This window comes from Pyrus communis, chromosome 1, assembly GCF_963583255.1.
Source record: "Pyrus communis chromosome 1, drPyrComm1.1, whole genome shotgun sequence".
NCBI classification, from domain to species: Eukaryota; Viridiplantae; Streptophyta; class Magnoliopsida; order Rosales; family Rosaceae; genus Pyrus; species Pyrus communis.
The window spans coordinates 33,943,577-34,015,665 of record NC_084803.1 but is presented as its reverse complement, the minus strand read 5'-3'; the positions used below and the strand labels follow the sequence as shown (position 1 = coordinate 34,015,665).

The following is a 72,089-nucleotide window of genomic DNA, read 5'->3' as shown; positions in this document are numbered from 1 at the left end:
TTAGCTTTGTTTTGATTTACTCGAACTCTCTGACTAGTTCGAGCAAAGAAGTTGTAACTAGAAAAGAAGCAGAGGATGAGGCATCACACTAGCACCATCAGAGGCCGCAACAGTAGTGGCAACATTGATAAAGGTGAAAGTGGAGGACTCAGCAGCAGTAATTAAGGATTTCCTTCCTAGTGCTAAAATAGGTTTAGTATAATGGCACAAGTAAGGGTGTCGAATCCACAGGGACTAATTGGACCTATATAATCACTTGTTTTGCAAGAACTCTATAAGAAAAATAAAACTAATCAACTTAGGCAGATTTGTTGTTGTAACTTGAAAGCACAAGAAAATGAAGTAGAAACAAATAAATGACTCAACAACTAATAAAATGAGATAGCACAGATGGAGATGAAGCTAGGGATTCGGTTTCACCATTGCTAAGCCAAGTCCATGCTTGTTAAATCAGATTATACTCATCCATCTACCTATTTCTTGGGTTTGTTTCACTTAGATATGATCAACCATATGATGTGTGGACTTGATCAAATGTTCCTAATCATGAACCTAAGTGTGATGTGCAACTTTGGTCCTTAATCAAGAACATGACACGCACAAGAAACTTTCATAAAACCAAAGGAAACACTCGGCAGGTTGTTTGCAAAGCATTCCCTTCATTCATTCACATATCCACCAAGAGTATGCATGATGTGTGCTTTACTCTTGGCTAAACAACCTGTGGTTAAATCAAATGGTGATCAAACATTAAAATCAACACACAAAGTCACAATTAAATCAGAGAATGAAACAAGAAATAGATGGATCAACTGAGCATTCTGAAATAACTACATGGCAATCTTGCAAGGCTACATCGAATCCCTAGAAAGAAATTAGTTACACTTCATGTTTACAGAATGTTTGATATAAAAATATACAACATGAATGAACATAGAATTAAGGAGAAAGAACCCTTGAAGCAAAACTGATGTTGAAATCCCTTAAGAGTTGCCTTCGGTGTTGGCGCTCCAAGTGTGTTGTAAATGAAGGTGGAGCGGCTAAGGTTGAATGGTTTCTGCGAATGGGAGAGTGTATGGAATGGAATGAAGCCGAGAAGAGATTGTGTAGAAATGGAATGGGAGCTTGCGGCAAAGGGGAAGATTGGATGTGTTTGTGGTGTCTTGTGTATGAAAATGAGATGTGATTTTTGTGTATGAATGCATGGGTTTTTATAGGGGGAATGGGAGAATATGTGGGTGATTGTTTAAGAGTGAATGTGGTTGTTATGATTGAGAGTGCATGTGGATGAAATAATGATGGAAAAAGAGCTAGGTTGTTGGTGGAAAGGCAAGGGAAGTGCACGGCATTGGGTTGTTGTTGGTGTGTGAATGCATGTGTTGAATGATTAAAGTGCATGTGGGTGAATATGTGGCTGAAATGATGAAGTAGGAAGGTGGAAATGCATGTGTTGAATTGGTGGTGCAATGATGAAAGAGTAAGTGCATGTGTGTGTGAATGGTGGTGCAATGATGAAAGAGTAAGTGCATGTGTGTGTGAATGGTTTTGGGGTTGTGATGCATGTGAATGCATGTGGCTAAGGGTTGTTGATTGGGCTAGAGGTTTTGCATGGCTCAAAGGATTGTTTGATTGGGCTAGGCCCTTTGTTTTATGTTCAAAGTGCATACAAGGCTTTCAAATTCGTCCAACACTTTGGCTCCAAGCATATGCTATCCATTCCAAGCCCAATTTTGCTCCAAAATGCTCCAAAATGCATCTTTTTGCTTCCTTAGCCATATGAACCTAAAAACACACGAAAATGGCTTAAACTACTAAAACAACTATGAATTAACAACATAGATGCACGAAAACAAGCTAAGTAAGTTGCCTAAATATGCTCCTATCAAGTAGCACTCTTTCTAGGCCGAGGGATTGGGATCCTTGAGATTTCAGAAACTCGTGAAGGCCGATGAAGGACTACCCTACTCATAGCGGGCTGAGGAAAATTGTCCGAGCCCTCACCAGAGACTTGTCAAAATACAAAAAAAAACATGTTAGTAGGGCAGTCTGGACTAGAATAAGGAAAATACAAGATTGTAAGTATGTTTGTACCTGAGAAGAGCCTTGTGCTTTGGGAGGAGGATGTGCTACTGCAGCTGCCTCAAAGAGACTTGGTTGGTTTGTCTGAGTAGGGAGATGAGTAGCCTTGGGAGTGGTCGCCTCTGAGACAATTGGTATCTTAGGGACTATAGGCTTCTCAACAGTTGGTGTTGGTTAATTGGTAGTCTTTGGCAAGGGGGAAGACTGGCAAAGATAAAGTACAGAGCATAAATCCAAAGTAAAAATATATTAAGAACAGCTAAAAAATGTCTTAAGGAAAATAAGACTTACAGAAGCACTGCTATCTTATAGAAAGTGGAGCATCTCTCCAGTTGTTGGATTGAATTAGGAGGTAGGAATCACCACCATTGCTGGAGGAATAGAAGACGAAGAAATAGCTAGTTCTTGCTCTACCTGAGGAGCCGGAGTGCCTCCCCTTACCTGAAAATAGCAGAAGTAAAGTCAACATTTAAAACTTAGAAATGTAAGGTTGATAAGTTTTGAGAAGAAGAATCTTACCTCTGAAGGCTCAGCCTGAGAAGGAGAAAGAGGCACAAGTCGAGCTGGAGATGAAGAATGCTTGGTTTGAGAGGTCCCTTATGCTTTGGAAGCCTATTTTGGAAAACAACAAAAAAACTAGTATAGTACAATAAAAGGACTTCAACATTAACTAAGTACTCAAAGTTTAAGAAGGCTACCTTTAATTCCTCCAAAATCTTGGCAAGGACCTCCTTGTCACTTTGCTGCCCTTCCTTACTTGCTGGCATCTCATGAGGAGATATATCATGTTTTTTGTTGATAATAAGTCCTAATTACGAGAAAAGACGGGATTAACTCAAAATTTGAGATAAAATTGAATAAAGAAACCAAGTTTAGATCACTTACTGGCAGTATTCTATTTTTTCCTGCTCAATTCAGCTGGAAAGGCAGGAAGAGATCTGTAGGCCTGGAAGGTTTGAGACCTGGTTTTCTTCTTAGTGTAGTGGCTCTTGCAGTAAGAAGATTGAGTGTAGCCTGGGGCCTCACCTCGAGCTTAGAGTGAGAAGATTCCACAACAGTAGATCTTGCCCAACGAAGAGCCTTAGTCTCTGCTTCAAGCTCAGCTTCTGTCTTTTACTCGCTGAACATCGCAGATATATGCACAGTATCCTTAGGAACATGGCTAGAGCCTGTTTCTTGCTTAACTGCCTCCGTGATCGCCTCTTGGAGAACCAAGGCATCATCATCCTCTTCTTCTGGCCTGACATCCACTTTATCAGGGTTGGCTTGGGTTGTAAGATCACGAAAAGAGTTAGCAATCATAAATCATGAAAATATAAAGTAAAGAAAAAGGCAACAGTGTAAATTACCTATTAGCAGAAGTTAGTTTTTCTGGTTGATGGCCTCCTTCCAGCTTTCAAATTCTTCTTTCTTTGGAAGAGACTTGAAGAAGACCAACCTGAAGATCTTATCATGGGCTTCTCTAAGATCTCTATCGTACTTCCTAGACCACTTGGCCTCTCACCAAGTGGTGAACAAAGATGTACACTCGAAGTTGAAGGTTGCGGACTTATAGGCTATCTTGCTCATCACTTCTAAGATGCGCCTGCTTACCCGAAATGTAGCCTCAGAATGAGAGTGGAGACGATAGGAAGTTCCACACTGGACAGAGTCGAAGAAGGGGATTGGGATCGTCTGCCTAAACCCCAGTTGCCTACCACAGAAATTAGGGTGGTAGACCTCTAGCCATGTTCGTAGCCCGCTCGGTTATTTCAAACTCCCCAAACCAAGTCCTTTTGTTGGATGTAGCTAATAAATTTCTCCTTGCAGAAGCTGCTGGCATCATCCCCAAAGGAATATTGGAAATGGTTGTCCGAGAACCAATGGTACCTTTTGAGCACATAGGTACCCTACTCCAAATTAGCCCGAGTTCTACAGATTTTGAAAAAGTAGAGGCAGGTTAAGGTAGAATGGTTGGTGGTGGGAGCCTCTGCCAGAATTTGAGCGGGAGCTATTCCTTTTGGAAACTCCAAGTTGACAGCCCGAAACTCTGGGATGTACCATTGAAGCCAGAGCTGCACCATCTTGGTAGCCTTATTAACATTAGCCTCAAAGGGTTGGTCCCTTATCATCTTGTAGAGAAGATGGTAGAGGTGTGCCAGGATAAAGGGACCGGTGACTACATCATTAAAGGAATGCAACGCCTCCACCAGAGGGATCCATTCCAGATTCACTTATTTGAATTTATTAGGGAACACATGCTTATTCAACCAATAAAGGAGAAAGTACATGTGTTCCTAAGTTGGGTCAGCAGTGGGAAAATATGGGTTGAGCATCGTCTTAGCAAATGGAATGAAGCCCGTGAAGGAGGTCTCATAGCTTTTAAAGGTAGTGGGGTTGTACTCCAAGCTAGTAACGGATTGAGGGGCTTTTGAGCTTTCAGCAACAGGACGAGAGGGGGATGACCAGTCATGTGTAATGTTTACACATCTGCCCGATAGTCTCAGACTATAAACCTGACCCATATCCAGAATGGTGGGAGTCATAGGGCCCACTCTAAAATCGAAAGTGTTCGTCCCTGTGTTCTGGAAAAGAAGACTTATTGAGAGAAGCTCATACTTGATGGGGATGATGGTCTTAGACATCATGATGAGCTCATAAATACCATTTGCCATTAATTTCTGCTTCCAAATGGGCTCTAGTTCATCCACCCATTTGGACCAGGCTTCATGCTTCATTAAGGGGAAACCCCTCTGGAAATTGGACCACTTTAAGGCAGAAATTCCAACCTCGACTGTGTAAGGATTGGGGGTGAACTAGTTGGCATTTGGCATGTTGTTCTCCACTACAACAGGGACTCAGGTAGTCCAAGCAGGCCCTAGTGAGTGTACATCTTCTTCCTCGAAGAAAATGGATAGATTGAGGCCAACTCCAGGGCGATGAAGGCTATTGAGCCGACGGTGCAAAGTGACGATTCCTTCTCCAGACTCGCATGCATGGCATTATTTAAGGGCTATTGTTGAATTCGAGAGAAAAGAATGAAAGAGTGGTTGGGAATTAAGGCAAGAAATGGATGCAAATTCAAGAAATTTGGGAGCTCAGAAAGTCACATTTGCTAAAGAAGGTGGCTGAGAAAAGAGAAATGGAAGTTATTCAAAGGGCAGGCAATTAACTTCGGAAATCATGGGTTAGTGCAAAGGTTTGTTTAAAACGGCTAATTAAGTGGCGCTAATACCCAATTTCAGCATGCAATTTATTTTAATCGCTATCAATGTCTTGATTAGCAGACTTAACAATGATTAAAGGGGGCACTGCTTGAGTGGAATGCTGAGCTTAGTGAGAGTGAAGGCCCAAGAACACAAAAAGTAAAGGGAGGATTGGGCATGAACATACAAGGCAACAACCTAAGAAGAATTAAAAATCATTTTTGCCAAGGAATAAGTAATAGGCCTATGAGAGAAATGACACTCAGAAGAGCATCTCACCCCCCCCCCCCCCCCCAAAAGTACTTTTCAGGGGTATGGATGGGTAAATAAGTGGTAACTCACCACGTTCCGGAGGACATTACCATAAGGGAAAACTTGGATAGTTGGGCTAAAATGTCTATAAAAGTAGCAAAGGACCCCAGAGACAAAGACACTCAACCAATCAATCAAAAGACATCCCACTTTGCTCTCAGACAATCAAGAAACCAAAAAGTTTTTGTTTGTCCAGACTCTATTCTTTTCGTCATAGATTCACAGTAAAAAGCCATCTTTTGTCAAGATTTAGAAGCTATGCTACTTTTCCCCAATGTTGTTGTATCGAATCCCTTTAGCCAAACCTGTTTTACCTTTTATTCTCCAAAGATTACAACCCTTGTAAAACATAAAGAGAAGTGGCTGCAAGAAGATGAACCTTGCATGACAAGGTTATAATCTAAGGCCCCCTATAATTTTCGGAGGACTCCAGAGCAAGCGTAAAACCAACTAATTTATATGCCACAACATTAGCATCTCGAAAAACATAAATAAACCCAGCCCATAAGTACTAGTTTAATATAGCACACAAGCATCATCAGTTAATCTCCCCAAAATTGAAGTGTCCTCCTTCTAGTTGTTAAGGGCCTTGATTTTGTGTGTGTGTGTCAATTTTAAGGACCTTGACTAGTAACAGTCCGTAGAGCTTTAATTAGCTAAGCGCAAACCCTACAAAGTGCCAAGTTTTTATCATAAACCAAATGCATAAAATTTGATACTAAATTTTTTCCACCAGATTACAAACAAGAATATTTTGGTATCATGTTCATAAGCGGATAAAAAAATATGAACCATATAAGTTCCTAGTTCGATACACATTTGTTGCTAATTATAAACATGGTATATAGTAAGTCACTTAAGTTAGCTAAAAAATGTAAGGTAATAAGTTTGGATGAGGATGTGTATATTAGTATATAGTACGATTTATTTTGATATGACAAACAAAGACGATACATAATGTTTACTAATCAAAAGTGTTCTTATTAATTTAAGCAAGCAAAAAAGGTATATAATGTAATGTTGTATTGTTAACATTGACGATGTTATAACATAATGTGCTAACTAAAAGTAATATATATGAACAAGTATGATGTATGATCCATCGTTCAAATTGACGGTATGATAAAATAACACTATCCATGTCGACGATCTCACTATTGACCTTCTAAAAGATAATTTATTATAAGGTAAATTACAATTTGCATCCTTAAGTTTAGCTGCAATTTCAATCTCATACAACATCTTTAAAAAATTTCAATCTCATACAATTACTTATATTTCATATCAATTTCGTACAACCGTTAGGCCATCTCCAACCGAAAAGGGCTATGTTTAGCCCCCATCCAGATTATAGCCCTACAAGAATTATTTTTTAATAAACATTGTCAGACCATATTTATATATTATCACCAACTGAAGGGGGGCTATTTTTAGTCCCCTCAACAATTTATTATTTTAAGTTTGTTCTTTAATTTTATTAGTTAATTGAATTAAACTACCATATTAAAATAAGGTTTCCGGACATATTTTGAGTGTCACTTGTCGCTAAATGAATAAGCTTCCGGATTTCTTATCTTTATATAATCTCAATAATTTTTTCCGATAATATTTCGAATGACACGTGTCGCTAAAGTGAGTAACTCTCTATATTTCTTGTCTTTATGTAATCTTAATAACTTTTCGGATAGGATTTTTGAGTGCTACGTGTCAAGATGTAATTTGTTATGCAAATTTTAGATAGGATTCTTATCTATGTGGCACTTCTTATCTTCAAGTTCCAATATTAATAAATTGGCTAGATATTGGGGTAGAATTTTCTAAAATTTGTCATTTCAATTCAAGTTTGTAATGGATTCCAACTTTGGATCCTCTTCGCATTCTAGCTGGGGGTCCTCATCCAATTCCGAGTTTGAAGATAAATGGGCGGAGCGGAGATGAGAAGATGAGGAGTCCGATGAAGAGGATGAAGCATGGCACAACACAATATTTATGGCAGCAATGGCTGGGGCCATGGTGTGTGAGGAAACTCAAGAACAACCTCAATGGGGTGGCTCGGTTGTTGGTCGCTCTTACAAACCATGACAAACAATTGGTAACATCTTTTTAAATGAATACATGAGGCATCATAGAATGATACATTTGCATACCACAAACAAGTACCTACAACAGGATCTTATTGCACATCTTTAGGCCAAAAGAACAATGGAGTAGGCATAATAGACCAAATGTTGTTTAAGTTTCGATAACTCCCCCAAGTAGTACTAGGGTGGAGATTGGTGTTGTTATTTGTTAAATGTTTTTAAGTTTCATGTTGTTTATGTTTTAGTAACTCCCCGAAGTAGTACTAGGGTGGAGATTGTATTATTATTTGTTACATGTTGTTTAGGTTTCACGTTATTAATTATATTAATTTTACTTGCATGTTAACCAACATAGACATTAATTCAAAGATCACAATTTAATTGAAGTATAATTTAATTGAAATACGACTTCTTAAATTAAAGACTACAACAATTTAAATTTAAAGACTACAACAACTTAAATATTAAAGATTACAACAACTTAAATATTAAAGACTACAACAACTAATTATAATAATGATCTTCATCCGCCATTGTAGGAGTATAGTCGGATGTTGTAAACAACTCCTGTCGGGCCATAATTTCCCTATTTTTCCTTTTAAAATATGCCTTACTCATTGGAGGATAATTCATAGTGTCCTCTTCCATGTTCCTATCATTAATCTATTCTTGTATTTGTTTTGCCCGTTCTTCGTGTCTACACTTCCTTTCTTCCGTGGCAATGTCATTTTGCTCCGCCATTAATCACAATGAGGAGGCCATTTCCTCTCGAAAGGCTAACTCCTCCTTTTCCTTCAATTTTCTAGCCTAGTGTCGTCCCATAAACAGAGACGGATTTTCTAGCCTTGTTTCTTCAATGCTAGGAGATACTTCTTCATCCCTAACTGTATTTAGGAAGATGGCGTATGACCAAATCTTTCTAGCGGTGGATCTTGAAATAACACCCACCCTTTACAAATTTCCCAACAACCTTGATGAGTAAGGTGATTTTTAATGTCATCCATATACAATTGCTCCGATTGGCGTTCCTAGAAAATATAATTACAAAAATTAAAGAAATTAATTTATGGAATTAAATGTAATATAATTAAATATATAAAAGAACTTGAAAACACTTACTTTGTCGTATAGATTGGCTTTGCTTTCATGTCTCCTTTGGGTCCAAGCCTTTCCTTTGGTTGAAGATGTGGCCATTTGAAAATTATTGAAAAAAATAAAGGAAAGATTATTAGAAGAGATAAGAGAATAGAAAGTGAAGAATTGAAATAAAATGAGGTAAAATAGTATAGAAGGGTGAAAATAATGTGAGGAATGGTGTAGAAATGGTTTAGGTATTTATAGAAAAAAAAATTAGAATTAAATTATTATTAATTTTTTTTAAATTTCATCCTTAAAAAAATATAATAATAAATCAAATACAACGGCTAGATGACGTTAATTGACGACGTGCAGCTACTGGCTGCTGTAGGTTGGGCCCCATCAACAGGCTGGCTAACTGGCTTCAATTGCCAGCCTGATGGCCATGGGCTAGAATTTGGCCTAGTGGGTCCCCTTTTTCCTTTGGCATGGACCTCCATTAGAGATGGTTTTTTCCTCATTTCGAACTATAAAAGTGCCCACAGCCCTAAGGCCTGATCCATTAGAGATGGCCTTAGTCAATCCATTAAAAATGATTGTTAAGTGATGACATGGCAATTAAAATTTGTCCAAATAAATAAACCAAGTATAAAATAATTTTTTAATAAAAAAAATTATGCCAAGTGTGCCCCACCCCCTTCAATGAGTTTAATCATACCTCTTCGTAAATCTCTGGTTCCCATTACAACCCCTACCTCATCTTCCCATCCTTTCTCCCAAATCCACAAACCCACCTATAACCACTACAAGGACTTCACGCTGCAACGACGCATGTCGTATTTCAAGTTTGCCCATTTTACCACCAACCAAGCGACACTCGAAGCGACGGAGATAACCACCAAGATCCATATCTTTGACTTCAAAATCGTATAAGGGTCCAAGGGGCGACGTTGCTGTAGTCCATGACGACCTGTTCCACTTGAAAACTCGTCAGTATTTGGATCTACGGCATACCCGCTCCTTCTATTGGAGATTCTCTGGCAGTCTTGTTATTTGCCATTGGAAATCTAGCCCGTGAGTTTGCGAAGCTTCTAGAGCTGAAGTTCGAGTTCGAAAGGGGAGGAGAGGGAGAAAGAAAAGAAAGAGAAGAAAAAGATGCTTTGATTAGGTCGAACTAACCTAGAAAACAAAATTAGGGATTTTGTCAAGCAGCTGCTGCTTTGCGAGAAAGCTTGGGGAAGAGGGTGAGTGGGGTGGGGCTCGCTTTTCTTTAATTTAGTTTGCTTTTAAATTGATTTTTAATATTTAATTATTTTTATTTGACAAATCATCAAAATATATGGGTTTTATGTTTGCCAGGTGATTATTTAATGGTTAGTTTAACGGATTAATTATTAACAATTGTACAAAACTGAAATGAAATATAAATAATTATATGAGATTGAAATGTTTTAAAGATTGTGTATGAGGTTGTAATTGCACACAAACTTCAAAGTGCAATTGTAATTTACCCTTTATTATATCTCAATCCTTTTTTTTCGATTCTTGTTGGCATGGACATGTAACCAACTAGCTTCACACTAATTGGATCGAGGTTTGGAAGAAAATATTCATGATCAGAACATGGTACGAAAGCAATATAAAATACATGCCATCATGTAGTCAGTTTTATTCACCTAAAAAAAAAGAGAAAACTTTAACTAAATGTTTTCTGATGCAACAAAAGCATATAATTCTAGAATCATCTTTAGATAGAATCTGATTATATTAGGTTTTCACAGTTAAAACATAAAATACAAGGGGAAATGTATAAGCTTCAACACTTTTGAGCAGATAAAGTATATACAATCTTGTCAATTTCAGTTTAACTGTACATTGATTTATAATTGGACTGAATAAGAAAACACTTTTGGGCAGATTAATTATCCATCAATAACATTAAATCACAAGTTCAATTTCTTGAATAAATAAGGAAAAATTAATTAGCAAACACTTTTGAGTAGAAAATATGTATTAACTCTTCTGGATTTAAATCTAGTCATATTGCATTTATCAGTTCATTAATGATACATAACAATAGTGATTCAAACTAGAATTTCCTGCAAGGTTAGTTGGATGTAATAAATAAAATATAAATAAGTATGATAATGTACATTTATCTACCTAAATTATGCAAAATGATGAGTGTGAAGCCCATAACATATAATTTCTCTCACTTGGGCAAATACTCAAAATTGCAAGATTGTATACTAGAGGAAATGATTTTCATACAATAAAAGATAAACATTTGTTAATGTCTAATTAACAACCAAAAGTGCAAGTAAGTTGAACCAATAAGGATCAAACACATATACTTTTCCAAACATAAATAAAAGTTTCATAAACAAAAAACATATCAATGACTACGATTTCTATTTTATATTAGAGTAGATGTGTCGTTTAACATGCATTAATCAAAACATAATATGCACTAAGAAACTATACAATTATGTCATTTATGAAAAATTACAAATATATTCATGTATGAAAATAATTTCTTGAAATTTATGCCTTGAGATCCTTCTTTATTATCTCGTTCAGTCACAAATTAAAATGAACTAGAATAACACCGAATCAAGGAATTCAAAATCAATTCATGTTTTCTAAAATAAATTCGATTAGAATAAACTTAAGTTTAGATATCTCAATAATAACAATTATTCTAACAATAATTTTAATCTAATTAGAACTCAGAGAAAGTTAAAGCAAAAGATTGGCAAATTTACTTACTTAATTTTGCAAGATTCACCATGGATATAGTCAAGTGTAGAGGATAGAACTAACTATAATTTTCATGTATGTTACACCTTTGGGTAGAAACAAATCATGCAAGAACAATACCTTCACCGCATAGCCAAAACATAAAATATGCAAAATACACATAATTCCAACAGCTTTCACCAGATGAAAATTTATTAGAAATATTTTATGGTTAGCTATCAGTGGCTATAAATTAGAATTCTTAGACACAAGAGTATGTTGTTATTGACATAGAACAATAGAGTCCTCAAAAGATGAAAAATTGTTTATTCAGTTATTCGATAGGGGCCAAAATGATAAATTCGTAGACTGATGTCATTTTCCAATTTTTTTCTCAAAAGACAATGATAGTCGTAATTAGAATTGATAACCAAACAAAACATTGGTTTGAGCAAAATAAACTAGTAAATCATCAATCAAAATTTAATCAATGTTACTTAATATAAGTCATTGGTATTGAGAATTTGCATAAAATAAGGACAAATTGGTACAATAAATTAGTCAAATAATCGGTACCATTAAATGTGCAAAAAAACAGTGAAAACCATATTTTAGAACATAACCAATTCACTAAAAATTCTTTTTAGATTGTTATGAAAATTTTTAGGTATGAACTAGACATATATGGTGTCACATCCCGGCCTGGGCCCCTACCACATTTGGGTTCGACTCCACCGTAGCATGATATTGTCCGTTTTGGGCCCCTACCACACCCTCACGGTTTTGTTTCTGGGAACTCACACGAGAACTTCCCAGTGGGTCACCCATCCTGGGATTGCTCTCGCACGAACTTGCTTAACTTCAGAGTTCCGATGGAACTCAAAGCCAATGAGCTCCCAAAAGGCCTTGTGCTAGGTAGAGATGGGAATATACATATAAGGCTTATAGGATCCACTCCCCTGGGCGATGTGGGATGTTACAATCCACCCCCCTTAGGGGCCCGACGTCCTCGTCGGCATACTTCCAGCCAGGGATTGGCCTTGATACCAAATTGTCACATCTCGGGCTCGACTCCTCCGTAGTATGATATTGTCCGTTTTGGGCCCTTACCACACCCCCACGATTTTGTTTTTGGGAACTCACACGAGAACTTCCCAGTGGGTCACCCATCCTGGGATTGCTCTCTTGCGAACTCGCTTAACTTCAAAGTTCCGATGGAACCCGAAGCCAGTGAGCTCCCAAAAGGCCTTGTGCTAGGTAGAGATGAGAATATACATATAAGGCTTACAGGATCCACTCTCCTGGACGATGTGGGATGTTACATATGGCTACTTAAATTTCTTGATTTTTTAAATTTTATAACTGTACCAAAAGAAAATTCGAAATGTGATGTGTTGCAAAAACGGCAAAAATTATGTAGTCCATACCCGAGACTTAAAAATTCACCAAATATTTATTTTTCATCAAATGTGCACGAAAATTTTCAAAAATGAAGTAGACATATGGATTTACTATTGCCCAAAATTTCATAATTTTGAGATTTTACAAGTGGGCCACAAATAAAATAGAAATGGAATGTGTTGCAAAAACTGCAGAAATTATGTAGTACAGTTTCGAGATTAAAAGTTCACCAATAATTCATTTTGCAGTCAACGTTTGTGAAAATTTCCAAATTTGAAGTAGGCATCTCAATGTATATCATACTATAATTTCATGAATTTAGGAATTGCACAGGTATATCAAAATAGTCTCACATATGTTGCAGAAGCCTGCAAAATTCCAACAACATAGCATCACCTTTTAAAATTTTACCATAAATCTATTTCTGGTCCAAAAAAGGTGAGAATAAAAAATAAAAAATAATACTAGCGTTTACAATCCATCCTATATTATAACATGACAGAGTTTCATAAAATTGGTGTTCGAAGAATACTATGAAAAATAGAATGTCTATTAGGCTAGGTTAGTGACGACGTGAATGGTTTTCCTTTTTATGTGAGTTTCTTACCCTTTTCCACGTATCACATTTTTAAATTGTAGAGTCATTTTGTTGATTTCTCACTCCAAAATATATATTAACAGAGAATACTTATGTGGAGCAAAACATATTAAGCCTAAATTGAATCCACTAAACCACATGTAAGACAATTTATACAAAATAATCAACATAGTATTAGGGTTTATAAATAAAGTAATAATAAGAACGTTTTTTATAACTTCATTCACAAAATGAAACTCTCTTTGAATCACTCTGGAATAAAATTGGAAAATAAGTTACATTTGATGTGAATCATAAGTTGTCATAAGTATTCATAGTTTGCCATAGGTAATCAGCCGTACGAAATATGCACTTAACAAGAGTTTGCAAAAGATCGCCATTGAAGAAACTCCCCAAAATCTCAATTTAAGAATCGAAAGCCTAGAAATACTCATATAAATAAGGTACATGAATGCACTACTACAATATTAGCTTTAGGTAGCGGATAATTGTGGCGGTTATTAGAAAAATCTTGTCGAATAAATTATGTCTGACACATCATTTTATTAATGGCGGATGTTAGAAAAATCATGTCGGTTATATCCGACATAAAGTCCTGGTGGATATTTAGTGGCGGATATCAAAAAAATCATGTCGATTTTAACTGACAGTATTTTTGAATCGTTCTTTTTAAATATTTTTTTTTACAGATTCTGACAGTTTTTAAGTTAATGGTGGCGGTTATAACCAATAGAAATTGATTATTTTATTATTTTACTTTTTGGCGGTTATTATTTTAATATTTTGGCGGTTATAACTGACAGAAATGAAAATTTTATTATTTTAAAATGTTATATTGATTAAAAATAAATAAATAAACACATATTTTTAATAATTTTTTTTTTTTCACTCGTGACCCTAAAGTCTAAAGAACCCAATTCCCACGAGCCATAAATTTTCTGAGAGAATGAATAATAACAACAGACTACAATCTGAAGCTCTATCATTTTTGTAATAAGGATTATGCTCCCTCACAGGCAAGCAACAAAATACAAAGAAATTCAAACAATTTTTTTCAATGTGTGACAAAGCACATTCCCTCCCAAAATTTTAAATTCCGCCCCCCCCCAACAAACAAAATTTTGTTACAAAACCAGGGTGTGCCCTACCACACCCTCACGATTTTGTTTCTGGGAACTCGCATGAGAACTTCCCAGTAGATCACCCATCATGTGATTACTCTCGTGCGCCACTCGCTTAACTTCGAAGTTCTTACGGAACCCAAAGCCAGTGAGCTCCCAAAAGGCCTCGTTCTAGGTAGAGATGGGAATATACATATAAGGCTTATAGGATCCACTCCCCTAGGCGATGTGGGATGTTACAATCCACCCCCCTTAGGGGCCCGACATCCTCGTCGGTACACATCCACCCAGGGATTGGCTCTGATACCAAATTGTCGCATCCTGGCCCTGACTCCCACCATATCCCAGGTTCGACTCCACCGTAGCACGATATTGTCCGCTTTGGGCCCTTACCACACCCTCATGGTTTTGTTTCTGGGAACTCACACGAGAACTTCCCAGTGGGTCACCCATCATAGGATTGCTCTCACGCGCTACTCGCTTAACTTCGGAGTTCCTACGGAACCCGAAGCCAGTGATCTCCCAAAAGGCCTCGTGCTAGGTAGAAATGGGAATATACATACACGGCTTACAGGATCCACTCCCCTGGGCGATGTGGGATGTTACAATTTTGGGAGGATTTTTGTCGTCATTTTGTTTCTGTCGGTTATAACTGACAGTAATGAAAATTTTCCAAAATAAAACCCCTTCATCTCTTCCTTGCTCAGGTGCCTCTCCCTTCCTTTTTTTTTCTCATTTCCTTCGCCTTCTCTTTTCCCCTTCTTCTCATTTCAATCATCATGGATGAACAAGGCAGAAGCTATGCAAGCCCTTGAGCACAAAGACAAGCAAAGCGCTGTGAGTCCTTCCACATGCTTCCACCTATGATTTAATTTATGTTTTTGTTGGATATGAATAATTCATATTTTGGAAGATATCAATAAAGGCTCCATCTTGTTGGGATTTCATAGATATTTAGGGATTTATTCGAGTACTCCAAAATTATTTTCACAATCAGTAATCATGTTTAGGAGAGTGTCGTGTTTTTTCAGGCTGAGGAAGAGGATGATGCCAACACAGATGATGCGGAATTTGGTTCAAGCATATTGGCGGAGTGTGCCATTTTTCCTCCTTATTTTTTAGTTGTAGAAGTGTTAAGAGGGAAGAGATACTACTAAATGTTGAACGTTGTTGATGTCTTAATCTCTCATGAGTATGTCTTGAAGAATTGAAGAATATGGTGCACCTTATTAGCTCAATCTGGTTTGCTCATTAGCTACAAAATTTGGTTCAAGCATGTTGGGTAAGAATGCTCAACGAGAAGGAGAAAGAGAAGGGAGAATGCTCTCATGTCATTTTCATTTTTTTTTTATTATTAATATATTTTCTTATGGTTTTATCCGACAGAGAATGCTCTTAGTTATTATTAATATATTCCCTGTCGGTTTTATATATTTTCTGTCGATTTTATCCGACAGAGAATGCTCTTATTTATTGATTATTAATTTATTTTCTATTGGTTTTAATTTATTCTCTGTCAGTTATATCCGACACAATTTCTGGCAGTTATATTCGACATAATTTCTGTTGGTTTTAGAGTATTTTCTGTCGAAAAATTCATTTCATGACACTGGAAAATATGTCGCTTATTATATCCGTCATTGCAACCATTTTCTGTCGGATTTTGCTTAATATCCAACAGTAATACACGTTTCTTGTCGGTTATCATAGCGACACTAATAAATGATTTTGTAGTAGTGATGTCAAATTTGTCAACATAAGTCCATCAGAATTGCAAGATTTGGTATTAAAAAAATATTCTAATTCTTTTTAATTATCTGTTAATATAAGGGAAAAAGTTTAGCACGAGTTTTGAATGAAAGGGAGGAAATAAACATCAGAGTGCAAATTTGAGGGAGACAATAAAAGATTTATATCGCGATAATAGAAGAGTATAAATCCAACCTTTGAGCAATTAAACAAGATCACCATTAAAATATTAGCCAAATACAATACCTAATCCCTCATATATTAGACATTTACGCAATTGCATCCCTCAAACCACACCTGAAAATTAAAAACAAAGTTCCATTCATTTGGGCACATACAAGGATTAAAATTTCTCAATCATCATATCATAAAGTTCAAAGAGATAACTGATGGTAAGTAGAGAATCTTTTTGCTCAAATCGAAACCCTATCCAAACCAATTTTTGAATCCAGAACATCTTGGGAATCATTACACCACACCAAATCAGAAAACCGAATACTCAAAAGCAGATCAATAGAGTTAAGAGGAGATATCAAAATCCATCAACATCCATAAAATATTTGTCAACAACTTAAGAATCAACAAAACAATCCTTAAGAACAAATACTCAGAAATATAATCCTATCCAAACAATTTTCGTTAAATACTATTTATATTTACTTTTAAATTTTAAATAATTTTTAACCGCATGATGTAATGAATAGACACGATTGATTGATTCTCCGAATTCCTACAAAAATGATCTGGAGAGAATCATATCCCCTATTTAAGAACCATTTCATTTTCAATATCTATTTACTGAATATTAATATAATATTAAATTTACTATTAGTTATGTGTACCCACGAGTTATTGTAGCCGTGTAATCTCGAGTCTGGTGTTAAATATGCTTATCCATTTTCAACGGTTTAAAGTATTAGTTATTATCGCTAGCTATGTTAATATGTATTTTACATGTTGCTACTTAGTACTACTGTATTTGACCAATATTATTGTTAGTTCATTATGAGGTTAAGCCCACCCCATCTCCTTTTAATGTAGATAATATCGTCTGCTCAAAGAATATGTATTTTACATGTTATGTTTTGCTTATTTTTTTCGATTGTTGTCCAATTAAGTTGTGTCACTTAGTATTTTAATTAATAAAAGGATTATGTATTACTTAACCAATACTTTTAGGTCATATGTTTGACACTTATTTATATGAGATATAATAAATTATCTTAAATTTGCCTTGTTGTTAGACCCCAGTCTGCCGCCCGACTAGCGCCTAATGTCTTTTAGAACAAAAAAAATTAAAAACTATGAAGCAGTAGTTTTCACTTCTTAATTTTCATTTGTTTAAAAACTGGAAGTAGTGTAACGAAATAGTTATTAAAAAATCCCTCAGTTGCGTGCATTTTACCATATTCTTCCAAGTGTTCCTTCATCTTATTTAAATTGAGGAATTTTTGTGAGTGTTACATTACATCACATGCCTTCCTCTCGTGGGTGTTCATCTTATTTAAATTGAGGAATTTTTGTGAGTGTTACATTACATCACATGCCTTCCTCTCGTGATCCCTCAGTTGCGTGCATTTTACCGTATACTTCCAAGTGTTCCTTCATCTTATTTAAATTGAGGAATTTTTGTGAGTGTTACATTACATCACATGCCTTCCTCTCGTGGGTGTTCATCTTTTTTAATTTTTACATTAAAGAAGGGATAATGTTTGAGAGATCAAATTTTTGTATCAAATTTGCAAACCAAATAATGTCTCATTAATATGAAATCAATACATTAATCAACACTTAACACATTCAATAGTCCAAATAAAAACTTAACTTCAGCCATACAACCTACTGAGATTATGTGTAGAGTTCCAGTGGCTTCACTGGCTCGGGTGTTTCCAACACTACCACTTTTTTCTTGTTATCTGCCTTTTTGGGCAGTGTCGTTCGTGGATCTCCACGAAATTCATCTCGACAGTTGGCTTCTCTTGTTTGGTTGCTGGCTATCCTTACTGTATGGCTGTGCACAAGTAGCAGATTGGAGTTTGATGTGGCATTTGGTGAGGTATTGCTTGACTGTGCAAGAGGAATTGGATGGCTTGGGATGACCTCTGGCAGTGAAGGAGACGGTAGAAGTTTCTAGGTTCGGTGTTCTTGTTTTGTGTTTTGGGCCTAATTGTATCTTAGCTTTTGGGATGTGTTGGTCTGTTGTGGCCCTTTTTTTGGATGTTAATATGTTAGCCTTGGGCTTTTGTCAGATTGTAAAGTTTTTTTTTAATAAAAAGTACTTTTGACCAAAAAAAAAAAAAAACAATAAGATAATTTATACTAAATTTTAAAGAAAACTAATGAAAAGAGTTTGAAAACTTTGAGTTTTAATGATAAGGACAAAATAAAAGGTAAAGTGAAAGTACCAGAATTGATATTTTAGTGTAAAAATATAGTTTTTCGTTAAAGTGAACAGTATTGAGAGTTTGTCATTAAAGTCTCTAAATTTTATCTAAATTATCCGAAAGGGAATCTCAGATTCAAAGGCTAAGCCCTTAAACAAAACAGTTACAACCTAATAGCAAGAAGTGAAAGAGACAGAGAAAACAAAAAAGGAGAATAAATATATAAAACAATTCAAAAAGGGTTATTTTAAGGATTATTTCAGGGACAAGGATCCTCTCCAGATTCTCTTTGTGGGGATCCGGGGATCAATGAATCGTGTTTGTTCATCGTACATCGTGCGGTCAATTTTCGTTAAATACTATTTATATTTAATTTTTAATTTTAATAATTTTTAACCGCATGATGTAATGAATAGACACGATTGATTGATTCTCCGAATTCCCACAAAAAGGATCTGGAGAGAATCCTATCCCCTATTTAAGAACTATTTCATTTTCAATATCTATTTACTGAATATTAATATAATATTAAATTTACTATTAGTGTGTACCCATGAGTTATTGTAGTCGTGTAATCTCGAGTCTGGTGTTAAATATGCTTATCCATTTTCAACTGTTTAAAATATTAGTTATTATCGCTATGTTAATATGTATTTTACATGTTGCTACTTAGTACTACTGTATTTGACCAATATTATTGTTAGTTCATTATGAGGTTAAGCCCACCCCATCTCCTTTTAATGTAGATAATATCGTCTGCTCAAAGAATATGTATTTTACATGTTATATTTTGCTTATTTTTTTCGATTGTTGTCCAATTAAGTTGTGTCACTTAGTATTTTAATTAATAAAAGGATTATGTATTACTTAACTAATACTTTTATGTCATATGTTTGACACTTATTTATATGAGATATAATAAATTATCTTAAATTTGCCTTGTTGTTAGACTCCAGCCCACCGCCCGACTAGCGCCTAATATCTTTTAGAACAAAAAAATTAAAAACTATGAAGCAATAGTTTTCACTTCTTAATTTTCATTTGTTTAAAAACTGGAAGTAGTGTAACGAAATGGTTATTAAAAAATCCCTCAGTTGCGTGCATTTTATCTTATTCTTCCAAGTGTTCCTTCATCTTATTTAAATTGAGGAATTTTTGTGAGTGTTACATTACATCACATGCCTTCCTCTCGTGGGTGTTCATCTTTTTTAATTTTTACATTAAAGAAGGGATAATGTTTGAGAGATCAAATTTTTATATCAAATTTGCAAACCAAATAATGTCTCATTAATATGAAATTAATACGTTAATCAACACTTAAATAATAATTAAATCATTAATATCCAACTCGTTAAATTTATAAAATTTGATTTAAAAATTTAGTCAGTCGAGTATTACTCTTAAAGGGACCCGCTAGTTGAAAAAAAGAAGAAATAGTAAAATAAAGGCCAAAAGTCGATCTGTTATTCACGTAGCAAACGCCAAACCAAAACGTGTGAACAGCAGCCGTGCCGTGCCCTGCCTCCCAAAACTCCATTCATCTCTCTCTCCGTCTCTCTCAGAACCTTCCGACTTCCACTTTTCAATACCACAATCATCTTTTGTTCTGCTTAATTTGTTTTTCTGCGTTCTGCGTTCAAAGATTCTGGGCACCTCTTTCCGCGTTCAAAGAATCAATGGTACCTTAAACTCCCCTTTCTCTCTATATTCTGTGGTTAAACAAAATTCCGCAGTGTAACAGTACTCTTTTGTTGACGAAAAGCTAAGTCTAATCGCGTTATTCTATCTTCTTACTTGATGACAATAGAAAAATAAAGCGTACCTCCTCTCGTTACTTGGTGACTTCATTCATAATTCTATAATCTTAATACGTAACGTAATAAATATTATCTGAATGGATTTATTTAGAGCTATAGGTTGTATTAGTGTTGAATTTTGTGGAAATCTTGACGAATCGGTTTTCTTTCTTTTTCCTCATGTCATGGCTGCTAGAGCTGGTGTATGCAGTTCTGTCATTATACTTCATATGTATTTTTTTTTTTCGGTTTTTGAGATCTTGGCTTATCCTTATTGAAGCTGAAGGAGTTGTCGCCGTTTGTTTGTATACATATCCTTTGATTATTTTGACAGGTTAGGGCTCCTTCCAAAGTACAAACTATAGCATTTCAACGCTTGTAGCACAGTAATTGCATTATTTTCTCTACTGCATTTGTTCCTCTCATTTTTAGCCCTCTGAATAATCAACATTCGGATTTTATTGTTATTATTTGTGAAGTCGCTTCAAGAGAAATCAAGTGCTGTGGTTATGGAGGAAGGGTACAGTGGGACTAATGACACTAAACTCAGACGAAGCGTATCCAATGATCGAACAAGCAGAGCCACTTCTTCATTAAGGAGGCGGTCCTTAAGTTTATCACCTGTTCAGCCTTCTCAAATAGATGATGACAATGAAAGCGAATGTGTGTCAGAGGCAGGAGATATTGGCGATCGGGCTCTTCACAGCAACAGGCACAGTGAGAGTGGCAGCGTCTGCTTGTTTCCTTCAGAGGATGTTCAACTGCAATCCTATGGATTCTGGGGTCGTGACCCTGTTGCATCCAAAGGAATTTCCCCTGTCACTCCCTTGCCAGAGGAAATCATATCTCCTCTTTCCACTGATGCGATCATATCCGAGGACCCAACGCCAGTGAGCTTTCGGTTGATACATTTCATAGTGTATATTATCTTTGTTGGAGATCCTTGAACATGGACAGGAGATTTGGTTTTCTTTTTCATTGATCATAACATGTTAAGAGTTTTTTCTTCTTTTTTTTTTTTGTTGAATCATGGTAGTATCTTAAATTATTTTCTTTTGATATGCAGGAAAATACAATAAGGTTGCCAAAATTCTTCGAATATGGTTCATGCATGACTCATTTAGCAGTTTTTGGCATTCTTGGGGTAACACAGTTAACTCTGTTTCTTACTATATACCGATGTACATTTTGTTTGAGTCCTAATATGTGTTGGGTTTATAGCTGTTGTTGCATTCGTTTGGCAAATTGTATTGCGAACCTTTTCTTGCATCTCTTTTTTTTTTTTTTTTTTTTTTTTTTTTTGGGTGGAAAATCTGTGTAATTGGTATGCTGACAAATTGTATCCGGTCTATTGTACTCTAAAATTATATAAGTTATGTTCTCAAAAATGTTTGATCATGCACTGGCATGTTCATATTTCTGTTTGTCTTGAAAAAATTGAATATGTCACTGTAATACATCTTCTTATATCTTTCTTCAAATCTGGATACCTAGATGTTAAATAGATTATTTGACATGCTACAGTATGCAGGTCTTAACGAGATATCTTCTGCAAAAATTGTTTGGCCCTGGAGTTGTAGGTGTAACAGGCGACGAAACCATTCTCTACCTTGATCTTCCTTCTAATATGGTCTCTCTCTCTCTCTCTCTCTCTCATGCACACGAACACACACACACAAATGATTATGCCCTTTATTCGGTAGTGTTGTGTTAATAAACATGTTTTCTGTAAAGCTGTTACTTATGAGTATTGGGAGGGACTTGTGATGCACACAGTACGATGATCACCGAAGTATTATCAAGTTTCTTAAGACCTTTCTTTCCATACTTTTTTCCCATCATCTTTTAATTTTTTTTATGCCATATTTCTTAAGGGTTGTGATGCCAAAAATGCTGGATGATGTTGCAACTCAAATTTTTGTTTCTAATGCATTTTTGTAGGTTGGCTCTTTCTTGATGGGGTGGTTTGGTGTTGTTTTCAAAGGAGATATATCCTATGTGTCAGATTATTTGGTCATCGGATTATCAACTGGTTACTTGGGAAGCCTTACAACTTTCAGTGGTTGGAACCAGAAAATGGTTGAACTCAGTGTTGAAGGACATTGGGTTTTTGCTGTGCTCGGCTTTTTGATAGGTAAGATGTCATATTCTAAAGAATTGCTGCAGTAGACATGTAGATCGCTTTGGCAAGCAGGATATTTAAATTTCATTTCAATCTAGCTGGTTTCTTTCTTTGAGCCTATTCGAAACTTATCCATGGGTAAATCACAAACCCAATGTAGCTCAAATCACTGGACTAATATGAGATCCTCTTTTATGTGACGGATGTCAGGTTTGTTTCTTGTGGCCTACTCCATCATTTTTGGGGTAGAGACAGCAAAGGGTTTTAGGCAGATTCTTGAGAGGAACTCAGTCTGTGGTATTACCAGCTCTAGAAGGAGGTGGAGGGTTGACAGCTACAAGCGTCACTTGGTAGCTTTAGCAGTGTTGTTGCTGATGCTAAGTTCTCTGTGGAGTATAGGTGGAATACAGTTCAGAGAGGAATTTAACAGTAGCAGCAGCGAGGCGCAACTATGGTTGGGTTGCATAGTTGGACCTTTTGGTGTGTGGATCCGGTGGTTCTTAGCCCGGCTTAATGGACGTGGATTAGGAAAGACGGGTTTGTTGAAATGGGTTCCATTTGGTACTTTAATTGCCAATGTTTCTGCAGCTTGTGTAATGGCAGCCCTGTCTACTGTGAAGAAAGCAGTAAGCTCTTATGATCTCTGTCCACATCCACTCCATGACTTCATCCTCACCATTACCTTTCGTGTGTTATTGTCTCGTGTCCAGCAAGCGTACAGTTCACATATAATTGTCATATTAAAAACGGCTAAATTTGTTATTTTGGGTTTTTTTTTTCTCGTCGAGGTTTTTAATGCTTCTTGGGGAATTCTTGAACTGTACTATTTTCTTTTGCAATGTTTTTCCAACTGCATTACCTTTTTCATACATTGTCTTGATCCATGCCCACGGTTTTTTCCTTTTTAATAGAAAATCTGACGCGCAGAACTATTTGTTTGTGCAGGTGAATACTAGGACTTGCGACATTGTTGTAACAGGCATACAATTTGGATTTCTGGGTTGCCTGAGTACTGTTTCTACCTTCATTGCTGAGTTCAATGCGATGAGAGAAAGCAAATACCCTTGGAGAGCATACGCATATGCCATGGCTACGATATGCAGCTCGTTTGGTTTGGGAATCCTGATATATTGTGTACCCGTTTGGACAAGGGCATACAAGTAGTAGCATGCTCAGGCCATTGTTTTGATGTTTATTCTGTGGTTATGCCTCGGGGATCATGTTCGCCTAACCCGTGCGGTCTTCAGCAGGATCGAAAACATGACACCGTGGTGCTTCTTGAGTGTGTAGCAGAGTCGTGCGGGAGAGACACGAAATATATCCTCATCTATCTATCTCCGTCCTCTCGTGACGATACAGATGCATGGGGGTATACATCCGGTTTCATGTAAAATCACTCTATCACTCTATCACATCATACAAAATCATCCTAGCCGTTCAATCTTAAGTCATCTTTTGATATAATTACACTTGTCATGAGTTATGACTCAATGAAATCTAATGTAAGAGACCACATGGACTATGATCTAATGGCTCACATTAAATCCTAACAACTTAAATTAAAAACAGTATATTCCATGTGGTGATAGGATAATTGGAAGATAGTTACTGTGATTAAAAATAAAAAATTGAGGATTTAAGCCCTTGTGGTGAAGTCTATATGGATTTAGGCTCAAAATTGAAAATTTCGTCAACTCTCCGTTAATTGTTAGTACATGAAGCTCACATTTGAGACTAAAAAAATAAAGTTATCCTCATATGTAAGCCCCACATGCTAACAATTGACATAGAATTCCATTTTAGCCTAATATGTGTAGCTCACATGTTAATAATTAACGGAGAGTTGACGGAAGTTTTAATTTTGGGCATAAATACTAACAAACTTCACCACTATGGCTTAAATTCTTTTTCTTTTTTTTTACCACATGTGCTATCTTCCAACTATTCTATTACCACATAGACTAATAATCCAATATGCATGCAAAGAATATGTTACCGTTAGAGGAGGAGCACCACACTCTCTCACTCTATCACATCATACAAAATCATCCTAGCTATTCACTCTTAAGCTACTTTATGAGATAATTACACTTGTCATGAGTAATGACTCAATGAAATCTAATCTAAGAGACTAAAAGGACTATGGTCCAATGGCTCACATTGAATCCTAACAACTTGAATTTACCAACAAATACATTTGCACATCAACAATATTTACATTTACATTTCAATCCATAGCTTCATATATTGTAAATCTTTCTACATAATACAAGTATTCATCTGTTTTTATAAGCAAAGAAAGATTTAAAAAGGTGAAAATGAGAATTCTTCCCTGAGCTTGCACCCGACTTTAGAATATGTCCTAGAACAAAAATTCCATCAATTTATGTCCTTGAATTCAACAAAAGTTTCGCTATTAGTCTCCCCCGAAATTATGACACTATTCGCACTTATTGCAATATTGTATTCAACTGTTATAAAGCAGCATGACTTAAAAAAAATAAAGATAAAAATTATAACCATAGAATTTACACTAAAAATGATCACCACAATACATTAACTATAATTATTTGGTTCGGCCCCTTTAGTCAACAAGATTTAAACCTATATATTTTAGTAATAAAACATAATACAACTAGACTGTGAATTAAATAACAAAGAAGAATGACTCTTTTGATAAGCCCCACACGTCTCATGTCTGTATCAAAAAATAAAGAGACAATAAAAAAATTAAAAGAAAACAAAGCTCCACAGGCTTATTTAAATTGAAAATATAAATATTTTCCCCACCCAATATGATTTTTACACAACTAACATTGGACCACCTTTTAAGCATTATTATTTTTGTCCTTTGATTTTTTTTTTTTTTAATTCATTCGATCTAACAGTTGAAAATTAAGAAGGTGTGTGAGAAGTTAACACGGAATGTGTGAATATCACACCCCTATTATTTAGTACAAATCAAACTTATCTCCTCATTTTCTTTCTTTTCTTTTGGAACTTTTATTAGATTATACGTTCCAAACTACAAAAGTTTAACAAAGAAACTGTAGCTCAAGTGATTAAGAATATACACTTTTGTATCCAAGGTCCTAAGTTTAAATATTCCGATTCTTTGCTTCTTAAGCTCGTTTGGTTTCCAGGCATTAATGAAAATGTAGAATTATGGAGAATAATCCGAAGATTGACTTTGAGGTATGACTTGAATCGTTTCCTTAAAGTGTTATTTGCCCCCACTCGAATGAGTTTGCTAAATGATTCTTGGCAAATCACTTCCAGGATACAACAAAGTATGAAATATTCGATTAGCAAAACCAAATTATACTCCCTTAGAAATAACTAGAAAGAAATTGTATGAATGTGATGGAGAGAGAAGAGGGTAAGGAATGTAGAAATAAATTTCTGAAATTGTGTATGAAACATTATGCCACAAACATGTATTTATAGACAGCAAAGTACCCATTCATCGAGCCCTTTCATTTTAGTTGAAGATACACAACTCTTCTTAATAGTGTTTACCCAAAAGACATGTCTTCTATTTAATATTTTCAGAAAATAAATTTTGATTATTTATATATATTTTTTTAATTCTACTCATACAATTTCAGTAAGCATCATGTATTTTAACTAAAAGTTGTAACCATTCAACTAATTACATTTGCTGCGCACTGTAGCACCCTTTATCATACACACACACGCTGCACAATGCAGCACCAAATCATAAATATATATATATATATATATATATATAATTCTTGAAATATTCAACAATCCTTCCCTATTTTAAGAATATATAATAAATGGTATTACAATACTTCTCTCTTTTAAATTAATCACAAGCATACCAATATAATCATGCATATAATAAAGGTGTCTTTCGAATTAAACCTCTAATTAGTGTAAGTAATTCAAAGTTATAACGAATGCGATGGTGACCTAAGTTTAAACCACATATTCTTATGTTAAAACCGGAATCACTACACACATGATTATATCTTATTTCCTTAAAGAAATTTCTGAACTAATTAAGCATTATTCTGACCTTGTGCTTCATCCTGGTTTCATAAACATTTACAAGAGAAAACCCAACTTTTGGCAGAAGCAGCACCATTTCTTATGTTCATATAGGTGAGGTTCCTGCCCATGTCCCTGCTACTATAGACATAACTACAAATAACCTCATTAAGAGATAAAACCCATCCGCCTAAACGTAGCAAACTTGCACTGATCATCCTGGAATGAGCTATATATTAATTTTTAGTGCTTTTACAACCACTTATCAATAACTTGTTATTACCCATTAAACTTTTAAACTAGTGATGTTCTAGAGAAAGTTGGGTTACCATTATCAGTGGCTAATTTTCAGTATAGGGTTTTAACCCCATTCCATTAGATGTACTAACTACCAAAGCTCTTGAAAGTGTTTTTGTTAACAGATCTGCCAAGTTATTATTTGATTTAACATAAACAATATTAATAACTCCATCAATTATTAATTGCTTGACATATTCATGTCTCAAGTTAATATGTCTAGACTTTCCATTGTATACCTTATTGTATGCTCTAGACAAAGTAGCCTTACTATCACAGTATAAAGAAATGGATGGCATTGATTGTGGCCACAACTCTATTTCCAATAACAAATTTCTAATCCATTCCGCTTCTTTACCTGCTGCCGCTAATGCTATAAATTCAGATTCCATAGTTGAATGTGTTATACATGTTTGCTTCTTCGAAGCTCAAGATATTGCTCCTCCGGCGATTGCAAAAATCCACCCTGATGTAGACTTATTATCATTAGCACTTGTTATCCAACTTGCATCTGAATATCCTTCAAGTACTGCTGGAAACTCATAGTAAGTTAAACTCAGGTTTATAGTTATTTTAAGATAACCAAAAATTCTATTTATTGTTTTCCAATGAGCAGTACTTGGATGACTAGTGTATCTAGAAAGTTTGCTTACTTCAAATGCGATATATGGCCTGGTACAATGCATGACATACATTAAACTTCCAATTATACTAGCATACTCAAGCTGTGCAACGGACCTACCAGAATTATTAAGCAAAGTTGCACTAGGGTCATAAGGGGTATTTGCTTCTTTTATTTGTAGATGCTTAAACTTAAGAAGCAATTTTTCTATATAATGTGACTGACACAAAGCGTAACCCCTATTATGTTTCCTAACTTTAATTCCCAAGATAGTATATTCAAATCCTAACTTTAATTCCCAAGATAGTATAATCCTGTCCAAACTTTTAAAATTGTTAAAAGAAACAATTGCCACGAATCCAGCCAAACCATGAAAACACACTGATAACACTAAGAATGTAGAATTAATCATTCCCAAATAGATGAATCAAACCCAGTAACGCAATCCAAAAATAAAAAGAAATATATAAGGGAATTTAACCTGAAAGCATAATGAAATCAAAATTTTAATTTGGCAAGAAAAGTCGTTATGACCAAGAATCCAAACCATGATCACTGACGCCAGTGCTCAAAACTTAATTATTATGTAATTTTGATACAAAATTGCGGAAGCATGTTTATGAAGTCTCAAATGATTGATTAGAAAAGATATCAAACCAAACGATAAACACAAATTATGCTTTTGTAATATTATTTATCTACAAATTTTCAATTTAACAAATTACCTATTAATCAGACCTAAGCTTGTTGTGTTGCTCTGGTACCGTATTAAGATATTTCTGAAATCATAAGAACAACAAGACATTTGGATCACGAATACGATAAACCAAACTGACATAAAAGGGAGATAAACTGGAGGAAGAAGAAGCCATGATTGCCAGGGTTTTGAAGGAGTCTTCTACTTTCAGCAAGCAGAAGTGCTCCAACAATAATAGGGTTTGCTCAGAATCGAACATGTATTTTGTGAAAGCAAGGCCTACCTATGTATAGTGAAAATACTCCCACTAATCCGGCCTTTAACTTATTAGTGGGGATTTGCCAAATCATAGGATAACATTAGAGTCCTAATTGATATTGATATTTTGTCTAACCAAATAAGGCCTCTTGATTAGTTGCACAAAATAAGGACTCCAAATCTTAATTAAAACAAGATTCCATAATTTCCGCAACACCAACTAACTTGTTAACCAAGTTAATTGATTGACAAGAAATCAATAAATCATATTTATTGGCACTCACATGGTTACACGGCATCCTTGTTGATACTATACTCTAGCCAATGAAACTCATCGTACCAATCAGAATGAAAGAGATGGGGAACTCCGGAAAAAAAAAGTCTTTGTGGAAAGGCTTTAGTACAGGCCGACAATACTCTTTTTGTAGATAAGCTCTTCGGACTTGATCTCTAATATTAGGCTCATAATCTGACATCGAAGGTCGAGTTCCAAGATCCGCCAGAATAGTAGCCACAATTTTTCTAACTCACTTTCGTTTGAACTTGAACTACCCGGATTGTCCATGGTAGTATTTGTACATTATTTTTTATAATATCGTAACATAACTGTATAATTCGAAGTCTACCAATTTTGTTATGGATTACTCAAATTTGATAAAGTCATACAAACCAATCACAACACAAAACTTAACTCATTCAATAGTCCAAATAAAAACTTTCATCACTTTATCAACACAAACACTAAAACACACATATCAATTCATCTAGATAAAAACTATACGTTATGATCCACATCAATCATCAAATTTAATTATTCACAAAGAAACATTTTTTTGAACCAACTCATTAAAAAAAAATAGAAATTAATTTGAATAAGTTATGAAAAACTTGCTTTGGAATTTGAAGGAGGAAATTTAGGTGGTCGTTAGAATGATCATCGGAGTGGAGTAGTAGGAGTTTGGTTGTTAGGGATTGAGCTTGGTAGAATTGGGATTTGACAATTTGAACTGGAATTGGGTTTCTTAATTCTTGGGGTTTGATGCGGATCTGTTTTTTTTTTTTTTTCTTTTTGTTATAAGCCAATGCTGGTATGGTTCTTTGGTAAAAGATGCCTTATATAATTTGTTTAATTTTTTTTATAAAGTAATCTGGTCCAAAACAACATTGTTTTGTCCAAGTATACTAAAAATAAAAAGAGTGGAAGGGTGCGGCAAACAGCATAGGTGTTGCGCGCATAACATCCACGTGGGTTGCTGGCAAATCCAAGCCTGCCCTACTTGTCACATCCCGGGCCGGACGGGACTACTTCCCGGGCCCGACTCCACTACTGTAGCACGATATTGTCCGCTTTGGGCTTACCATTCCCTCACGGTTTTGTTTTTGGGAACTCACGAGCAACTTCCCAATGGGTCACCCATCATGGGATTGCTCTAGCCCCCTTCTCGCTTAACTTCGGAGTTCCTACGAAACCCGAAGCCAGTGAGCTACCAAAAGGCCTCGTGCTAGGTAGGGATGGGAATATACATTTAAGGATCACTCCCTTGGGCGATGTGGGATGTCACAATCCACCCCCCTTAGGGGCCCGACGTCCTCGTCGGCACACACGCGGCCAGGGTTAGGCTCTGATACCATATATCACATCCCGGCCCGAGCGGCACCACTTCCCGAGCCCGACTCCACTACTGTAGCATGATATTGTCCGCTTTGGGCTTACCATTCCCTCACGGTTTTGTTTTTGGGAACTCACGAGCAACTTCCCAATGGATCACCCATCATGGGATTGCTCTAGCCCCCTTTTCGCTTAACTTCGGAGTTCCTACGGAACCCGAAGCCAGTGAGCTCCCAAAAGGCCTCGTGCTAGGTAGGGATGGGAATATACATTTAAGGATCACTCCCCTGGGCGATGTGGGATGTCACACTACTAGCCAACAACCCAAGCTTCTATTTGAGGAATTTTATCAAACAATTGGAAGGCAATATATGACAAGCAACTCTAACCTTTAAAGTGCCATCACCCAAATCATTCATATAAATTCACTCCCTTGCCCCTGAGTGGGTCTGTCAATATTTCGATTGACTTAAATCGAAAATAATATACAATTGATTCTGATCTATCCAAAACCGAACTTATTCCTCAAGTGAATGTTTGTGCACAAGAAATACTTATTCTCTATCTCGTTCTCAAACCCTAGAAGAAACCCCAAACTCTACCCTCTCTCCAGCAGCAGGCTTCTAGCTTCTGCTTAGGGCTGGTGGCAGACACCCTTTTAACCTTTCGTATCCTCTTCCTTATTCATGTTTCTCTCATCCTCTTACTTCTCTTCACCTGCGATGGCCCTAATTCCTGTTAGGGAACGGTAGAGCAACCCACTTTCCACGAGTGTTGTGGATGGAGCTGTGTCTTCAGTCGTTTTGTCCTTCCACGCAACTGTGATGGCCCCGATTCCCATCATGGAACGGTGGAGCAACGCACCATCTATGAGTGGTGCGGATGGAGATTTGTCTCTGGGTTTTTTCCCCATGTTTCAAGGTATCATACGTCTGATTTGGGGCTTTGCACTCAAACTCTTCCAAAACTTCGAATCAACCATCAAACCCCTCACACCCATCCACTCCATATTTGATGGATCTCATCTCAACACTTACTTCGCTACTTTATCCGTGCTTCTATCCAATCAAAGACAACTATATGTTGTCACCCCTACAAAAGGTCTGGTATATCTTCGAATTGGTGTTTACACCACCTGACCTTTTTATGTTGCTGCTTGGTTCTAGGCATTCACATGCCTATGTGTGTTTGTTTTAAGTTGAGGACCGGAACTATGGCGACCGGAATGGGTATGGTTCATCTTGATCTGCAGATTTGGCTCTTTTTCATCGGCGTTGAGACAAAGATGGGTTTGAGTTTTGTTTTCTACGGAGGTTTCTCTAGGATTTTCTGTTCGCTAGTCATCTCCACCAATTTTGCGGTGGTGGAGGCGGCGGGTGAATATCTATTTAGGGTTATTAGGTTTTTCTGTGTGGTCACTTTGTATAAAATAATAAAAGAAAAGAAGACGGACTCGTTGCAACATCTCCCTATAGTACAATATTCTGACGAAAAAACCACTACAATGAGCATAAAATTTTGGCAACATAACAAATCATGTTTTGCTTTCGAAGCATCAGGGAATTGTCCCTCAATATTACATAGCTTCCCAACTCTAGTTACAATTCTCGAATGCCAAAGAACAAAGTTTTGCCTTTCTTGATATATAGCCCTTATCCTCTACATATCCATACACTGATCTATTAATCATAGACATCAAACGTGGACTAAAGTTTTGAAATTATTACTTCCTAGGTGTAAAAATGCATATAATGTCACATAGGGAGCAGATGGACGCCCTTTTCTTTTCTTGTTCAAAGGTGATGATGCTTCAATTGGATTGCCAATAACGTGTATACTTGAATGACAACTAAAGCATTTTTAAAATTGTTGAAACCGCTTTTAGTAAAAATACTAGCAAATTTTACCCGCACGTTGTTGCGGGTATAACTATAAGAGTATGTTTTAACATGTAAATATGCAAAGTGTTATAAATACTAAACAGAAAATGGAATAAATATATTTACAAAGCTGTCAAAATTTATATAACTTACAGAAAAGACATTATCAAATGCCTTATTAGTATACAAAAATGATTAACCTAGTATTCCACCTTGATAATTCATGTTTGGATCAACTATTTACACACAAAAAAAATGTGATCCCATACTTGTTTGTTTTGGATAACAGATGCCAACATCCTTTAACACATGAGCAAAAGTTTTTTGGTTGAAGCAGTCACTGCAGACAAAATAGTTTTGATCATCAGACAAAATAGTTTTTTGGTTGAAGCAGTCACTGCCAACATCCTCCATGCAAACTGGGCAGCAGGAGTCGTTGATCAAATGGGCCTCGCTTATTTCCACAGTTGGTATTGCTTTGATTGCTGATTCGGGTACTGCAGGCGGGCCAGGCCTGTCGTTTTGAGTTAATTCCTCGATCAGTCCTTGAAGGCCCGGCCCAAAAAAATAGTATCCTAGATCGACTCCACGTGGAACAGGCAGCATTGGGTTTTCGGGTAGTTGGGAAATGGGTCCCACGGGATTAGAGGGATCATCGACGGGTCGGACAATAATCCAAGTCCTGGGACGGTTTCGAGTACGGGGTTCGGGTTCTAGTTCCCGGTTTTCTCCACCATCAAAGCTACGGTTGCGCCGCCGCCGCCGTCTCCTGTTTGTCCACAAATCTCGAACTTCAGGTTCTGTTCCAAAGCAATGTATCAAATATCAAAGAAAAGTCTTGCAAATTCATATAAACTGTTTGGCTTCTTAAACCGTAAGAGCTAAAAAATCATTATTAATCATACTTTGACACGTACCAAAATATTTCATTCAAACAATAAAACAAAAGAACTTGATGCATATGTGTCAAATTTTAATTTGTCAACAAAAAGGAATGACTCGTTGGGCCAAATATGTTCATAAGATCGAAAAATTTTAAGCCGTCAAAAAAATTATTGATGGAGCAAGATTTTCATAGTTAATGATTACCATTGAATTTGTTGGCGTTGGCTATATCTGGTCGGTATCCATAACATCGATAGAAATATATATATATATATATATATATATTCATAATGTAAGAACAACTATAAATTAACTCTCAAAATTCAAGAGCACGTACCTATACCTGTTCCCCCGCCCTCATGCTCATGGTCGCGTCGTCCTCCGGGATCAGCCTCTGGGTCAAATAATCCACGGTTAAAAGGTCCCATGAACGGGTCGAACACGAGGGAAAGTGCTTCCAGCAGACGAGCTTCTGGGGATGGATCGAAACTGGTGTAGTCTACGAGCAGTCTAGGCCTAATCGACATGTCAAACTCGGAGAGAAACTGCCCGAAACAACGAGGGCAGACTATCTCTGATGGGCTGTTGGAGGCAATCCGCACCGTCCGATTGTAGTGGTAGCACCAGTAGAGCTGGTACGGTGGTGTGGTGCCGTCGTCAATGTTAATGTCTCTCGAACGAGTTGGACTCGATGACATGTTTAGTTTTGGGAGCTTGAAAAATATTGACGATTCCAATCCATGTTTAGGGTTTTATTACGAAAGACTATGATGGAGAAATGATGGAAGAGAAAACAAAGAATGGCTTTTGGGGTACACAAAGCAATCCTCTTTCTTTCTATTTCTGCATTCTGGTTTGCATCTAAAGTTTCCTTTGTGGGTTTGTAGGGTTTCACTCCATTTCGTTTTGACAAAAAAAGGGATGAGTGAGCTATTGGGTAACATGCATGCATGCAATGAAACATATGAGGTTTCGTAGTCCGAGAGTATATTCTTGATGGAGAAACATTGCATCCACCCTATGGCTGCGCTACCTTGTTCATTCGTTTGCGGTTAACGTATATTTAAGAAAAACTAATAAAAAGAAGGTTCAAAACTTTAAATCTTAACCAAAAACATTTTAGTAACTTTATTTAATTACTGCCTAGGACAAAATCCAACATAAAAACTTTGTACATAATATATATATATATATAATATAATACATTTATAAGACCTATACATACATACATATATTATCCTCATAATTTTTGTTATCATAATTATTATTCAAGGGCTCTAACAGTACGTACGAATATAAGTGCAATTAGGAGGATTATATGGAATGAAATTAAGGTGATGATAACAATATTAGGGTTTAGGGTTGATGTATGAAACTTGGGAATTTTTTTATTAAATATAGTTATTGGAGTGCTTTTGGTTAAGAAAAAAAATTTAGAGAAGCATTTTTCATTAAAACTCCCAATTTTTTACATATTTTATAATTAGGACAGTTATTTTTTCTTAATCATTGTTCAAATATCATCCATGTAAGAAATCCATTAAATTTGATATTGTTAAGTCAATTTATATGTATCAAATAAATAGACAATTTATCATAAAGTTGTTCATTGATACTAAAACTTTCAAATAATTAAAACTTTTGATTTGTTCGATACATATAAATAAGTAAACAATTTTTTATTTGATTGATTACATAAATGATTCTTAGAAGATAATGATTAAGAAAATGAACAATTTCGACTATGAAATATGTATGGTATGGATGAATAAGATGGTGCATCCATGGAATTGATGCACAAATTTTTCATTCTTTAATTTGACGGTCTAATAATAATTGTATTAAATACATATAAGAAGCAACTTTAATTTTTTTTTTTTTTCTCCATAGTGTTGTAGTCAATCTGTAAATTTGAAGGGAACATGGAATTTTTATTGTTTGGGCCTATTGTTTTATGTTTATTTTAGGGAGGTTTTGTGTACATCCAATTTTAGTCCTTGAACACTATTGTTTTTAAGGAAAACTAACGAAAGGTACAAAAAAAAAAAAAAAAAAAAACTTTAGTTTTAATGAAAAATGACAAATAAAAGGATAGTGAATAGTACCTAGGAATATTTTGTTAAAACTCCCTTCTTTTTAATACTCAATTTACTCTCACATATTTCTTTGGTCACCCAAAATAATTTACTAAACTTTCAAAAATATATTTTTTTTTTTGGGTAAAGTACAAAAAACTACCTCAACTATTGGTGTCACGACACTTTCATACCTCATCTTTTAAAATTGACAATGTCATACCTCATCTTTAGAAATTGTGTCAATGTTATACCTTCCGTTAGTTTGGTCGTTTATTTTTTCAGTTAAATGATGACGTGGTATGATGCGGGACACATTTTTTATTAAAAAACTAATAAAATATTATTAAAAACAAAAAAATCATTTAATATTATTTTAATATTAAAATAATAATAAGAAAGTATATAAAAAAATAAACCTCTCCTTTTCGTCCCTTCCTCCTCTCTCTCTTCACCATCTTCCTGCAATCCAGGAAGAAGAAGAGGAAAAAAAAAAAAAAAAAACCCCAAACCAAACCCAGTTCGTCCCCTCTTCCCCCACCACAAACCCAACCCCCTGCAACCCAAAAAGAAGGAGGAGGAAGAAGAAGAAGGATAAAAAAAAAAAAAAACCAACCCCAACCCAACCCAAAGGAGGAAGAAGAAGAAGAAGGGAAAAAAAAAAAAATTGAGAAACTTTCGTCCTCTCCCCACCCCACCCCCCCCCCCCCCCCAAAAAAAAACAAAAAAAAACCCACCTGCAAAAGAAAAATAAGAAGAAGAAAGCAGAAGGAAGCGGAAAAAAAAAAAAAAAACCAACCCCAACCCAACCCGAAGGAGGAGGAAGAAGAAGAAGAAGAAGGAAAAAACAAAAAAAAGGGAAACTCTCGTCGCCCCCCCCCCCCCCTCCCCCAAATACCTACCCACCCTGCGCAAAAGAAAAAGAAGAAGAAGAAGAGAAAAGGAAGAAAGAAAAAACAAAAACAAAAAACAAAATCAAAAACAAAAAAGCAAAACCCAGTTCGTTCGAATCTGTTTTTTTTTTTTTTTTTTTTTTTTATGGGTTGCTGGTAATGGGTGCGAGGTTGGGTGCAAAGGGTGGGTGTGAAGGTGGAGAGGTTGGGTGCGGGGAGAAGAGGGGGTGGGGAACGGGGAAAACAAATTGATTTTTTTTTTCTCTTCTTTTTTTTCTAGGTTGCAATTGCAGAAAAGGGGAAGAAGATGAAGATGGGAAGAAGAGAGAGAAGGGGGGAAGGGGACGACTGATGTTGTGATGTTGGTCTTTTTTTTTTTTTTTTTCAAATAACTTTTTTTATTATTTTAATATTTAAAAAATATTAAATGATTTTTTTTTAGTTTTTAATAATTTTTTAATAAAAAATGGGTCCCGGATCAAGACACATCAGCATTTAACTGAGAAATAAACGATCAATCTAACGGAAGGTATGACATTGACACAAATTCGTAAGATGAGGTATGACATTGTCAATTTTAAAAGATGAGGTATGAAAGTGTCGTAACGCCAATAGTTGAGGTAAATTTTTGTACTTTACCCTATTTTTTTTATGAAGTTATTTTCTCTGAACACCCATTTTTCATTTTCTTTGAACACCCAGTTTTCTTGTATTAATTATTAAGGCTTTCACATAATTTTCTCGCCTCTTTTTGTTTCCCTTTTTTATTTCTTTACTAGCAAATTTTACCCGCACGTTGTTGCGGGTATAACTATAAGAGTATGTTTTAACATGTAAATATGCAAAGTGTTATAAATACTAAACAGAAAATGGAATAAATATATTTACAAAGCTGTCAAAATTTATATAACTTACAGAAAAGACATTATCAAATGCCTTATTAGTATACCAAAATGATTAACCTAGTATTCCACCTTGATAATTCATGTTTGGATCAACTATTTACACAAAAAAATGTGATCCCATACTTGTTTGTTTTGGATAACAGATGCCAACATCCTTTAACACATGAGCAAAAGTTTTTTTGTTGAAGCAGTCACTGCAGACAAAATAGTTTTGATCATCATCAGAAAAAAAAAAAAAAAAAAAAAAAAAAAAAAAAAAGCTAAAAATGAAAGAAAATGTTAATACACATGTAATAAATAGTTTGAAACAACCAATACTAAACAACAGTTACCAAATAGAAAACAAAGCTTACAACTTAAATAGAAAAGAACAATCTACTGCTGCAAGCAATATAACGTCCACTTTGCAGATTTTTGTGGAACCACTTTGCAGGTTTTGTGGAACCACTTTACAGGTTTTGTGGAACCACTTTAAAAATTCAAATCTTTAAGCACCTGATGATAAGTTGAGAGATTACTTTTTGATTATCAAAACCACTACTGGATTTATGCAGACACAAAATCTCACAATATTATAACCACGACCTTATGCATATTAGGAACAACACTATAATTATCTGTCTACCAGAAATTAACTCTTCTACAGCAGCAACAAGTGTAACATTATGTTGTGAAAAAAAATCGTCTTTAATTGAAACCATGTCAGAGACCAAAAGTTAAAAAAATCGTCTATATAGCAGAACACAAAATCTACAACCAGCACATATTTCAACTTTATAATACAATTAAAAATAACAAAAGACTGAACTAAACTGCCAACACAGATCATTTATACAAATTTAAACCAAAGATGTCCAAAATTGTTTTAATTTCATAAATACAATTACAAAAACGCAAAGATGTTTATAGATAGGTTGAATTACAAAAATAAGTTAATTGATAATAGTTCTCAAACAATATACATTTCAAAGAAGAAGAGCCAATTCTACATTATAGGTTTCCTCTGTCTGTGTCCATTTACATTAGCCTTTTATTTTACAACAGAAGTTTAGATTTGAATTTATGTGGTGGCAGTTGAGTGCGACATTTCATTATTTTGAACCATATTATATAGTTGTCCTGTATTCAGGTTATCCTTAATCCAACACAACACCATGTTATACTTGCAATCTTTGTCAAATAACAAACTTTAGAGCAAAAAGAGTCTTCTCCAATTGGGATTAAAAACATCCACCAAATGATTTTAGATCAGTCTCCAAGCTTGTAAAACATGTTTCTATGCAAACAGAACAACGAAAAGTACAAAAAACTTAAAACCAACCAAGTGGTTTTCTTAAAGAAAGAAATTGGAGCTAACACAAACAGAATGTATCAAATTAACAATATGCAATCAACGACCTATTTCATAACAAAAACAGCTAAAGGCTTAGACCCAGATGAGATTAAAAGTTAGGAATTCACAAACCAAATTGAATTTAACCTGAAATAAAAAGAAATATATAAGGGAATTTAACCTGAAAGCATAGTTAAATCAAAATTTTAATTTGGCAAGAAAAGTCGTTATGGCCAAGAATCCAAACCATGATCACTGACGCCAGTGCTCGAAATTTAATATTATGTAATTTTGATACAAAATTGCGGAAGCATGTTTATGAAGTCTCAAATGATTGATTAGAAAAGATATCAAACCGAACGATAAACACAAATTATGCTTTTGTAATATTATTTATCTACAAATTTTCAATTTAACAAATTACCTATTAATCAGACCTAAGCTTGTTGTGTTGCTCTGGTACCGTATTAAGATATTTCTGAAATCATAAGAACAACAAGACATTTGGATCACGAATACGATAAACCAAACTGACATAAAAGGGAGATAAACTGGAGGAAGAAGAAGCCATGATTGCCAGGGTTTTGAAGGAGTCTTCTACTTTCAGCAAGCAGAAGTGCTCCAACAATAATAGGGTTTGCTCAGAATCGAATATGTATTTTGTGAAAGCAAGGCCTGCCTATGTACAGTGAAAATACTCCCACTAATCCAGCCTTTAACTGATTAGTGGGGATTTGCCAAATCATAGGATAACATTAGAGTCCTAATTGATACTGATATTTTGTCTAACCAAATAAGGCCTCTTGATTAGTTGCACAAAATAAGGACTCCAAATCTTAATTAAAACAAGATTCCATAATTTTCTCAACACCAACTAACTTGTTAACCAAGTTAATTGATTGACAATAAATCAATAAATCATATTTATTGGCACTCACATGGTTACTCAAATTTGATACGTTATTGGCAATCCAATTGAAGGATCATCACCTTTGTATCCAAGGTAATGTCACATGGTGTTGAAATATTCAACACCAGGATTGTAATAGACAACTCATAAAATTCCAAGTACATAAAGATGCATATAATGTCACATAGGGAGCAGATGGCCGCCCTTTTCTTTTCTTGTTACGGATTACTCAAATTTGATAAAGTCATACAAACCAATCACAACACAAAACTTAACTCATTCAATAGTCCAAATAAAAACTTTCATCACTTTATCAACACAAACACTAAAACACACATATCAATTCATCTAAATAAAAACCATACGTTATGATCCACATCAATCATCAAATTTAATTATTCACAAAGAAACATTTTTTTGAACCAACTCATTAAAAAAAAATAGAAATTAATTTGAATAAGTTATGAAGAACTTACTTTGGAATTTGAAGGATGGAATATAGGTGGTTGATAGAATGATCATCAGAGTGGAGTGGTAGGAGTTTGGTTGTTAGGGATTGAGCTTGGGAGAATTGGGATTTGACAATTTGAACTGGAATTGGGTTTCTTAATTCTTGGGGTTTGATGCGGATCTGTCTTTTTTTTTTTTTTTTTTTTTCTTTTTTTTTTTCTTTTTGTTATAAGCCAATGCTGGTATGGTTCTTTGGTAAAAGATGCCTTATATAATTTGTTTAATTTTTTTTATAAAGTAATCTGGTCCAAAACAACATTGTTTTGTCCAAGTATACTAAAAATAAAAAGAGTGGAAGGGTGCAGCAAACAGCATAGGTGTTGCGCGCATAACACCCACGTGGGTTGCTGGCAAATCCAAGCCTGCCCTACTGGCCAACAACCCAAGCTTTTATTTGAGGCATTTTATCAAACAATTGGAGGGCAATATATGAAAAGCAACTCTAACCTTTAAAGCGCCATCACCCAAATCATTCATAGAGATTCACTCCCTTGCCCCTGAGTGGGTCTGTCGATATTTAGATTGACTTAAATCGAAAATAATATACAGTTGATTCTGATCTATCCAAAACCGAACTTATTCCTCAAGTGAATGTTTGTGCACAAGAAATACTTATTCTCTATCTCGTTCTCAAACCCTAGAAGAAACCCCAAACTTTACCCTATCTCCAGCAGCAGGCTTCTAGCTTCTGCTTAGAGCAACTCCAGCGTTGGAGCCCTCTCCCCAGGCAATGCACTATTCAATCCACCTAATGAACAGTAACTGCCCTTAATGAACAGTAAATAGCTCTGACAATAGAATTTGCATCTCCACCGTTACACTTCAATAGCCCTGGCAATAGGCAATAAAATATTAGTATTTTTTTTATTTATAAATAATACAAAATAATTTTAATTGTAATATCGGATAAGATTTTTAATCGTTCTCGTTGCGCCACATGTCATTATCCGAAGTATTATTAAATAATACAAAATAATTTTATTTGTAATTTTGGATAAGATTTTTAATCGTTGTCGTTACGCCACTTGTCATAAAATCCGAAAAGACAATTATTGGGGATGGATTTCCGATAAATTTTTTAATCGTACTCGTTATGCCATGTGTCATTATCTGAAAATACAATTATTGGTGATGGATTTCTGATAAGATTATTAACCAATCACGTCGCGCCACGTGTCATAATTTGTTCACAATCTTTTAGGATAGATTTCCATCAAATTTTTAACAAATGACGGCATGCCACGTGTCATAATCTGTTCACAATCTTTGAGGATAAATTTCCATCAGATTTGTAACGAATGACGGCATGCCACGTGGCATTATGTACAACCTAATCCTTTATGAATTCTCTATATAATCCACCATCCATCCTTACAAATCTCACACCAATTTTCTCAAGATCTCTATCATTATTCATAGTTCCTGCTTCCTTATTCACAAAAATCTGTATCATTATTCATAGTTTCTGTTTCTTTCTTACAATGTTTTCTTCTTCCTCAAGGATGATATGGGAATTCAATCAGGAAGAGGAAGAATTGTTTAACGAATCAGAAGCAATGTTCAATCACTAGGGGGCAAGAAATGAGAGGGAAGAGGATGAGGAGCGTAAAATGAGAGATGACGAAGTAAGAATGGGCAGAGCCTCACATTCCGTCGAGTCGTCCAAGGTATGGCTAAGATCTGCAGGCCCAGCCGTTCTGGAAACCTTGATAGAAGCAGGCAACGACGAGGTATGGAACTCTTGGATGATTATTTTGTTCCTAATAGTGCATTCCCTGATACGTACTTTAGACGTCCTTTTAGAATGAAACGATATTTGTTCAACAAAATCATGATTGCTGTTTGCAACCATGATTCTTACTTCGTGCAAAAGAAAGATGCTTTTGGTGCTATGGGTTTACTGCCTGAGCAAAAAATTACTGCTGCCTTGCGGATGCTTGCATATGGAGTATTTGCAGACCAAGTGGATGAGATAACGAGGATGGGGAAATCAACCATTCTTGAGTCCCTGATGAGGTTTTGCGGAGCAATCGAATCTATCTACATCGCTGAGTACCTCCGCAAACCTACAAACATGGACTTGGAACGGCTGTTGAAGAAGGCGAAGATGCGTGGCTTTCCGGGGATGATTGGAAGCATTGATTGTATGCACTAGACGTGGAAAAATTGTCCAAGTGCATGGCAAGGTGCTTACGGGGACAGAAAATGAGCAAAAAGTATCATTCTGGAGGCGGTGGCATCTTTTGATACATGGATTTGGCACGCCTTTTTCGGGGTCTTGGGAGCTCAAAATGACATCAACGTTCCTGCCCGATCCCCAGTGTTCAACTATGTTCTGCAAGGAAAGGCACCAAAAGTGACGTATAAGGTCAACGGACGTATGTACGACGGGCCATACTACCTAGCTGACGGCATTTACCCCCGATGGTCAACATTTGTCAAAACAGTGCCACGTCCGCGAAGTGCAAAGGAAAAACACTTTGCAAGCTGTCAAGAAGGGTGCAGGAAGGATGTGGAGCGTTGTTTTGGTATCCTCCAAGTTCGATGGGCGATCATCAGGGGTGCTGCCAGATTGTTTGATGTAGAGTCGCTTTGATCCATCATGATGACGTGCATCATTCTTCACAACATGATTGTAGAAGATGAGTACGATTATGAAGCCATTGATGAATATGAGCCAGACACGATGAACAATTCAAGAACACGTATATATTGTGCTCATGATGCCACCAATGAGCCCGTGCAACATGAGCCATTACAAAGGGATGGACGTTACAATGAAAGGCTCATTCAACGATATACTGCATTTCAAATGCCAGACATGCACAATGCCTGACAACTTGACTTGATAGAGCACCAGTGGGCATTGAAACAAGCTGAAGATAATTAAGTTCATTTTGTGTGTTTTTTTGAATTTGGTATGTTTATGTTATTTTATTTGGTGTGTTTTATTATTTGGTATGTTTATGTAATTTTTTAAGTGAGTTTTTAATTATTCTGTATGCTTATGTAATTTTATTTGGTGTGTTTTTGTCATTTCAATAAATATTCTCTTAGTATAAATAACTTACCAAATTAATTTGAAAAAATATTCAATAAATTGGAAACAACATAAATAATACAAACAATAAATAATAAATTACAACCCAAAGTGATTAGAAAATTATGGGCTCCGATTACAAAAAGTACTCTATTCATCATCACTTAACCAATTTGTGGTGCTAGGATGATCTTCTCTTGTGGTGCTAGGACCACCTTGGCTTGCTAGCGCTTCTCTTGCATGCCTCTTTCGCACCACGTCTGCTTTCTCTGACTTCCAAAAAAATTTGGAATTTGAAGACTTCCCTTCTAAAGGTGTGTTCATAATCTCACGATCTTGTTGAGCCCATCTTTCATCTCTAATGTCACAACCCGTCCCAGAATTTTAATTCCGAGGATGTGAAGTTATGAAAATGCCCTTAAACGGGACTAAGGGGCGTAAAATATGTTGTAACTTGATGATTTAGGGATTGGGTAGGATCCCACCTCCCTCAAATCTCTCCCTCATTCCCGTGCCTTGTCTCTCTCTCTCTCCTCCCTCACAAATCTCTCATTCTCTGAGAGTTCTCTCTCTCTCCTTCGAACTCACACAGACCACCCACAAACCACCCCAAAACTATACCAACGAAGGATCTAAGACCACCATCGTACTCCTGAAGACCACACGAACACGATGGTACCAATTTCAGGTGAGTTTCACTTCGGAAAACCTGGATTTCAATTTCACTGTGCGTGTGCACTGTTCATGCACATGTAAAACTTGATGTTTTCTGGGATTTTGAAGCTTGTAGGAAGCTTGGTGAGGTCCTAAGGAAGCTCGGAGTGCTTCGTTTGAAGGATTTGGACGTCGGGATCACGAACTGTAAGTCCGGCCGAATTTTCGTATTTTTGGAAAAGTTTGATTCCGTTGTTTTTAGGCCCTAAAACTAGTCCAACGTGGTAGATTATGATTAGGGCTTCATTTTGGTATAGATTACGTGAAAAATGGACATAGGAACACGGAGAACGACAAGTTCAAAGTTTGGCCGGAGCTGTCGGGGCTTTTTCCGGCGAAACCACGGCGAGTTAGGGGTCAAGGCAGGTATGGATGTGTTCGTCTCGTCAATACCTTCATTTTGATATATAGTACGTCGAAAATGGTTAAGAAATGAAGAAGTTATGACACTTTGAAATTTACCCAGAAATTCCGGCAAAACACTATTTCCGGCGAAACCAGTCCGGCGACGCGAGGAAGAAGACGCGCGCGTGGGCAGCGCGTGAACAGGGCGCGTGGGGGCGCGTGAGAGCTCCAAATTGAGTTCTGAAAATTGTCACGTGTTCGTGACGTCGTGTAGATCACCGTGGTATATTCATACACCCAAATTGAGCAACGTATGAGAAAGTTATGGACGAATGTTTGGTGTATGCGCGTTAAATAACGTCAATTTGGTTACTTTTTGTATAGGTGAAAATTATACAAAAGAAGAATGTAACCAATCTAGGGGAGGCTCAGGGACCTACGAGACGTCGATGTGATATGTGAGTGGGCAGTTATTTTTCAGTATATATATATATATACGTATGCTTGACGTATTTCCCAGAAAACGTATTTTAAAAGAAATACGAATTATATATCCTGTCATATATGCATCATATTTTAATATGTGCATTACCATAATTATGCATACTGTTGCATGGTGCTGAGGAGGCCAGGTAAGCTACCTTTGAAATACATTTTATATACGTACGAAATACGTTTGGAATACGATTGAAATACTGTCATCACATGCATTAGTAGTGGCATGCATTTATATATGTGTATTTGGTGCTGTGGACGCACAGGTAAGTGCAAGGTAAGTGGTATTCCTGTTTGTATTTCAGTAGTAGTTTGAGATGTTAGAGAGCTCATAATCTGCACCCCCGGTGTTAGTGCTCCCGCCCAGGGCCAGGGCACAGTCCTTCACGTGATGTTCACCAGCACCACACGCTCGCCTTGGATCCAAGTTAGGTGCAAGCCTTGTCGTACAGACCACATTAGGTGGTTCCGACTCGTAGGTGACCCGCGATTATTCGCACAGTCTTCACGTGATCGTAGCACTAGAGCGTATATATTACACCCAGTCTTGTCGTACAGACCACGTTAGGTGGTTCCGACTCGTGTGCAGATTCAGATGTTGAGTTGAGATTGGAGCTCTATATGCAGCGGTACATGTCACGTTAGGTGACTCCCGGCTGCCAGATTATATGTTATTGATGTGAATTATGCTTGAGCATTTACATTTGATTATGAGATTCTGTTGTGGCATATTCTCGAGCATGAATGGCATATTGCAAGCATGATTGATATATCTTTGAGCATGACTGGCATATCTATACATACGTATATATGTTTATTTTCTGGGAAACTATATTTGTTTTACGGCGAGGGGTTAGTATATTCAAAGAGAAAAGAAGGTTTTGAATAAGTTCGTTTTGCTGACCCACTCAACTTTGTTTTGCGCCCCTCCAGGTTCAAGAATTGAAAAGGTGTGGTGACTACGAGGAAATTCAACGGTGTTCTGACAGAATGGCCAAAAATTAGGACTCACCTTTGGGTGTTTCATCTTAGAAATTGTATCTTTAAAGCTTCCGTACTGTGCAAATGGTTACGTCACTCTCACGTGACGGCCAGCATGCCCTCCTTCGGGACGGGGTGTGTCAAGTTGGTATCAGAGCCTAAGTTTCAATCTTGGACATCTTGAGAAGTTCTAGTGAATTCTGTCAGAACTACACCGCCTCGTAGCAAACCACGTAGTTAGAGGAACTTAGTCTCCCTAATTTAGTTGTTGGGAGAAATTATTATTTTGGTGATTCAGTATATTATCTAAAAGGGACATTTTAAGATGGGTTATGAGTTGAATTTGAATCACCTTATGAAATGATGGACCTAAGGGAGCAAAGCGATGGCTTAACCAATTGGAAAAGATGTTTTAGATTATGCAAGTCAAAGGAATCTTCCTTTTGACAGAAGGGTTGAGACGACTACCTGGTTTGAGTTATGAACTTGTATCCTGGTGGAAACAGGAGTATAATTCGTTGTCACCGAAGGAAACAGTCGATTGAGAATTGTTTAAGGATTTGTTTAAAGAAAAGAATTATTTCCTTTGGCATCTTATGATGGTAGAAAGCAAGAGTTTGCAAATGTGAGACAAGGAAAGCTGACAATCAATGAGTATTATAGAAAGTTCTCAGACTTGCCTCGTCCCATTCGAATATTGCTGCTATTTTGATTGAAGTGTTATATTGTTTTAGGCTGGGTGGCATAAGGCAGTGGTATTTTGGGTGACCACTATCCATTGTAATTCTTACCAGGAGTATACAAGATGTTGTTGAGCCTTAAGGACTTTGAGATTATGTTCAGCGAAAGTAAAGAAGAATGATAAAAGAATGGGAATCAAAAGAGGACGATAAAGTTAATGATTCGTCATATCAAGAATATAGAAAGATTCAGAGCTTCAAAAGAAGTGAAGCTAATTCTAGTTCTTTTGGCAAAGGTTTTAATGCCATTGACCAGAGGCGAAGTGATAGATGTATTGGTAATCCCAGATCTCAGAGACAAGGTGATTTTGGTAAAAGAAATGTACCTTTGTACTGTAGGTACAATAATGGACACCTTTGAGAATGTGGGCAAGAAAGCAGTGGACGCTTTACAAGTGGATAGATGGGACATAGAACTACAAATTATGTCCAAAGCCAACAGAAGCCCTAGCAGTCTTCTTTGCCACAACTGGCGCCGATCCAGCAAGTTCCTGGATCTATTAATTATGGTCAGTTAGGTCGTGGTGTACATGAAAGAAGTATTTACACTAATAGAGGTTGTGGGAGACAACAACAAGTCCAGGGATGTGTTAACTACACATCACTGCAAGATACTCAGAATTATTCGGATTTGATTAGGGGTACGATAATTATTCTTAATGACTTAGCTAGAGTCTATTTGTTAATAATGTAGAAATTTTACGTTATTATTGTTATTGCCTAGAAAGTAGTATTTAAACGCGGTTGAGACGTGTGTATGTATTTCCTTGGCAAAATAGTAATATTGCACCCTCGAGAGTTGTTGCTTACTTATCGAGACAACGATGATTTATCAGTATTGCGGGCTGCAGACCGTAATATTAATAACTTATTCGTGGATTCGTTAAGCAAGTAAACCGATAGGTTATCCTATGTTAGTATCGTACTTATTTAGAGTGCTCAGTATTAGTAGAGTATGTATTGTTGCCAGCTACTTTTGTTTCATTAGATTGTGGATTTCGATGTTATTCTAGAGCATATTATGTTATAAACATGATATGATGAGTTAATTATGAATTATATGCAGCCGAGGGCTGAGTTGATTAGAATGAAAGAGTATGAGCTATGTTTATAGCCGAATGTTGAATTGATTATATGTTATTTTCCATCGGTCTGGATGACTAGAGATTACTTTTGTAAGTATGCAAAGTGGAGTGAGGCAGGCCGTTATTTATGCTGTGAGAGCAAAGAGATTATTATCAAAAGGCTGCCAAGGACACTTATCTCATGTGGTGCAAAAAGATGTCACTTCTAGTAGTGTGGAAGAAGTGGGAGTAGTCCAACATTTACCAGACGTTTTCCCTGAGAATTTACCTGGATGGCCGCCAGTCAAAGATGTAGAGTTCACTATGGATTTGTCTCCAGGTACAAACCATATATTATAGAATGTTGCCTTTTGAACTAAGAGAATTGGAAATTGGTTGATAAAGGTTTTTATTCAACCTAGTACATTACGTTGGGGGAACCCCAGTTTATTGGTGAGAAAGAAAATGGACGTTAAGGCTGTGCTTTGATTATAAGCAGTTGAATCGAGTAACAATTGAAAACCGTTATTCGTAACCTCACATTGATGGTTGTTTGATCAGCTTCTAGGTGGTTGTATATTTTCTAAGTTTGACTTGAGGTCTGGATATTATTAGTTGAAGATTATCGGTGAGGATGCCCTTATGATAACTTTCAGGATTCGTTAAGGTCATTTCAAGTTTTGGTGATGCCATTCGGAGTGACGAATGCATCTACTACTTTATGAATTTGATGAATGAAGTATTCCAATGATATCCAAATCGATTTGTTATTGTTGCTATTGAAAAGATTGATAAGACTAGAGCAAAGTATGCTAAACATCTTAAATTGGTATTGCAAAGATCGAGGGAACGTCGATTGTATGCTAAGTTTAGCAAATGCCAATGTGGATGAATCAAGTAGCATTTTTGAGATATGTTATATCTGCTTCAGGTATTCAAGTGAATTCATAAAAGGTAGCAGAAATTGAGAATTTAGAACAATCACGAATCGTGATTGGGATTCGGAGTTATCCTAGCTTAGCAAGCTATCATGGACAGTTCGTGAAAGATTTTTCAGTCATTGCTTTGTCATTGACGAGATTGTTGAGAAAAGAGGTTATGTATGAGTGGGAAGGAAATTGTGAGCAAAGGATTCAACAACTGAAGTATTTCCTCACTCATGCACGTATTTTAGTATTCCCAGAGATTAGTGGTAATCATAAATTTTTAGTGATGTTTCTTGAATGGTATTGAATACATGTTGATGCAAATGTTAGGGTGATTACATACGTTTCACGGCGAAAGGAACCTTATGAAATGAATTACCCTACTGGTGATTTGGAAGTCATGATTACCATTCTTGCTGTGAAGTTATGAAGACATTATATTTGGTAAGAATGCAAGATTTTTACGAATCCAAAAAGTCTCCAATATCCATTACTTGGAAGGATTTTGATATAAGGCAGTGAAGGTGGATTGAATTGTTTAATGAACATGATTGTACGACCAGGGTGATCGTAAAATTGTTCTAGCTAATGCACTTGGTGAGAAGACTACAGTAAGAATTAATGTCTGGCAGACTTGCCAAGATTGTCTTCTTGTGGATTGGAAATCAACTGAAGTAAAGTTGAGAATGGAAGTTTGAGAAGAAGTTGTAATTGTTAATTTTCAAGTTAAGTCTTTTTAGTAAGGTTGTACTCAAGACTCAAATGGTTAACAAAGAAAATTAAGAATTAACCAAGGTAAAGAAAGAAGGAAAAAAAAAAAAAGATTGCTGAGTTCGAGAAAAGGATGGTTATGATTGAACTTGAAGTGATAGTTGATCAATGTACCAAGTTAGTACATTTACTCCAGTGTTGAGTAACAACCACAGTGCAACAGTACTTATATGTTTTATGGAGAAGAGATTTGGGTTACGGAACTGTTGAGTTTCTTAAGTATGTTGGTTGCACAGTTTCCAAAGTAACGCCATAAGGACCATGAAATGTGTCGATTTTTGTTGATTTGTGGAAGAAATACTTCTGGATAGAGAAGATTTGATCACGAAAGAGTTTTGGTAGGCCCTGAAACTATGGATGAGTCTTCTCAAAGTATTCAAGTGATTAAGTTTAACCTGAGAGTAGCCAGGAATGGCAAAAGAGATTAATAGTTGAACATGTCACTAATCGAGTGTTTAACGTAGATGATCTTATAATTTTGAAGTTTTCACTTTAGAAAAGAATGATACGGCTTGGAAAGGAAAGCAAATTAAGTCCTAAGTACCTCGGACTTTATGTGATCATCGAAGAGTAGGTGAAGTTGCTTGATTTACTTCCAGAGTTTGTAAGAGCATGATGTGTTTCATGATTCAACATTTTTAGAAATTTCATCACGAAAAGAAATAGTGAGATTTGGAAAGGAGACAAAATAAGTCTTAAACACATCAGACCGTTTTTGACCTCTAAAGGAATCGACGAAGTTGCATACAAGTGGTGATGTCTTCAGAATTGGCTAAGGTGCATAATGTATTATATTTCGATGCATTTTCACTAGGTGGCAGATTCGTCACATAGAGTTCCTGTGCAACTGTTGAGAATTAATCCGGATTAAACTGATTGAGGAACCAAGGACGACTTTGGATTGGAAAAAGAATGTATTGAGAATTAAGACAGTGTAATTGGTAAAGAATTTGTGAAGAAAGCATTCAGTGGAAGAAATTACGTGGGAGAAGGAGAATCGGATGAGAGAGATTTATCCGAAGCTATTGTATGAGTTTAGATGATTAAGTTGGTTGTTGGAATTTCGGGGACGAAATTCTATAAGGAGGGAAGGTTGTCACAACCCGTCCCAGAATTTTAATTCCGAGGATGTGAAGTTATGAAAATGCCCTTAAACGGGACTAAGGGGCGTAAAATATGTTGTAACTTGATGATTTAGGGATTGGGTAGGATCCCACCTCCCTCAAATCTCTCCCTCATTCCCGTGCCTTGTCTCTCTCTCTCTCCTCCCTCACAAATCTCTCATTCTCTGAGAGTTCTCTCTCTCTCTCCTTCGAACTCACACAGACCACCCACAAACCACCCCAAAACTATACCAACGAAGGATCTAAGACCACCATCGTACTCCTGAAGACCACACGAACACGATGGTACCAATTTCAGGTGAGTTTCACTTCGGAAAACCTGGATTTCAATTTCACTGTGCGTGTGCACTGTTCATGCACATGTAAAACTTGATGTTTTCTGGGATTTTGAAGCTTGTAGGAAGCTTGGTGAGGTCCTAAGGAAGCTCGGAGTGCTTCGTTTGAAGGATTTGGACGTCGGGATCACGAACTGTAAGTCCGGCCGAATTTTCGTATTTTTGGAAAAGTTTGATTCCGTTGTTTTTAGGCCCTAAAACTAGTCCAACGTGGTAGATTATGATTAGGGCTTCATTTTGGTATAGATTACGTGAAAAATGGACATAGGAACACGGAGAACGACAAGTTCAAAGTTTGGCCGGAGCTGTCGGGGCTTTTTCCGGCGAAACCACGGCGAGTTAGGGGTCAAGGCAGGTATGGATGTGTTCGTCTCGTCAATACCTTCATTTTGATATATAGTACGTCGAAAATGGTTAAGAAATGAAGAAGTTATGACACTTTGAAATTTACCCAGAAATTCCGGCAAAACACTATTTCCGGCGAAACCAGTCCGGCGACGCGAGGAAGAAGACGCGCGCGTGGGCAGCGCGTGAACAGGGCGCGTGGGGGCGCGTGAGAGCTCCAAATTGAGTTCTGAAAATTGTCACGTGTTCGTGACGTCGTGTAGATCACCGTGGTATATTCATACACCCAAATTGAGCAACGTATGAGAAAGTTATGGACGAATGTTTGGTGTATGCGCGTTAAATAACGTCAATTTGGTTACTTTTTGTATAGGTGAAAATTATACAAAAGAAGAATGTAACCAATCTAGGGGAGGCTCAGGGACCTACGAGACGTCGATGTGATATGTGAGTGGGCAGTTATTTTTCAGTATATATATATATATACGTATGCTTGACGTATTTCCCAGAAAACGTATTTTAAAAGAAATACGAATTATATATCCTGTCATATATGCATCATATTTTAATATGTGCATTACCATAATTATGCATACTGTTGCATGGTGCTGAGGAGGCCAGGTAAGCTACCTTTGAAATACATTTTATATACGTACGAAATACGTTTGGAATACGATTGAAATACTGTCATCACATGCATTAGTAGTGGCATGCATTTATATATGTGTATTTGGTGCTGTGGACGCACAGGTAAGTGCAAGGTAAGTGGTATTCCTGTTTGTATTTCAGTAGTAGTTTGAGATGTTAGAGAGCTCATAATCTGCACCCCCGGTGTTAGTGCTCCCGCCCAGGGCCAGGGCACAGTCCTTCACGTGATGTTCACCAGCACCACACGCTCGCCTTGGATCCAAGTTAGGTGCAAGCCTTGTCGTACAGACCACATTAGGTGGTTCCGACTCGTAGGTGACCCGCGATTATTCGCACAGTCTTCACGTGATCGTAGCACTAGAGCGTATATATTACACCCAGTCTTGTCGTACAGACCACGTTAGGTGGTTCCGACTCGTGTGCAGATTCAGATGTTGAGTTGAGATTGGAGCTCTATATGCAGCGGTACATGTCACGTTAGGTGACTCCCGGCTGCCAGATTATATGTTATTGATGTGAATTATGCTTGAGCATTTACATTTGATTATGAGATTCTGTTGTGGCATATTCTCGAGCATGAATGGCATATTGCAAGCATGATTGATATATCTTTGAGCATGACTGGCATATCTATACATACGTATATATGTTTATTTTCTGGGAAACTATATTTGTTTTACGGCGAGGGGTTAGTATATTCAAAGAGAAAAGAAGGTTTTGAATAAGTTCGTTTTGCTGACCCACTCAACTTTGTTTTGCGCCCCTCCAGGTTCAAGAATTGAAAAGGTGTGGTGACTACGAGGAAATTCAACGGTGTTCTGACAGAATGGCCAAAAATTAGGACTCACCTTTGGGTGTTTCATCTTAGAAATTGTATCTTTAAAGCTTCCGTACTGTGCAAATGGTTACGTCACTCTCACGTGACGGCCAGCATGCCCTCCTTCGGGACGGGGTGTGTCATCTAACATGTTCCATTTCTTGCCTAAGTAGCTCTCTTTCTCTCTCATTAGCCTGAAATTCTCTCTTAATAGCTGCAGCTTTTGCGTCATCTCTAGCCTTATCACCCTCATATTTCGCCAGTTCCCTCGCCAAAGTCAATTCACCTTGGCGAGTAAGTTCTTCCATGAACTTTGCATAATCGTTCTTGGAAGCACTCCCTTTTCTCTTTGAAGCCTTCTTACCTTGAGGCCTAATTGGATAACGGGTCGAACCTGACGCTTATTCAGGGAGGGGCGTTTCGGGCACTTCCTCTGCATCATCTTCATCAACATGCGAGACATGATCGGGTGTAAAGTGTAGAGGGGTGCTGTTCATGTGCACTTCTGGACCGACTGGCACAACTCTAAATTTAGGACAATCTTTGACAATATTCCAACATTCCCACCAGTTAAATGATTTATTTTTGCTTTTGGTTTTGGTAGCGTACCAAGCTTGTGCTTGAAGTTCCTACACAATGAAAATAAGTAACAAATAAATAATACAAATAAATAATTATAATAAAAAAAAGTAACAAATAAATAATACAAACAATAAATAATAAATTATGTAGGTAAAAAATAAATAATACAAACAATAAATAATAAATTATGTAGGTAACAAATAAATAATACAAACCATAAATAATAAATTATGTAGGTAACAAATAAATAATACAAACAATAAATAATAAATTATGTAGGTAACAACTAAATAATACAAACAAATAATTATAATGAAAATTATGGGTATCAAATAAATAATATATTGTTACCTGATCCGAGTAATTTTCCCCACTTCGAATATTACTACTAGCTTGTGCCAAGGCGTCTCTCCACGTACTAAACGATTGGCTAAGTAATTTCCAACGACTGGACATCGATTCTTTGGTTCTTTTCCGACCAATTTTCTCAAGAAAATTGGTATGAATAAGACTCCACATTTCTCGCAACTGCATCTCATTACCCGTAAGCGAACTATGAGTAACTTCAACCCAACTAGTACACAACGCAACATCTTCAATAAGCGACCAATTCGTACCTGCACCAATGGTCATTTTGTTGAAAAAAAATGGAATTCAAACTTTGAGACAAAGAAATGAATGTGATTGAAAGTAGTTGAGAAAATATGAAATTGTTGTGTAAGGTAGATGATAATGAGAAGGTATTTATAGAAAAGTAAAAACAATTTCTTTTACAATTTTTTTCAGATTTTTCAGATTTTTCAGATGTTTTTTTGAATTTTTTACCATTTTTTAAAAAAATTTATTCAATTAATTAATCTCTGCCGTTGGATATAAAAAAATTTGAATTCCAACACTCCAGATTGTGCCACGTGTCACAACGGTAACTTTTCTTAATTTTAAAACTATTTTTTCTTTTATTTTTTTATTTATAAAGCATTTTAATATCCACCGTTGATCTCAGATCGAACGGTGGATATTAAATAAGACTTTTTTATTTTTTTTTACCGTTGAGATCGAACGGTCCAAATTAAATAACTGTTGAGATCTAACGGACCGTGGGAAGCCATGTGGCTTCCCAACGGTAACTGACAAAGGTTTTTTTTTTTTTTTTTTGTTTTTTTTTCTAATTTTGTGTTAGCGACGCGCCACCACGCGGGAGTAGGGTGCACGCTCCTGACACAAAAAAATTTAATATTGCCTGACGCCAAGCTGACGTCAGCGCTGACGTCACATGGCCTCAGGCTCTCGGGCTGGCAATTCCCCACGGGCCCGGAGCTCAGGCCTCCACCTGCGCTCGGGCTATCCCACGCTGGAGCTGATCCACAGGCCCTCGGGCCCTTGTTCTGTCCACTGTCCCCCGAGCTATAGCCCACGCTGGGCTTGCTCTTAGGGCTGGTGGCAGACACCCTTTTAACCTTTCGTATCCTCTTCCTTATTCATGTTTCTCTCATCCTCTTACTTCCCTGCACCCGCGATGGCCCTAATTCCTGTTAGGGAACGGTAGAGCAACCCACTTTCCACGAGTGTTGTGGATGGAGCTCTGTCTTCAGTCGTTTTGTCCTTCCACGCAACTGTGATGGCCCCAATTCCCGTCATGGAATGGTGGAGCAACCCACCATCTACGAGTGGTGCGGATGGAGATTTGTCTCTGGGTTTTTCCCCATGTTTCAAGGTATCATACCTCTGATTTGGGGCTTTGCACTCAAACTCTTCCAAAACTTCGAATCAACCATCCAACCCCTCACACCCATCCACTCCATATTTGATGGATCTCATCTCAACACTTACTCGCTACTTTATCCGTGCTTCTATCCAATCGAAGACAACTATATGTTGTCACCCGTACAAAGGTCTGGTATCTTTTCGAATTGGTGTTTACACCACCTGACCTTTTTATGTTGTTGCTTGGTTCTAGGCATTCACATGTCTATTGTGGGTTTGTTTTAAGTTGAGGACCAAAACTGTGGCAACCGGAATGGGTATGGTTCATCTTGATCTGCAGATTTGGCTCTTTTTCATCGGCGTTGAGACAAAGATGGGTTTGAGTTTTGTGTTCTATGGAGGTTTCTCTTGGATTTTCTGTTCGCTAGTTATCTCCACCAATTTTGCGGTGGTGGAGTCGGCGGGTGAATCTCTGTTTAGGGTTATTAGGTTTTTCTGTGTGGTCACTTTGTATAAAAGAAAAGAAGACGGACTCATTACAATTCTCGAATGCCAAAGAACAAAGTTTTTCCTTTCTTGATATATAGCCTGTATCCTCTACATGTCCATACATTGATCTATTAATCATAGACATCAAACGTGGACTAAAGTTTTGAAATTATTACTTCCTAGGTGTGAAAATGCATATAATGTCACATAGGGAGCAGATGGCCCCCCTTTCCTTTTCTTGTTCAAAGGTGACGATACTTCAATTGGATTGCCAATAACGTGTGTACTTGAATGACAACTAAAGCATTTTTAAAATTGTTGAAACCGCTTTTAGTAAAAATATTTTTAGAATTAATTCATTAGTAAATGTGTAATTAGATCCTGAAAAAAGCATTTAAAGTACTTATGTAAAAAGTATATAATTGATACTTCTTACAAAAAAGACTGTTTTTGAAACCTAAAAACCTTACCACCTTACCATCAAAAGCGGTTTCAACTGTCCAGTAATCAACGGTTGTGTGTTGGATGGATGGTTCATTGGTTCCTGAGAAAAGTAGAAAGTTGATGGCTCATTTTCTTTGCTCTTCTGTTCTGGCGCTTGTGACACCGGTTGAGTCGCATATTGGACATCATGAGTGACGACAAATTGATATTGTTCGTAGAATCTCTCAGTCTAACAAAATCAAAACTTTCCACGCGTCCTTACATGAACGTGTACAACTTAAGATGAACATTTCAAGATGTTTCTTATTTTGGTGGTCGTCTTTTTTCTTCTCAAAATTAAAGGTAAAGAAAACAAAAAAGAATGATGTGATAGATTATTTTATAGGATGAACTGTTAGTTTAGTCATTGAATTATCACTTGAGTAAAAATTAGATTCCTAAATTATTATTTTTTTCAGAAAAATTAGTTATTGAATTATAAAAATTTGTCAATTACATCCCTGATATTAGATTCGAAGCTCCTTATTCAAATTTTCATCAATTTAAGTTACGTTACTTGTATGTAATGGCCATTGAATGGTAGATTAGAAATTTTGCATAAAGAAATAGTATGTTGAGTTACCTTTGGAGGGTAAATTAGACATTAGATTGCCAATCTATATAAAATGTGAAGGGCTTATAGGTGAGAAAATGACGGTATTACACTCTAAAGTGCGTCAAGTGATTTAAGTTGATGAGAAATTGGATAAAATAGCTTTGAACATAATAGTATGGATGAAATTAACAATTTTTAATGAATTTAGGAACTTATTTTATCGAAAAAAATAATTCAAATATCTGATTTTCATTGCGGTGATATTTCAGAGAACTAATCAGCTCTCCATTATATTTTATATAAACAATAAGATAATTAGAGACTATTATATTTTTTTTAAACCTGGGTTTTTCTCTCTCTAGTGAGAGTCATTCTCCCTTTTTGAGAGTTTTTCTCACCCTTTTGTGTGAGGCCTCTAAATTTCAGTAAAACCAGTGGCCCCGACCCTAGCTTCGACCGGGGTCGATTGCCGTCCTCCCCTCTCTTTCCTTCTTATCTGTTTTCCTTACTCCTACTATTTTTTAGCCTTGGTTGTTATACTGTTATGTCCGGTTTCTCCTTCCCAGACGGTATCTATCCTATGTGTTCATCCATATTCCGATCTTCAGCCATACAACCTACTGAGATTATGTGTAGAGTTCCAGTGGCTTCACTGGCTCAGGTGTTTCCAACACCACCACTTTCTTCTTGTTATCTGCCTTTTTCGTAAGTGTCGTTCGTGGATCTCCACAAAATTCATCTCGATAGTTGGCTTCTCTTGTTTGGTTGCTGGCTATCCTTACTGTATGGCTGTGCACAAGTAGCAGATTGGTGTTTGATGTGGCATTTGGTGAGGTATTGCTTGACTCTGCAAGAGGAATTAGACGGCTTGGGATGACCTCTGGCGGCGAAGGAGACGGTAGAAGTTTCTAGGTTCGGTGTTCGTGTTTTGCGTTTTGGGCCTAATTGTATCATAGCTGTTGGGATGTGTTGGTCTGTTGTGGTCCCTTTTTTGGATGTTAATATGTTAGCCTTGGACTTTTGTCAGATTGTAAAGTTTTTTTTTGTAATAAAAAGTACTTTTGACCAAAAAAAAAAAAAAAAAAGATAATTTATACTAAATTTTAAAGAAAACTAATGAAAGGAGCTTAAAAACTTTGAGTTTTAATGATAAGGACAAAATAAAAGGTAAAGTGAAAGTATCAGAATTGATATTTTGGTATAAAAATATAGTTTTTCGTTAAAGTTAACAGTACCGGGAGTTTGTCATTAAAGTCTCTAAATTTTATCTAAATTATCCGAAAGGGAATCTCGGATTCAAAGGCTAAGCCCTTAAACAAAACAGTTACAACCTAATAGCAAGAAGTGAAAGAGACGGAGAAAACAGAAAAGGAGAATAAATATATAAAACAATTCAAAAAGGGTTATTTTAAGGACTATTTCAGGGACAATGATCCTCTCCAGATTCTCTTTTTGGAGATCCGGGGATCAATGAATCGTGTTTGTTTCGTTAAATACTATTTATATTTAATTTTAAATTTTAAATAATTTTTAACCGCATGATGTAATAAATAGACACGATTGATTGATTCTCCGAATTCCCACAAAAAGGATCTGGAGAGAATCCTATCCCCTATTTAAGAACCATTTCATTTTCAATATCTATTTACTGAATATTAATATAATATTAAATTTACTATTAGTGTGTACCTATGAGTTATTATAGCCGTGTAATCTCGAGTCTGGTGTTAAATATGCTTATCCATTTTCAACGGTTTAAAATATTAGTTATTATCGCTATGTTAATATGTATTTTACATGTTGCTACTTAGTACTACGGTATTTGACCAATATTATTGTTAGTTCATTATGAGGTTAAGCCCACCCCATCTCCTTTTAATGTAGATAATATCGTCTGCTCAAAGAATATGTATTTTACATGTTATATTTTGCTTATTTTTTTCGATTGTTATCCAATTAAGTTGTGTCACATAGTATTTTAATTAATAAAAGGATTATGTATTACTTAACTAATACTTTTATGTCATATGTTTGACACTTATTTATATGAGATATAATAAATTATCTTAAATTTGCCTTGTTGTTAGACCCCAGCCCGCCGCCCGACTAACGCCTAATGTCTTTTAGAACAAAAAAATTAAAAACTATGAAGCAATAGTTTTCACTTCTTAATTTTCATTTGTTTAAAAACTGGAAGTAGTGTAACGAAATGGTTATTAAAAAATCCCTCAATTGCGTGCATTTTACCTTATTCTTCCAAGTGTTCCTTCATCTTATTTAAATTGAGGAATTTTTGTGAGTGTTACATTACATCACATGCCTTCCTCTCTTCTTGGGTGTTCATCTTTTTTAATTTTTACATTAAAGAAGGGATAATGTTTGAGAGATCAAATTTTTATATCAAATTTGCAAACCAAATAATGTCTCATTAATATAAAATAAATACGTTAATCAACACTTAAATAATAATCAAATCATCAATATCCAACTCGTTTAATTTATAAATTTTGATTTAAAAATTTAATCAGTCGAGCGTTACTCTTATAGGAACCCGCTAGTTGAAAAAAAATCAGGAGACGCACGCATATAGGTAATTTAAATTTATATAAAAGACAATTAAATAATGAAAACACAAGGAAAGAAGTGAATTGAATTGTATATTTTATATTAACTTATTTAACAAGACAATTAAATACTCAAACCAATTATAAAAAGAAGAAATAGTAAAATAAAGGCAAAAGTCGATCTTTATTCACGTGGCAAACGCCAAAGCAAAACGTGTGAACAGCTGCCGTGCCGTGCCAAAACCCCATTCATCTCTCTCTTCGTCTCTCTCAGAACCTTCCGACTTCGACTTTTCAATCCCACAATCATCTTTTGTTCTGCTTAATTTGTTTTTCTGTCTTCCCCCCATTGCGGCCGCCTTCAACCTCTCTAGCCGCCATTCAACACCAAACTCGCCCTTTCGCGTTTCTGCGTTCAAAAAATCTGGGCACCTCTTTCCGCGTTCAAAGAATCAATGGTACCTTAAACTCCCCTTTCTCTCTATATTTTAATCTTCCAAGTTCTCTGAGTTTTGACGTTTTCTTCTCGTTTCTATTTTAAGCTCGTATTAATTTTACTTCAATGCGTCTATCTTGCACCTTAAACTTGTGTTATTAGAATATGAGATTGTTTGATAATTCTGGGTTCTGAAATGTTTCACTTGCTGATTGGTTTGTGCATAACTTAACAGTTCACAACCAATGAAAATGTAATCTTTTCGCTTTTCTGGTTTTTTATGTTTTGGGTTCTTTAAACAGTTACTGGTTCTTTAGTGGAGGACACGTCCTTAGAGAAATGAGAGTGCTTATTAAACAGTTACTGCTTCTAATTTGATGTTATGAAACAACTTTTTATTGGGTCCCAACTTGTTCAATTTGCTACCTAGTAGTAATAAATAAAAAAGATTTAGTCCCTTTTGGACCTTAGTTATAACCAGATGTCACTGTGTCAGAATCCTAAATTCATCAGGCGCTGCTATTGGGATAGTTGAAATCCATGACAATGTTAGACCGGGCTGGGATTTTGTGATGATTTGTCTTTTTTTTTTTTATGATTCATTTAGTTGGCGGGCCTTTGCATTTGCTTGAGCAATTATTTTTTTTTTTCTGTGGTTAAACAAAATTCCGCGGTGTAACAGTACTCCTTTGTTGACGAAAAGCTAAGTCTAATCGCGTTATTCTATCTTCTTACTTGATGACAGTAGAAAAATAAAGCATACCTCCTCTCGTTAGAAGAATCAGTGACATCATTCATAATTCTATAATCTTAATACGTAACGTAATAAATATGATCTGAATGGATTTATTTAGAGCTATAGGTTGTATTAGTGTTGAATTTTGTGGAAATCTTGACGAATCGGTTTTCTCTTTCTTTTTCCTCATGTCATGGCTGCTAGAGCTTATGTATGCAGTTCTGTCATTATACTTCATATGTATTTTATTTTTTTTCGGGTTTTGAGATCTTGGCTTATTTGTTTGTATACAAATCTTTTGATTATTTTGACGCACGGAGTGGTTAGGGCTCCTTCCAAAGTACAAACTATAGCATTTCCACGCTTGTAGCACAGTAATTGCATTATTTTCTCTACTGCATTTGTTCCTCTCATTTTTAGCTCTCTGAATAATCAACATTCGGATTTTATTGTTATTATTTGTGAAGTCGCTTCAAGAGAAATCAAGTGCTGTGGTTATGGAGGAAGGGTACCGTGGGACTAATGACACTGAACTCAGACGAAGCGTATCCAGTGATCGAACAAGGAGAGCCACTTCTTCATTAAGCAGGCGGTCCTTAAGTTTATCACATGTTCAGCCTTCTCAAATAGATGATGACAATGAAAGTGAATGTGTGTCAGAGGCAGGAGATATTGGCGATCGGGCTCTTCACAGCAACAGGCACAGTGAGAGTGGCAGCGTCCGCTTGTTTCCTTCAGAGGATGTTCAACTGCAATCCTATGGATTCTGGGGTCGTGACCCTGTTGCATCCAAACGAATTTCCCCTGTCACTCCCTTGCCAGAGGAAATCATATCTCCTCTTTCCACTGATGCGATCATATCCGAGGACCCAACGCCAGTGAGCTTTCGGTTGATACATTTCATAGTGTATATTATCTTTGTTGGAGATCCTTGTACATGGACAGGAGATTTGGTTTTCTTTTTCATTGATCATAACATGTTAAGAGTTTTTTCCTTTTTTTTTTTTTTTGTTGAGTCATGGTAGTAACTTAAATTATTTTCTTTTGATATGCAGGAAAATACAATAAGGTTGCCAAAATTCTTGGAATATGGTTCATGCATGACTCATTTAGCAGTTTTTGGCATTCTTGGGGTAACACAGTTAACTCTGTTTCTTACTATATACCGATGTACATTTTGTTTGAGTCCTAATATGTGTTGGGTTTATAGCTGTTGTTGCATTCGTTTGGCAAATTGTATTGCGAACTTTTTCTTGCTTTTTTTTTTTTTTTTTTTTTTTGGTGGAAAATCTGTGTAATTGGTATGCTGACAAATTGTATCCGGTCTATTGTACTCTAAAATTATATAAGTTATGTTCTCAAAAATGTTTGATCATGCACTGGCATGTTCATATTTCTGTTTTGTCTTGAAAAAATTGAATATGTCACTGTAATACATCTTCTTAGATCTTTCTTCAAATCTGGATACCTAGATGTTAAATAGATTATTTGGCATGCTACAGTATGCAGGTCTTAACGAGATATCTTCTGCAAAAATTGTTTGGCCCTGGAGTTGTAGGTGTAACAGGCGACGAAACCATTCTCTACCTTGATCTTCCTTCTAATATGGTCTCTCTCTCTCTCTCTCTCTCATGCACACGAACACACACACACAAATGATTATGCCCTTTATTCGGTAGTGTTGTGTTAATAAACATGTTTTCTGTAAAGCTGTTACTTATGAGTATTGGGAGGGACTTGTGATGCACACAGTACGATGATCACCGAAGTATTATCAAGTTTCTTAAGACCTTTCTTTCCATACTTTTTTCCCATCATCTTTTAATTTTTTTTATGCCATATTTCTTAAGGGTTGTGATGCCGAAAATGCTGGATGATGTTCCAACTCAAATTTCTGTTTCTAATGCATTTTTGTAGGTTGGCTCTTTCTTGATGGGGTGGTTTGGTGTTGTTTTCAAAGGAGATATATCCTATGTGTCAGATTATTTGGTCATCGGATTATCAACTGGTTACTTGGGAAGCCTTACAACTTTCAGTGGTTGGAACCAGAAAATGGTTGAACTCAGTGTTGAAGGACATTGGGTTTTTGCTGTGCTCGGCTTTTTGATAGGTAAGATGTCATATTCTAAAGAATTGCTGCAGTAGACATGTAGATCGCTTTGGCAAGCAGGATATTTAAATTTCATTTCAATCTAGCTGGTTTCTTTCTTTGAGCCTATTCGAAACTTATCCATGGGTAAATCACAAACCCAATGTAGCTCAAATCACTGGACTAATACGAGATCCTCTTTTATGTGACGGATGTCAGGTTTGTTTCTTGTGGCCTACTCCATCATTTTTGGGGTAGAGACAGCAAAGGGTTTTAGGCAGATTCTTGAGAGGAACTCAGTCTGTGGTATTACCAGCTCTAGAAGGAGGTGGAGGGTTGACAGCTACAAGCGTCACTTGGTAGCTTTAGCAGTGTTGTTGCTGATGCTAAGTTCTCTGTGGAGTATAGGTGGAATACAGTTAAGAGAGGAATTTAACAGTAGCAGCAGCGAGGCGCAACTATGGTTGGGTTGCATAGTTGGACCTTTTGGTGTGTGGATCCGGTGGTTCTTAGCCCGGCTTAATGGACGTGGATTAGGAACGACGGGTTTGTTGAAATGGGTTCCATTTGGTACTTTAATTGCCAATGTTACTGCAGCTTGTGTAATGGCAGCCCTGTCTACTGTGAAGAAAGCAGTAAGCTCTTATGATATGATCTCTGTCCACATCCACTCCATGACTTCATCCTCACCATTACCTTTCGTGTGTTATTGTCTCGTGTCCAGCAAGCGTACAGTTCACATATAATTGTCATATTATAAACGGCTAAATTTGTTATTTTGGGTTTTTTTTTTTTCTCGTCGAGGTTTTTAATGCTTCTTGGGGAATTCTTGAACTGTACTATTTTCTTTTGCAATGTTTTTCCAACTGCATTACCTTTGTCGTACATTGTCTTGATCCATGCCCACGGTTTTTATCTTTTTAAAATCTGATGCGCAGAACTATTTGTTTGTGCAGGTGAATACTAGGACTTGCGACATTGTTGTAACAGGCATACAATTTGGATTTCTGGGTTGCCTGAGTACTGTTTCTACCTTCATTGCTGAGTTCAATGCGATGAGAGAAAGCAAATACCCTTGGAGAGCATACGCATATGCCATGGCTACGATATGCAGCTCGTTTGGTTTGGGAATCCTGATATATTGTGTACCCGTTTGGACAAGGGGATACAAGTAGTAGCATGCTCGGGCCATTGTTTTGATACAGATGCCTCTGGGTTTTTTCCCCAGATTTCAAGGTATCATACGTCTGATTTGGGGCTTTACACTCAAACTCTTCCAAAACTTCGACCGGAATGGGTATGGCTCATCTTGATCCGCAGATTTGGCTCTTTTTCATCGGCGTTGAGACAAAGATGGGTTTGAGTTTTGTTTTCTACGGAGGTTTCTCTAGGATTTTCTGTTCGCTAGTCATCTCCACCAATTTTGCGGTGGTGGAGGCGGCGGGTGAATATCTGTTTAGGGTTATTAGGTTTTTCTGTGTGGTCACTTTGTATAAAATAATAAAAGAAAAGAAGACGGACTCGCTGCAACTTCTCCCTATAGTACAATATTCTGACGAAAAAACCACTGCAATGTGCATAAAATTTTGGCAACATAACAAATCATGTTTTGCTTTTGAAGCATCAGGGAACTGTCCCTCAATGTTACATAGCTTCCCAACTCCAGTTACAATTCTCGAATGCCAAAGAACAAAGTTTTGCCTTTCTTGATATATAGCCCTTATCCTCTACATATCCATACACTGATCTATTAATCATAGACATCAAACGTGGACTAAAGTTTTGAAATTATTACTTCCTAGGTGTAAAAATGCATATAATGTCACATAGGGAGCAGATGGCCGCCCTTTTCTTTTCTTGTTCAAAGGTGATGATGCTTCAATTGGATTGCCAATAACGTGTATACTTGAATGACAACTAAAGCATTTTTAAAATTGTTGAAACCGCTTTTAGTAAAAATACTAGCAAATTTTACCCGCACATAACTATAACATTATGTTTTAACATGTAAATATGCAAAGTGTTATAAATACTAAACAGAAAATGGAATAAATATATTTACAAAGCTGTCAAAATTTATATAACTTACAGAAAAGACATTATCAAATGCCTTATTAGTATACAAAAATGATTAACCTAGTATTCCACCTTGATAATTCATGTTTGGATCAACTATTTACACACAAAAAAATGCGATCCCATACTTGTTTGTTTTGGATAACAGATGCCAACATCCTTTAACACATGAGCAAAAGTTTTTTGGTTGAAGCAGTCACTGCAGACAAAATAGTTTTGATCATCAGAAAAAAAAAAAAAAAAAAAGAAGCTAAAAATGAAAGAAAATGTTAATACACATGTAATAAATAGTTTGAAACAACCAATACTAAACAACAGTTACCAAATAGAAAACAAAGCTTACAACTTAAATAGAAAAAAACAATCTACTGCTGCAAGCAACATAACGTCCACTTTGCAGATTTTTGTGGAACCACTATGCAGGTTTTGTGGAACAACTTTACAGGTTTTGTGGAACCACTTTAAATCCATCAAAAATTTTGCCCAGATGAAAAAAGAAATAAAGGATGAATTAGAAGCTTTTAGCAAAAGAGTTTAAATCAACAGGCCTCTCTCTCCCTCTCCCCTGTAAATTCACCGAACCCAGAAAAAGCCATCTGTAAATTCAAAACAACCCGCAAAATCACAAATACAAAATTCAAACAAAAAATCCATGTGAACATCGAAAACCACAAAAACAAAATTTGAAACAGCAACACGGAGAAAGTCACAAAACTTACCAGAAGACTCTAGATTTCGTGGGTAAAAAACCGATCCTCATCGAATCCAAAAACTGATGAAATAGCCGATGAAATCTGTAGCCACCGAGAGGTTTTAAAATCACAAAAATTTGAACAATGAAGAGAGAATTCAAAAACCAAACCCAAAACAAATATGCCGAAGAACTCACCAGGAAACCCAAGGATTCTGTAGGATTCACGATTTCCTGAAAACCAAGCTTTTTTAGGTTTAAACTTTCTTCCCGAAGGCAACAGATGTAACATTCTTGGAAAGAAAATTCGATCACGAATTGAAAAAAAAAAAAGTGAGAGAGAGAGAGAGAAACGAACCTTCATACGGAGGCTAGGGATCCGGAGCTCAAGAGAGATCGAGAAATCTGTGGAAGCAAATGGAATAACCCTGATTTTCCATCGTTCTTCCGTTCTAGGATGAGAGAAACGGAAAGAGAAGGAAAGAGGAGGAAAGTGAAAAGTGGAAGATGCTGGAAGCACACAACAAGAAGAAAGAGAGATTTCTATCGCACAGCAGAGACAAAAACGGTATTTTACTGTATAATATACACAAAAAGCTAAACTTACAGAACAACTGAAGGGTAAAAAAGGAATAACACTGGCAAAAAAACAGTAAAAAGGACACAGAGGGAATTAACAGGAAAGTTAGGCGTTTAGTATATGTATAATTTTTAGAATTAATTCATTAGTAAAGATGTAATTAGATCTTGAAAAAGCATTTAAAGTACTTTATAAAAAGTATATAATTGATACTTCTTACAAAAAAGACTGTTTTTGAAACCTAAAAACCTTACCACCTTACCATTAAAAGCGGTTTCAACTGTCCAGTAATCAACGGTTGTGTGTTGGATGGATGGTTCATTGGTTCCTGAGAAAAGTAGAAAATTGATGGCTCATTTTCTTTGCTTTTCTGTTATGGCGCTTGTGACACCGGTTGAGTCACATGTTGGACATCATGAGTGACAACAAATTGATATTGTTCCCAGAATCTCTCAATCTAACAAAATCAAAACTTTCCACGCGTCTTTACATAAATGTGTACAACTTAAGATGAACATTTCAAGATGTTTCTTATTTCGGTGGTGGTCTTTTTTCTTCTCAAAATTAAAGGTAAAGAAAACAAAAAAGAATGAAGTGATAGATTATTTTATAGGATGAACTGTTAGTTTAATCATTGAACTATCACTTGAGTAAAAATTATATTCCTAAATTATTATTTTTTTCAGAAAAATTAGTTATTGAATTATAAAAATTTGTCAATTACATCCCTAATATTAGATTCAAAGCTACTTATTCAATTTTTCATCAATTTAAGTTACGTTACTTGTATGTAATGGCCATTGAATGGTAGATTAGAAATTTTGCATAAAGAAATAGTATGTGGAGTTAACTTTGGAGGGTAAATTAGACATTAGATTGCCAATCTATATAAAATGTGAAGGGCTTATAGGCGAGAAAATGACGGTATTACACTCTAAAGTGCGTCAAGTGATTTAAGTTGATGAGAAATTGGATAAAATAGCTTTGAACATAATAGTATGGATGAAATTAACAATTTTTAATGAATTTAGGGACTTATTTTATTGAAAAAAATAATTCAAATATCTGATTTTCATTGTTGTGATATTTCAGAGAACTAATCAGCTCTCCATTATATTTTATATAAACAATAAGATAATTAGAGACTATTATATATATATATATTTTTTAAACCTGGGTTTTTCTCTCTCTAGTGAGAGTCATTCTCCCTTTTTGAGAGTTTTTCTCACCCATTCGTGTGAGGCCTCTAAATTTCAGTAAAACCAGTGGCGCCGACCCTAGCTTCGGTCGGGGTCGATCGCCGTCCTCCCCTCTCTTTCCTTCTTATCTATTTTCCTTACTCCTACTATTTTTTAGCCTTGGTTATTATACTGTTATGTCCGGTTTCTCCTTCCCAGACGATATCTATCCTATGTGTTCATCCATATTTCGATCTTCAGCCATACAACCTACTGAGATTATGTGTAGAGTTCCAGTAGCTTCATTGGCTCGGGTGTTTCCAACACCACCACTTTCTTCTTGTTTTCTGCCTTTTTCGGCAGTGTCGTTCGTGGATCTCCACGAAATTCATCTCGACAGTTGGCTTCTCTTGTTTGGTTGCTGGCTATCCTTACTGTATGGATGTGCACAAGTAGCAGATTGGAGTTTGATGTGGCATTTGGTGAGGTATTGCTTGACTGTGCAAGAGGAATTGGACGGCTTGGGATGACCTCGGGCGGCGAAGGAGACGGTAGAAGTTTCTAGGTTCGGTGTTCGTGTTTTGCGTTTTGGGCCTGTATCTTAGCTTTTGGGATGTGTTGGTCTGTTGTGGCCTTTTTTTTGGATGTTAATATGTTAGCCTTGGGCTTTTGTCAGATTGTAAAGTTTTTTTTTTGTAATAAAAAATACTTTTGACCAAAAAAAAAAACAATAAGATAATTTATACTAAATTTTAAAGAAAACCAATGAAAAGAGCTTGAAAACTTTGAGTTTTAATGATAAAGACAAAATAAAAGGTAAAGTGAAAGTACCAGAATTGATATTTTAGTGTAAAAATATAGTTTTTCGTTAAAGTGATTTATTCGAGTACTCCAAAATTATTTTCACAATCAGTAATTGTGTTTAGAAGAGTGTCGTGTTTTTTCAGGCTGAGGAAGAGGATGATGCGAACACAGATGATGTGGAATTTGGTTCAAGCGTATTGGCAGAGTGCGCCATTTTTCCTCCTTATTTTTTAGTTGTAGAAGTGTTAAGAGGGAAGAGATACTGCTAAATGTTGAACGTTGCTGATGTCTTAATCTCTCATGAGTATGTCTTGAAAAATTGAAGAATATGGTGCACCTTATTAGCTCAATCTGGTTTGCTCATTAGCTGCAGAATTTGGTTCAAGCATGTTGGGTAAGAATGCTCAACGAGAAGGAGAAGGAGAAGGGAGAATGCTCTCATGTCATTTTCATATTTTTTTTATTATTAATATATTTTCTTATGGTTTTATCCGACAGAGAAAGCTCTTAGTTATTATTAATATATTCCCTGTCGATTTTATATATTTTCTGTCGATTTTATCCGATAGAGAATGCTTTTATTTATTGATTATTAATTTATTTTCTGTTGGTTTTAATTTATTCTCTATCAGTTATATCCGACACAATTTCTGGCGGTTATATCCAACACAATTTCTGTTGGTTTTAGAATATTTTCTGTCGGAAAATTCTTTTCCTGACACTGGAAAATATGTCGCTTATTATATCAGTCATTGCATCCATTTTCTGTCGGATTTTGCTTAATATCCAACAGTAATACACGTTTCTTGTCGGTTATCATAGCGACACTAATAAATGATTTTGTAGTAGTGATGTCAAATTTGTCAACATAACTAAAGTCCATCAGAATTGCAAGATTTGGCATTAAAAAAAATTCTAATTCTTTTTTAATATCTGTTAATATAAGGGAAAATGTTTAGCACGAGTTTTGAATGAAAGGGAGGAAATAAACATCAGAGTGCAAATTTGAGGGAGACAATAAAAGATTTATATCGCGACAATAGAAGAGTATAAATCCAACCTTTGACCAATTAAACAAGATCACCATTAAAATATTAGCCAAATACAATACCTAACCCCTCATATATTACACATTTACGCAACTGCATCCCTCAATAGAGTTAAGAGGAGATATCAAAATCCATCAACATCCATAAAATATTTGTCAACAACTTAAGAATCAACAAAACAATCCTTAAGAACAAATACTCAGGAATTCACAACCTTCAAATATAATCTTGTCCAAACTTTTAAAATTGTTAAAAGAAACAATTGCCACGAATCCAGCCAAACCCTGAAAACACACTGATAACACTAAGAATGTAGAATTAATCATTCCCAAACAGATGAATCAAACCCAGTAACACAATCCAAAAATAAAAAGAAATATATAAGGGAATTTAACCTGAAAGCATAATTAAATCAAAATTTTAATTTGGCAAGAAACGTTGTTATGGCCAAGAATCCAAACCATGATCACTGACGCCAGTGCTCGAAACTTAATAATTATGTAATTTTGATACAAAATTGCGGAAGCATGTTTATGAAGTCTCAAATGATTGATTAGAAAAGATATTAAACCGAACAATAAACACAAATTATGCTTTTGTAATATTATTTATCTACAAATTTTCAATTTAACAAATTACCTATTAATCAGACTTAAGCTTGTTGTGTTGCTCTAGTACCGTATTAAGATATTTCTGAAATCATAAGAACAACCAGACATTTGGATCATGAATACGATAAACCAAACTGACATAAAAGGGAGATAAACTGGAGGAAGAAAAAGCCATGATTGCCAGGGTTTTGAAGGAGTCTACTACTTTCAGCAAACAGAAGTGCTCCAACAATAATAGGGTTTGCTCAGAATCGAACATGTATTTTGTGAAAACAAGGCCTGCCTATGTATAGTGAAAATACTCCCACTAATCCGGCCTTTAACTGATTAGTGGGGATTTGCCAAATCATAGGATAACATTAGAGTCCTAATTGATATTGATATTTTGTCTAACCAAATAAGGCCTCTTGATTAGTTGCACAAAATAAGGACTCCAAATCTTAATTAAAACAAGATTCCATAATTTCCTCAACACCAACTAACTTGTTAACCAAGTTAATTGATTGACAAGAAATCAATAAATCATATTTATTGGCACTCACATGGTTACACGGCATCCTTGCTGATACTATACTCTAGCCAATGAAACTCATCATACCAATCGGAATGAAAGAGATGAGGAACTCCAAAAAAAAGTCTTTGTGGAAAGGCTTTAGTACAGGCCGACAATACTCTTTTTGTAGATAAGCTCTTCGGACTTGATCTCTAATATTAGGCTCATAATCTGACATCGAAGGTCGAGTTCCAAGATTCGCCAGTATAGTAGCCACAATTTTTCTAACTCACTTTCGTTTGAATTTGAACTACCCGGATAGTCCATGGTAGTATTTGTATATTGTTTTTTATAATATCGTAACATAACTGTATAATTCGAAGTGTACCAATTTTGTTATGGATTACTCAAATTTGATAAAGTCATACAAACCAATCACAACACAAAACTTAACTCATTCAATAATCCAAATAAAAACTTTCATCACTTTATCAACACAAACACTAAAACACACATATCAATTCATCTAAATAAAAACTATATGTTATGATCCACATCAATCATCAAATTTAATTATTCATAAAGAAACATTTTTTTGAACCAACTCATTAAAAAAAAATAGAAATTAATTTGAATAAGTTATGAAGAACTTACTTTGGAATTTGAAGGATGGAATTTAGGTGGTCGTTAGAATGATCATCGGAGCGGAGTGGTAGGAGTTTGGTTGTTAGGGATTGAGCTTGGTAGAATTGGGATTTGACAATTTGAACTGGAATTGGGTTTCTTAATTCTTGGGGTTTGATACGGATCTGTTTTTCTTTTCTTTTTGTTATAAGCCAATGCTGGTATGGTTCTTTGGTAAAAGATGCCTTACATAATTTGTTTAATTTTTTCTATAAAGTAATCTGGTCCAAAACAACGTTGTTTTGTCCAAGTATACTAAAAATAATAAGAGTGGAAGGGTGCGGCAAACAACATAGGTGTTGCGCGCATAACATCCACGTGGGTTGCTGGCAAATCCAAGCCTGCCCTACTGGCCAACAACCCAAGCTTCTATTTGAGGCATTTTATGAAACAATTGGAGGGCAATATATGAAGAGCAACTCTAACCTTTAAAGCGCCAACACCGAAATCATTCATAGAGATTCACTCCCTTGCCCCTGAGTAGGTCTGTCGATATTTAGATTGACTTAAATCGAAAATAATATACAGTTGATTCTGATCTATCCAAAACTGAACTTATTCCTCAAGTGAATGTTTGTGCACAAGAAATACTTATTCTCTATCTCGTTCTCAAACCCTAGAAGAAACCCCAAACTTTACCCTCTTTCTAGCAGCAGGCTTCTAGCTTCTGCTTAGGGCTGGTGGCAGACACCCTTTTAACTTTTCGTATCCTCTTCCTTATTCATGTTTCTCTCATCCTCTTACTTCCCTGCACTTGCGATGGCCCTAATTCCTGTTAGGGAACGGTAGAGGAACCCACTTTCCACGAGTGTTGTGGATGGAGCTCTGTCTTCAGTCGTTTTGTCCTTCCACACAACTGTGATGGCCCCGATTCCCGTCATGGAACGGTGGAGTAACCCACCATCTACGATTGCCTTTCTTGATATATAGCCCTTATCCTCTACAGATCCATACATTGTTCTATTAATCATAGACATCAAACGTGGACTAAAGTTTTGAAATTATTACTTTCTAGGTGTAAAAATGCATATAATGTCACATAGGGAGCAGATGGCCGCCCTCTTCTTTTCTTGTTCAAAGGTGACGATGCTTCAATTGGATTGCGTTGATATTTCAGAGAACTAATCAGCTCTCCATTATATTTTATATAAACAATAAGATAATTAGAGACTATTATATTTTTTTTTAAACCTGGGTTTTTCTCTCTCTAGTGAGAGTCATTCTCCCTTTTTGAGAGTTTTTCTCACCCTTGTGTGCGAGGCCTTTAAATTTCAGTAAAACCAGTGGCGCGGACCCTAGCTTCGGCCGGGGTCGATTGCCGTCCTCCCCTCTCTTTCCTTCTTATCTATTTTCCTTACTCCTACTATTTTTTAGCCTTGGTTGTTATATTGTTATGTTCGGTTTCTCCTTCTCAGACGGTATCTATCCTATGTGTTCATCCATATTCCGATCTTTAGCCATACAACCTACTGAGATTATGTGTAGAGTTCCAGTGGCTTCACTAGCTCGGGTGTTTCCAACACCACCACTTTCTTCTTGTTATCTGCCTTTTTCGGCAGTGTCGTTCGTGGATCTCCACGAAATTCATCTCGACAGTTGGCTTCTCTTGTTTTGGTTGCTGGCTATCCTTACTGTATGGCTGTGCACAAGTAGCAGATTGGAGTTTGATGTGGCATTTGGTGAGGTATTGCTTGACTGTGCAAGAGGAATTGGACGGCTTGGGATGACCTTGGGCGGCGAAGGAGACGGTAGAAGTTTCTAGGTTCGGCGTTTGTGTTTTGCGTTTTGGGCCTAATTGTATCTTAGCTTTTGGGATGTGTTGGTCTGTTGTGGCCCCTTTTTTGGATGTTAATATGTTAGCCTTGGGCTTTTGTCAGATTGTAAAGTTTTTTTTGTAATAAAAAGTACTTTTGACCAAAAAAAAAAAAAAAACAATGAGATAATTTATACTAAATTTTAAAGAAAACTAATGAAAAGAGCTTAAAAACTTTGAGTTTTAATGATAAGGACAAACTAAAAGGTAAAATGAAAGTACCAGAATTGATATTTTAGTGTAAAAATATAGTTTTTCGTTAAAGTGAACAGTACCGGGAGTTTGTCATTAAAGTCTCTAAATTTTATCTAAATTATCCGAAAGGGAATCTCGGATTCAAAGGCTAAGCCCTTAAACAAAACAGTTACAACCTAATAGCAAGAAGTGAAAGAGACGGAGAAAACAGAAAAGGAGAATAAATATATAAAACAATTCAAAAAAGGTTATTTTAAGGACTATTTCAGGGACAAGGATCCTTTCCAGATTCTCTTTGTGGGGATCCGGGGATCAATGAATCGTGTTTGTTCATCGTACATCGTGCGGTCAATTTTCGTTAAATACTATTTATATTTAATTTTAAATTTTAAATAATTT

At 36.2% G+C, this 72,089-nt stretch overlaps 3 protein-coding genes and 1 long non-coding RNA gene across 5 annotated transcripts; 2 read left to right on the top strand and 2 right to left on the bottom strand.

Annotated features, from left to right (window-relative positions):
• Positions 1-20,185: 20,185 nt before the first annotated feature.
• LOC137748255 (uncharacterized) lies at positions 20,186-24,157 on the top strand. The gene is made up of 7 exons (XM_068488383.1): positions 20,186-20,405; positions 21,002-21,412; positions 21,589-21,666; positions 22,054-22,152; positions 22,464-22,656; positions 22,855-23,270; positions 23,590-24,157. Exons 1-7 carry the CDS (start codon positions 20,403-20,405, stop codon positions 23,806-23,808), a joined length of 1,419 nt encoding a protein of 472 aa, XP_068344484.1. The 5' UTR covers positions 20,186-20,402; the 3' UTR covers positions 23,809-24,157.
• A 7,986-nt stretch (positions 24,158-32,143) lies between these two features.
• LOC137726289 (E3 ubiquitin-protein ligase RING1-like) lies at positions 32,144-33,604 on the bottom strand. The gene is made up of 3 exons (XM_068465201.1): positions 33,244-33,604; positions 32,309-32,821; positions 32,144-32,151 (listed from the first exon to the last, which is right to left on the bottom strand). Exons 1-3 carry the CDS (start codon positions 33,602-33,604, stop codon positions 32,144-32,146), a joined length of 882 nt encoding a protein of 293 aa, XP_068321302.1.
• A 24,869-nt stretch (positions 33,605-58,473) lies between these two features.
• LOC137728607 (uncharacterized) lies at positions 58,474-63,058 on the top strand. The gene is made up of 7 exons (XM_068467343.1): positions 58,474-58,713; positions 59,895-60,305; positions 60,483-60,560; positions 60,937-61,035; positions 61,345-61,537; positions 61,736-62,151; positions 62,473-63,058. Exons 1-7 carry the CDS (start codon positions 58,711-58,713, stop codon positions 62,689-62,691), a joined length of 1,419 nt encoding a protein of 472 aa, XP_068323444.1. The 5' UTR covers positions 58,474-58,710; the 3' UTR covers positions 62,692-63,058.
• A 128-nt stretch (positions 63,059-63,186) lies between these two features.
• Positions 63,187-64,824, bottom strand: LOC137728617 (uncharacterized). 2 transcript variants are annotated; one of them, XR_011067928.1, is made up of 4 exons: positions 64,642-64,824; positions 64,482-64,517; positions 64,312-64,386; positions 63,187-63,791 (listed from the first exon to the last, which is right to left on the bottom strand). It is a non-coding gene; the product is annotated as an uncharacterized lncRNA (long non-coding RNA). The 2 variants fall into 2 exon arrangements; XR_011067929.1 differs by lacking the exon at positions 63,187-63,791 and adding an exon at positions 63,798-64,188.
• Between the last annotated feature and the right edge of the window lie 7,265 nt (positions 64,825-72,089).

Excerpts from the sequence above, each read along its gene's own strand:
- LOC137748255 (XM_068488383.1), top strand. Across the intron at positions 21,413-21,588 it reads TATCCGAGGACCCAACGCCA|GAAAATACAATAAGGTTGCC; the intron begins GTGAGCTTTCGG and ends TTTGATATGCAG. Across the intron at positions 21,667-22,053 it reads CAGTTTTTGGCATTCTTGGG|GTCTTAACGAGATATCTTCT; the intron begins GTAACACAGTTA and ends TACAGTATGCAG.
- LOC137726289 (XM_068465201.1), bottom strand. The coding sequence starts at position 33,604 with ATGTCATCGAGTCCAACTCGTTCGAGAGACATTAACATTGACGACGGC. Across the intron at positions 32,822-33,243 it reads GGGCGGGGGAACAGGTATAG|AACCTGAAGTTCGAGATTTG; the intron begins GTACGTGCTCTT and ends GCTTTGGAACAG.
- LOC137728607 (XM_068467343.1), top strand. Across the intron at positions 61,036-61,344 it reads TTGATCTTCCTTCTAATATG|GTTGGCTCTTTCTTGATGGG; the intron begins GTCTCTCTCTCT and ends GCATTTTTGTAG. Across the intron at positions 61,538-61,735 it reads TGTGCTCGGCTTTTTGATAG|GTTTGTTTCTTGTGGCCTAC; the intron begins GTAAGATGTCAT and ends GACGGATGTCAG.